This window comes from Malus domestica, chromosome 17 (genome assembly GCF_042453785.1).
Source record: "Malus domestica chromosome 17, GDT2T_hap1".
Classification (NCBI taxonomy): Eukaryota; Viridiplantae; Streptophyta; class Magnoliopsida; order Rosales; family Rosaceae; genus Malus; species Malus domestica.
In genome coordinates this window covers 5830135-5891082 of record NC_091677.1, presented here as the reverse complement: position 1 = coordinate 5891082, position 60948 = coordinate 5830135, and the positions used below count along the sequence as shown (strand labels likewise).

The window sequence follows — 60948 nt, the reverse complement described above, 5'->3', positions numbered from 1 at the left end:
GTATTTAAACCCAAGATCTCTCAACAATTTTTTCAACCACAACAACTCACATACACCATGAGACATACCACGAAACTCAGCTTCTGCATTTGACTTAGCCACCACTTTTTGTTTCTTGCTTCTCCAAGTAACTAAATTACCACCCATAAACGTAAAGTATCCAGATGTAGATCACCGATCAGTGATAGAACCTGCCCAATCTGCATCTGTATACCCTTCAACGTTCAAATGACCATTCTTGGAGAAAACCAAGTCTCTGCCATGAGTCATCTTCAAGTACCTCAAAATACGGGTTATTGCATCCATATGAGCTTCACTAGGTGAGTGCATAAACTGACTTACCACATTAACTGTATAAGCAATGTTAGAGCGAGTGTGAGACAAATAAATTAATCTTCCCACAAACCTCTGATACTGTTCCTTATGAGTAGGAACTTGATCTGGAAATAAGCCCAGACCATGATTCTGCTCAATCGGAGTATCAATAGGTTTGCAATCTAACATACCTGTTTCAGCTAACAACTCAAGAACATACTTCATTTGAGATAGAAAAATATCATGCTTGGATCGTGCAACCTCGATTATAAGAAAATACTTCAATTCACCCAATTCTTTCATCTCAAATTCAGTAGCTAGGTATTTTTGAAGGCGTTGTATCTCCTTCTGATCATCACCAGTCACTATCATGTCATCAACATAAATAATCAATGCAGTTACCTTACCATTTTGTCGCTTTAGAAACAAAGTATGGTCTGAATGACTCTGGGTATACCCAAACTTCTTCATTGAACTTGTAAACCTCCCAAACCACGCTCTAGGACATTGTTTCAAACCATACAAAGCCTTTCATAACCTGCATACAACACATTTTTCAGGAGATGTTCCAATACCAGGTGGGAGATCCATATAAACTTCCTTCTTAAGATCACCATGAAGGAAATCATTTTTAACATCAAACTGCAACAGAGGGCAATCCTGATTTGCTACTAAAGACAGAAGAACACGCACAGTATTAAGTTTGGCAACAATAGCAAAAGTCACATGATAGTCCACCCCATAAGTTTGAGTATAACCCTTAGCAACTAATCTGGCTTTATACCGGTCAATAAAACTATCTGCTTTGTGCTTAAAAGTAAACACCCATCTACATCCAACGGCTTTCTTCCTGTTTGGTAAATGAACCAAATCCCAAGTAGAATTCTTTTCCAAAGCTTCCATGTCAACTTTCATGGCATTAACCCACTTAGGGTCAGACAAAGCACCTTGCAATTTTGTCGGAATTGATACACTAGACAGCTGACATATGTAAGATGCATATGGTTTGGACAAGCGATGAGTAGACACATAATTGTTGATAGGATATTTGGTTTTGGCATGCATATCAGGCTCATATTGTACTTTAGGTTTTCCACGATTAGCTCGTGGAGGCAACTGATAAATAGAAGAATCATCATAATTTACCTCATGTATGCCACCATCTTGTACCAAACTGTTAGAAGAATCATCACTGGACGAACCATCATCAGGCAACTCGTTAGACATATCAGTAGCAGGCAACCGATCATCAAAAGGTAATTCGTCAGACATACTGGCAGGCAACTAGCTGGGCATATCTGATCTGTCGTTAGTAGAAATAGTTATGGGAATGACAGGTGACCATTCATTATCTGTAGCCGACTAATCAGTATCACGTAACATAATAAGTTATGTTCCCAACTCTGCCTGTAACACATCATCCATACTATCTTTTCAAATCTGCACTTCACTCCCCCTCTCCCCCCGAAGTGGAGAGTCGGAATAGGGCTTCACAAAATACGAAACTTCCTCGTGGAATGTGACATCCATGGTAATATAAGTTTTTTGAGTTGGATGATGATAACACTTATAACCTTTTTTATTGTTAACATACCCAATAAAGACACATCAGAGAGCACATGCATCAAGTTTACTCTGCTGATGAGAGTAGACATGCACATATGCAATACACCCAAACACTTTCGGAGGAAGCTTTGATACATAAACAAGAGAAACATGTTTTTGTAGCACATCAAGCAGTGTCTGAAAATCAGGAACTCGACTTTGGAACACGATTAATCAAATACATAGCAGCCAAAACAGCATGACCCCACAAATGATTAGGAACACATTTATCCAACATCAAGGAGCGGGCAACCTTCATTATTTGACGATTATTCCGTTCGGACACACCATTTTGTTGTAGTGTAAACGGAGTAGTCGTCTGGTGAATAATACCATGATCACAAAAAAACATGTCAAAGTGTGATTCACATATTCTCCTCCGTTATTAGACCTGAAGACCTTAACTTTGGTCTGAAATTGAGTAGACACTATTGTACAAAATTCTTGAAGAAGTAACAGAACATCACTTTTATTCTTCATCAAGAACACCCAAGTTAACCGAGTACAATCATTAATAAAAGTAACAAACTAACGGAATCCATTAGAAGTAACTTTTGCCGGACCCCACACACCAGAATGTATCAAATCAAATGACAAAGTAGCTTTAAAATCACTTACAGGAAAGGAAGCACGATGACTCTTAGCCATGACACATGTTTCACACTTGAACTCTGAATCACTACAAGTGCGAAACAAAGAAGGAAATAGATGCTTCATATAACTGAATGATGGATGTCTCAATTGTTGATGCCACAACCAAATTTGATGTTTGTCATCCACTTTAGCACTTAAAACTTGATGAGTATTGGAACCGGAAACAACAGTATCTTCCATAGTCAAGATGTACTTCTTTTACCACGACCAATTATCTTATGAGTTTTAATGTTTTGAAAATAACAATACGTAGGGTAAAAGTGAGCAGAACAATATAAGGTATCAAGAAGTTTTCCTACCGACAAAAGATTGCACTTAACATCAGGAACAAGTAAAGCACGGACCAGTGATAATGTTGGAGTTAGATAGATAGTGCCTTCACCCTTCACATGGGAATATGCTCTATTTGCAATAGTAATATACGGATCACGAACATAATCACATAACTCATCAAACACTCCAGGGTCACTAGTCACATGATCAGTGGCCCCAGTATCAATTATCCATTTATTTGTTCCATCAAGATGCATAACAACACTATGATTACATTGAGCCATTGAACAAAATCACGAACAATAAAGACACAAAAGATACGCAGCGTAATGAAAACAATTTACCAGAACAATGTAGCAAATCACTGTTCACGATACAGTAGTAGCACTATTCACGGACTGTAGCAATCAATGTTTACAGCACTATAGAGGATCACTGTTCACAAAACAGATCATTGTTCACGTACACTGTAGCGCGATTTTTTTTTTTCAACGAAGGAAATCACGAAAAAAGTGGGCACAAAATTAAAGCACACAAGTCACCAAGAGCGAACTGCTCTGATACCATATTAAACTAAACATGGTAAATACCAATATTAAACTAAACATGGTAAATACCAAAAATATATATGACAATATTTGGGAATTTCTTATATTTCATTAATCTCCAAAGTGGAGTATATATAGAAGTTACAATTGGTATTACATATATACTTCACCAATGTGGGATAATAAACTACTATTTACACTTTAACTAATATATAACTCGCAACAGATTGTTGTTAAGGTCCTTGTACACCATCAAAATTACTCAAGTGACTACCAAAACAACTCGCAACAGATTGTTGTTAAGGTTCTTGTACACCATCAAAATTACTCAAGTGACTACCAAAACAAGGATTTGTCTTTTTGTATAGCATGATCTAAGCCAATCTCCAAGGCCAGGTCAAGCTCGAGATAAAAGGATCAGTTGTGCTCATTATATATTGGGTCGGCCCAACTTGAGAAACCCAGAGTCGAATAATGGATCGGCCTAACAAGATTGAAAAGGAAAACGAAAAGCAAAGTAAAAGCAACCCTCATTTATTTGTAATTTGATTTGAATCAAATTACAAATATACCCTTCACACATTAGATGCCACTTATTTATTTGTGTCTTCGCTTATCACTTTCATACTAGAAAAGATCACCGACTCTCATATTTGTCTTATATATTATATTTTTTCAAGAAATTTCTTCATCGTTATATCTGCTTCTCTCTTACGATTCTCCCACTCTAATACGAAGATATGTAACTTCTGTAGCATTTTTCTATTTTGTCTCCACTTCATTTTGGTCGGTACTCTCATAAATATTACTTCGGTATTTTTTTCAAATTTGATTGTGATCTTGTAATGAAAATTGGATTAGATTAATTCTTTTGATGATTATTAGCGCATCTAAATGAATTTCTTGGGTGAGTAATTGAGAGAAATTTCTCCGTTGAGTTGAAGTGGATATATTTTCTTAACATACATTATTAGTAGATTTTTTGTTGTTTTCTTTTACAAGCATGTTGAGAGAGTGAAGAATTGATTATAGCACCTCATGAATGAATGTTCTTAACCAATTAAGCCACAATTTCATTATTAATGGATATCATTTCAATTGTTTGCTTATTAAATTTTGAAAATTAGGATGTATAGATTTTGTTCAGATGAAGATTTTTATTTTTGTTATTTTTTGTCTTAATGTGAATTAGTGAAATAGTTACTTCTCTATAAAATAACAAAATTTAATGAGTGAGAACAAGATCATAATATTCTAAATTTTCAAAATAATTAGCATTTCACGAATTAGAAATGATTTTGAGTAAATAAATAAGGATTTCGAAGATTTTCAAAATAATTATCATGACACATGCTATGTATGTACGGTTGCCTTCAACGGTTCAACCCTAATTTTTCTGAAAGGGTCGTTCTAACAAACTAAAGAAAGTCAATGCTTTTAGGCTTTCACAGAAAGAAATATGAAGAATATCTATGGTTTTAGGTTTTTACGGAAAGAAATCTGAAGAAAATCTATGCTTTTAGGGTTTTTTTGGAAACAAATCTGAAGAATATCTATGCTATGCTTTTAGGCTTTCAGGGAAACAAATCTGAAGAATATGAATTAAATAGGAAAGATGGTTATAACTCCTGATATTTTGCAACCAGAAAAGAAAAAAAAACAAATTAACAAATCCTAAACCAAATCCCAAAAGTTTGACTATCGACCAAATTCTCCCGCCAAATGTCGAAGAGGGAAGAGAACTGGGACAGTATAAATAGCAGCTGCTCTCCAGTGTCCCACATGCTCATCATCTGTTAACTATGTAATCTCCCCAATGTTCGAATTTGAGAGTATGAATTGAGGATTAGAGAGAGTTTTTGTACTTGCAGTCGATTTTCTGAAGAAAATGGTGACAGCTCCAAGCTCTATCGCAGCCACAGTTGAGAAGATGGAGGTGGAGGTGAGCTCGGCTGCTGAGAACAATATGGTTGTCCAAGAACACGATGCTCTGGCCGTTGGAGGCCAGATCTTTGATGCGAAGAAGGAAACAAATGGTGGACGTGCCAAGAATAACAAGGGAAATGCAAAGCAAAGCAAAACCTTCCTTTATTTGTTTTTATTTCATCTTAATCATGTTAGGATATACCCTTCAAACCCTAGACAACCCCTCTCACTTTCATACCAACAAACGCCTCCCGTTTCTAACTCTCAGATCTATCTTATCTTGTGTTTTTTTTTTCAAAATTCTCTGCATCGATATTTCTGATTCTCTTTACAATTTCTCCCGTCATTTTTTTTTTTGAAAATAAGAAACTTTTCTAATGTTCTTCTTTCTTGTGTTCCTTGAATTCAAAGAAGAGGAAATCATGATATCATATGTCCCAAGAATAACAAGGGAAATGCAAACCAAAGTAAAACCACTTTCTATTTGTTTTTATTTCATCTTAATCAAGTCACAATTATACCATTCAAACCTTAAGCGAGTTTTATTTGTGTCTTCACCTCTCACTTTCATATCAACAAATGCCTTTCATCTTCAACTCTCATATATGTCTATCTTTCGTGGTTTTTAAAAAAAAAGTTCCTCTTCATCAATATTTGTGTCTTCATACAAGTGTATTGAGAGAATGATGGATCTATTATAGACTTTAGATTGAAGGATCAATGCTCATAATCATTTGAGCCACAAACTCGTTGTACTAATAAACTAGTTGTACCAATAATAAACTAGTAAGCATATCATTTCAATGTTTTGTTTGAATGATGATTTGATATTGATGAATTTTACCTTGCTAAGAATTGAAGATATCTTTTCTTTTCTGTCTTTGATGTGAATTGGTGAAAAAGTTATTATATTTAGAGTAATTCTCACTTTACTACCCTTAAGTATCGTGTATTTTGCACTTTGCTACTTTTAGTTTTATTTGTCTCACTTTCATACTTAAAGTTACGATTTGCTCCCAAAATCATACTTCTGTTAGTTTAGCCGTTGAGTCATCCATTAAACGATGACATGGCAAGTTGACCACACAAAAAATTTAAAATTAATAAAAAATAAAAAATGTTTTTATTACTAAAAATACAAAAGAAAAAAAATAACACTCTCTACCACTCCCATCCACACCAGTGCAACCTCTTGCACATCATCCCCACTACCACCGGACTCTCCCCCACCCTACACCAACCCGACCCACTCGAAATCTACACCAACGCAACCCCTTTTTCTTTTTTCTCGTGGGTACTACTCTTACCCACGTCCATCTGCCCGTCGAACAGGTTCGTGTAGTTCATATACGTCGTGTTGTCGAAAACATTGTCGTTTAGCTTTTGTTCGTGTAGCCGAGTCGTGAGTACGAATCCGAAGCGGGTATGAATTGATTAGAAATGAGAATTTGGTTTGGCGGTGAAATTTGAGAATCGGAGTGACGACAACTTGTCGTAGCTGGTCCAAAATCGGCATTGGTTAGTGAGTGCATGTGGGGGCGACTATGCCCAGCCCATAGAGTGAGGTGGTGAGATCTGAATGGTGGAGATATTAACGACTTGAGTATTGAGAACAGATGTTGTGGTCATTTCTCAGATGAGATAGAGGAGGAGGAGGAGAGTTGGATTGTAGTGATTGTCGAAAAGTGAAGGCAAAGATTTTTCAATTTTGTAGTTTTTTTAGTACTTTTTCTAAACTTATGATTTTTTTTTATTGCCCAAACTTTTTGTATGACTTAATTTTTTTTTTTGTGGGGCCAAAGGCCTGCAGCGTCATCGTTTAATGGAGGACTTAATGGCTAAACTAACGAAATTATGATTTTGGGAGAAAATTGTAACTTTAGGCATGAAAGTGAGACAAAAAAACTAAGGATAAAAAGTACGAATTTGACAACACTTGAGAGTAATAAATTAAGAATTACCCTATTTTTTTAACTAAAAGTTTTCAATGAGTATTTACAAAATCATAACATTTTGGCTTTTCACTATAATTATCATTTTATCAATTAGAGAATGATTTTGAGGAAGAGAATAAAGATTTCGACATTTTTTGTTAGAGAATCACTATATTAGCTTTAGGTGGCGGATGATGGTGGCGGATTTAGAAAAATCATGTCGGATAAATTATATCCGACACATTATTTAATTAGTGGCGGATATTATAAAACTACTGTCGGTTATAACCGACAGAAATTGACTATTTTATTATTTTACTTTCTTGCGGTTATTATTTTAGTATTTTGGCGGTTATAACCGACAGAAATGAAAATTTTATTATTTAAAATGTTATATTGATTAAAAAATAAAAAATAAACACATATTTTAATTTTTTTTTCACTCATGTTTCTATAGTCTAATGAACCCAATTCCCACGAGCCATAAATTTTTTGAGAGAATAATAACAACAGACTACAATCTGAAGCTCTATCATTTTTGTAATAAGGATTATGCTCCCTCACAGGCAAGCAAAAGGATACAAAGAAATTCAAACAATTGTTTTCAATGTGTCACAAAGCACATTGTCTGGCATATAAACACACATGAACATTTAGTGTACTCTTTTATTATTTTAAAATGTTATATTGATTAAAAATAAATAAATAAACACATGTTTTATTTTATTTTATTTTTTTTTTGCGATTTTTTACACATGCTATCTCGAAGTATACAAACATATTTGACGGTTGGGTCGTTGAAACTAATTTCGTAGAATGCATATCCTATCAAATTGATAGATTTAACAAACACTTAAGAGTTAATGTTATACTTCCATTAAGTATAAAATAATATTTATCCACTAGTGTAAATATTTTAAATTGAAGATCGAATTCATTCATTGCATTCTTATAGGATCGAGGAGTGTAACTGTAAAAAATCAGCAAAATCGGAGCTAAAGTAACCGTTAAATTGTGATTTTTCGTTCACAATCGTCGAAAACTTTTGTTCTGTTACCTAATCTCTTAATGTTTGTTTTTTGTGATTTTTTACGTATGCGATCTCAAAATGTGTACACACAAGTTTGACGATTGGATCGTTGAAAAACACTTCGTAGAATGCGTATCACATCAAAACGGTAGATTAAACAAACACTTAGAGTTAATGTTATACTTCCATTAAGTATAAAATCCACTAGTGTAAATATTTTAAATTGAAGATCAAATTTAATCATTGCATTCTTATAGGGTCGATGAGTGTAGCTGTAAAAATTCATTAAAATCGGAGCTAAAATAACCTTTATATTGTGATTTTTTGTTTATAACCGTCGAAAACTTTTGTTCTGTTACCTAATATCTTAATGTTTGTTTTTTGTGATTTTTTACGTATGCGATCTCGGAGTTTTTACAAACAAGTTTGACGGTTGGATCGTTGAAAAACGCTTCGTAGAATGCGTATCACATCAAAATGGTAGATTAAACAAACACTTAGAGTTAATGTTATACTTCCATTAAGTATAAAATAAGATTTTGTAATATCCACCAGTGTAAATATTTTAAATTGAAGATCAAATTTAATATTTGCATTCCTATAGGGTCGAGGAGTGTAGTTGTAAAAAATCATTAAAATCGGAGCTAAAACAACCGTTAAATTATGATTTTTCGTTTATAACCGTCGAAAACTTTTGTTCCGTTACGTAATCTCTGAATGTTTGTTTTTTACGATTTTTTACGTAAGCGATCTCGGAGTGTGTACAAACAAGTTTAACGGTTGGATCGTTAAAAAACGCTTCGTAGAATGCGTATCGCATCAAAACGGTAGATTAAACAAACACTTAGAGTTAATGTTATACTTCCATTAAGTATAAAATAAGATTTTGTGGTATCCACTAGTGTAAATATTTTAAATTGAAGATCAAATTTAATCATTGCATTCTTATATGGTCGAGGAGTGTAGCTATAAAAATTCATTAAAATCGGAGCTAAAATAACCTTTATATTGTGATTTTTTGTTTATAACCGTCGAAAATAACCTTTAATCGGAGCTAAATTAATTTGAGGAACAATAAATATAGATTGTTGAATAATACCCTTAAAATTTTATGACGGTTCATTTTCTAAAAAACTAGCGAAGGCCACACGTTCTCTATTTGAGAAATATATATATATATATATATATATATATATATATATATATATATATATATATATATTATGAGACTAATGATTTGTTTTTAACGGGTTGAAGTTAAGGGGAGGAGACGGAAGGAGGTGGGAGGAAAATTTTGAATTATCTACTGTGACGGAGAAAAAAATAGCACCAATTGTTCATGGTACCAAAATTTGGTGTGAACTGATCTCTGCATTCGGGGTCTCTAATATCTTTGTGGAGGCGGGGAAGGTTATGATAAGGCTCTTGACTCTGAGTAAGTAGAAGATGGGCATATTATATGTAAATTACAAATGTGTAATTGAGCTGTTTTTTGCGTTACGAGTGACGAGAACTTTTCAATCTTTTCTCCAGTAGACTGGGTGGATGGATTGAGAAGCAAAATGAAAGATATGTGGAACAAACAAGGGACGCCTAAGGAAAAGTTACAAGAGCAAAGGATAAGGTAATATGAAAAACAAGGCAAGCATCTTTTAAAGTCAACGTAGAGTTCTGTTTTTAACTAAATCATATATGTGCAGGAGAGAGACCTCCAAGAAAAGTTGCAGGAGCAGATGGCTAAGAGGACCACTGCAGACAATAGCGATGATGTCCCGATTTCAGAGTCGGACTCCATTGCTTCAGTACTCATAAGTGAGGCAACTCAAGCTCACAAGGAGGAGCTTGAAGCAATAATGGCCATGTTACCGGAAAGTTAGTATCTTTTACCGAGACAGATGATGAACTAGAGAGAGTTTAGAGAGAAATGAGGCTTTTGTATTTATGAGAAAATCACTAACTAATCACATTTGTGAGTTGCAGTTCCTTATATATACTGAACATAGTACAAGGTTACTTATAATTAATTAACGAACTAACAAATTGTTGGTATATGGTCCAACCCATGATCAATGTTCTAGATTATTTTAGTAAACAAGAGAGGAGGCTGGAGCATGCTAGACAATTTTAGTATGTTATCAAGTAGATGGAAGAAGCTAGAGAGTACTAGCTTCCTTGGTTGCAAATGGAAAGATCCATGCACATGCTAGATAATTCTAGCAAAGTTCAAGTTGGTGGAATAGTCTAGAAGAATGGTGAAGATTCCACCAACATACAAGATTAGTGTAGATAATTCTAGCTTCCGAAGGTAGTGGAATTATCTAGATATCTCTAGCATGATGTTTCCATGCTTCTTCAAGGTTACATCCATGCCTATAAAAGGAGAAGGCATCCACACCATTTGGATGAACTAACCAATCAAGAGAGTAGTGAGTAGCAAAGGATCAAGTCCTAAGCTAGAGTTCCACTCCAAGAGTGAGAGTGAGAGTGTTCCACTACACATTGTGTGAGTGAAGTTTAGTTCCACTCCAAGAGTGAGAGAGAGTGTTCCACTACACATTGTGTGAGTGAAGTTTAGAAGGATAGAAAGTGTGTGTCATACTTGTATCCATCAAGTCTTGTCTTTGGCTTGGTAAGACTACTCTTATTGTATTCATCTTTTTCATATAGTGAAGATTGATCCTTGTTTTGTGGATGTAGGCATAAATTGCCTAACCGCATAAATTCTTGGTGTCCATTTTCTACTTTACCTTGTGCATTCTTTATCTTGTAGTACTGACATTCCTAACACAAATCACTTAACAGACTAACAAAAATACTCTTAACAACTTTTGTTGGCGTGACAATGATTATACAACAACTCATAATGAAGAGACATCTACAGTATCTTCAGCCTTTCGATTGCCCTTTTTTTGTTTCTACAATTGATGTTTTACTTTTAATATTTCGTTTTTTTTTTTCATGAAAGTCTGATACATCATTTTGCAAACTATGAAGCTTTCGTATCTTTCATACGTCCTTGTTACACATGCTCGTGTTAAAATTGTTTTGACTTATGTGAGGCAATTAGAGCTGTTAGAATAGAGCCTTATGTTGTGGATGCTGAAGGCCATGCCTTCTGGAAACCAAAAAGCGATTTTCGTGAAGATATATTGCTTCAAGGTTAGTTTTAACTGTGCCAAATACAATCTTTCCAGTAGTTATTTCGATGTTCTAATTTTATCTTTGAGTATTGTACAGATATCAGACCATGGGATGGAGCTCCTTGTGTTGAAAACTTGTTCTTTGTGGCGCTGAAATGAAAGAGCCGGTCGAGTCCGGATTTTGCTCTTTAGGCATTGCTGATTTAAAGGGGAAGTGATCATGAAAAATCGGCGAGCTGCCTCAGAATGGGGTTATGAAATTTTGAATAGTTATTTTTTATAAGACGCTATATTTAAATAAAAGAGGTGAGGAATAAATAAGTATTGAACTCGCTATTTACAATATTTAAACGTAACATTTTTCACTTACAAATGGTGAGAAATACTACAACCCCGTAGTACTCAGTACCGAATAGTTGGATCATAATTATTTTGTAATGGGAAATGTAAGTCATATGATGAGCTTTGTCAAAGTTATTTCAGAACAGCTTTTGAACAAATGATTTTCCTATCTCTTGATCTATCTCGAATTCTTGATAGGGCTTTGAAGTTTTTTTCATTTGTTCATGACTAATTTGCCGTATAAAATACTTAAGTTCATATATTTTTTTTGAAAAATACTAAACTTCAAGGGATGATGCTTATCGAACGGCAATCAATAACGTGATTTACTGGTAATAAGTGAACATGCACTTTTATTTAAAAATTAATATAAACTATATATTAAAAGTGCTTCTTAAAAATGCACGTAACACATTCTTCTTCGGCAGAATAATTCTTCAAAATTGCTTTTCTATTCAAAAGTATATTTAAGTTTGTAGTCAAATGAGCTTAAAAGTATTTTTACAACTTATCTGAAAAAGCAAAAGAAAATGGATGACATGAGGACACGTAATCAGAAATTTGGCGGCTGGGAGTAACCAGCAAAACTGCTGAGCTTCTCTCTCAAAGTCTGAATCTTTGAGGAAGGGGGGAGAGTGAGAGAGAGAACCCAATGGCAACGCAAGCACTATCAACTCCAACTGCAACTGCAAGAGGAAGCAGCAGCTTCTGCCGCCACCATGACGTCAACCGCCACCGCTTTCTCTCCCTGCGTGAACATAACACGGCCTCATCATCATCAAGGCCCATCACCAGCTTCCTCATCCACCTGGATCCCATTGGATTCAGAGCCCGCCAACTCTCGAAGTCCAAGCCCAAACTGGCCATCCCGAGAGCCGCCGACTCCTCTACCCAGCCTTCCACCCTCCCCTCCATCTCCACCGCCGGCAAAACCATCGTTCCCGACGACCAGTTCTCCCTCGCTAAGGTACCATCTGCTCTGCTTTACTCTTTTTAAAAAACGATGTACATTGGCACCAAATCAAACATGCACAAATAAAACCGATTACAATTTTTTTTTTTTTAACAAAACCGATTACAAATTTTGAAAACAAATAGAATTAGTGGGGTATTTAACATAGAATGAACCGTATATAAAACGGTGTAGTGACACTTTATTGTCTGTTTAGTGAATGTACTTTGTTATTTAAAGTTTGTAACCGATTTTATCTTGCGCCTGTTTTCAGAAAATATTCGAGCTTCTAATATATTATATACTGTTAATATAGATATGAATATGTATACAGACTTCTATGATTGTACCATGTAGTTTTCCTTGTTTGATGTTTGCAGGTTTCATTTGGGGTTATTGGTCTTGGTGTTGGGGTTTCACTCTTGTCGTGAGTACTTTATCGCAGCATCAAGTTTGTAAATTTTTGAAGCATATTTTGATCCTTACATATTTTTTTTCGTGATTAATTTATGTGTTTGTAAGAGGTCGCACTTGGTGCGATGGCAAGTGTCTTCGCCCATGAGCGGTAGGTCTCGGGTTCGAGACTTGGGAGCAGCCTCTCCATAAATGGGGGTAAGGCTAGCCGACATTCATCTCTCCCAGACCCTGCGTAAAACGGGAGTCTTGTGCACTGGGTACGACCTTTATTAATTTATGTGTTTGTGACGAATTTTGAACAGGTATGGTTTCGGGGCGTACTTTAATATCCTTCCCGGGTCTGAATGGTCAGCATTGATGCTCACATATGGCTTCCCTCTTGCAATCATTGGTATGGCATTCAAGGTAAAACTAATTACCAAAGCCAATATCTTGTGTCAAATTTATAATGCAGGGTATTGCCAGTTTCGAATGTTGTCCTGGTGACCATGCGGATTAGTAGTTGTTGATTTGGTTTCACGCACTTTCTGTCCGGGTCATTGGTTTTGATTGTCAAACAAATTCACACCTAGTTGCTTGCTCTTCTATTTAGATAAGCGTTGGCTTTGTTTATTTCTTGACATGAAATATTTTGTGTTTCAATTTGCAAAATAGTTATTTCGGTTTCTTTGTTATATCAGTATGCTGAACTAAAGCCGGTGCCATGCTTGACTTATTCGGACGCCCTGCAATTAAGGGAAACAAGTGCCACGCCGATCCTTACCCAGGTAATTACCTTGAATTGGCTCATTCTTGACATAAGGGTGTGGTAATTTAAGAAGATAGATGTTGTAATGGTTTATGTATGGTGTGGCAAATTTATTGCAGCAACCCTCAAAAACCCTCAAAAACTTTCGACAACAAATGGTCCTGTAATGTATCGAGATGATTGAGGTTTTAGGCATGACTTTTTTAGTTTCTTCTTGTGCTTCATCATAACAATATTGAACGTAGGCGAGGTAATCGAAAAAGGATCTTATTGTAAAAATGTGTGCTTGAGAATCAGTTTCTTTAAAATACAGAATAGGATGTTGGGGAATATTATCAACCCCTCCGAACTTTGGGGTTAGTCCTAAGTCCATAAATGGTTAGAGTTGATCATTTCTATGAACATTTGATGCATGCAATCCGTGGTTTTTTTTGTTGTTTTACCTGAATGATACGATATATGGAATTAGGTCAGGAATGATGTTACAAGGTATCGCTATGGAGATGAGCAGCATTTGGATGAGGCATTGAAACGAATCTTCCAGTATGGTCAGGTGCGTTGTCCGCTTTGCGTGTAAATACAAAAACTCTATTACATCTATTCATTTGTTTCAGAATATTCTGCGAGAGTGAAAGAAATGATTGGCCTTCCGCATCCTTCATGGAAGCAACTTATCATCACTACACTTCCCCTTTAAAAGAATTTTGGATGTAGATAATCTTATGCTCAGTGCACAGTTACACTGAGGGCCTTGTTATTAGGAATATACGCTTCATGCATTGTTTTGTGCTTAACATCTTCTCATTTACCTGGTTTTCCTTTCAGGGTGGAGGAATTGCTCGGAGGAGTGCACCTACTCTCCAAAGTATTCGTGAAGAGGTATACTTCTCACCTGCACTTGGCAAGCCATAAACTTTTGATTACTTTCCCTAAATAAAACTTTTTTCTGTGACCATTTGCAATCTCTTTTTTATTACCTTCCATTAAGTAAAACTCTTTCGGGAATTTCTATGAAAGTAGAATTTTATTCTTTCCTAAAATATCACATACAAGAGCAGACTGATGACATGATATGATTCTGAATTGTTTTTTAAAGAATCTTGCAATATCCTTAAGGTTTTAATCCCTTCAAACTGCGGTGAGGCTTTTAGTTACTTTATACCAAAGTGTGACCGACCATTGATCCCCAATCACTAATACTATCACAAATTTTGATCATATATTCATAGGTCACCGGAGATGGTAGATACTCATTAGTCTTGGTGTTTGAGGCAAAAGCTCTGCAATTATCAGATTTTGAACAACGACAGGTAAAGAATTATGAGTCTACAAGTCCCGCTTCACTTGGTAATAGTCGCATTTATCTATAATTAGATTTACTCCTTGAAGACCATGTTTACAAGTTTGCTTGTGCTTCCCGGCATAAGAAATTATTTGACCTTGCATTTTGAGAAGAAGATTCTGCATACTGATTGACCAAATTCTGACATTTCTAGGCCAAGTTTGCTTCATTCTTCGGACCAGGAATCACAGCTGAAGTTGGTGAGTTTTATTTCTAAATGCTTCAATTTTAGTGAAAGTTTTCGAACTTGTCAAATTAGAAAGCTGGGGTTCACCAATGAATAATGCTTACTTCGTGGTGCAGGCAAGGGAGAAAATAATCTATACGAAGTCCGACTTATTTCCAACTCCAACGCTAAACCGTCTGCATCACCGTTGTAAACAAAATGTATTACAGTTTGATCAAATACTGCTATGTAGTGTAGTTTCATATTACACAGCTTTTGTTACTTGTAAAACTTTTGTTTATATTCAGTTGGCAAAAGCTTTATTGTACACAGAATTTTTAAGTATCAGAAAGATGAGCAAAACTTGAAGTCATTGTTACTCGTCTGCAAGCTTCAAATTCAAATTCTTGAAGCTTAGATCTTCCACTTCTTCAAGCCATGTGTTTTCTCCTTTTGGCTATTGTGAGTCTTCTTCATTCGTTTGCCCGATTTCTAACAGCTTAAGCATGTGGGACTAGTGGTTGTCTAACATGTGGTTAACTACTTACAAAATGTGGACATATCGCAAATTCGTTGTCACTATTATTGATACTTTAATGTAGAACTGTTGCTATACAATCGATATGATTGATGTTATGTCGTTAATAAGCTTGACTGCAGTTAACCGCACTAAAAAACGATTGATGTTTTAGTTACCCAAGATTGAGATATTCAAAATATTTTGAAGAGAACTTTAACAAAAAGCTTCCGGTACTGTTCACTTTAACGAAAAATCACATTTTTACACTAAAAAGTTAACCTGGTACCATTCACTTTACCCTTTATTTTGTCCTTATAGTTAAAACTCAAAATTTTCAAATATTTTTCATTAGTTTTCCATATTTTGAATCCTAAATATCTTATAGTTGCTCCTCAAGCTACCATTTTCCAAAGCACACAAACAAAAAGCATGCACGTGAAGCCCAAAGCTGTCGGCCAATTTGAACACAGCAAGAACAAAAACATTAACATCATCACTGACCCAAAATACTAACAAAACATAAACATAATAATACATTGATTGATTGTTCTTTGTTCTTCCTCTCTGCGAAAGATTTCTCAAGAGACACGGAAAATCTCTGCGTTTACCTACAAATATTCACTTCTCTTTTTTCTTTTTTTACAATATTAATAATTTCAGCTCTTAATAATAATTTAATTTTCTCAGGACGCTTTGAGATTCAGATGAGAAAGAAAGATATTCTTCTTGCTTTTTGGTTTGTGTTTCTCTCTATACCTTTTTCTCATCCATGACAAGCACCCACCTTGCCTGCACTTTTGCTCTTCTTTTTCGCTTTCTGTTTCTTTTGTATCTTTCACTTCCACCTGCAATATTTTATATGTTTTTCAGTTGCATCTTATAAAAGTTTGGTAATTTGATAAGGAAAGTAAAATAAAATAATGTAAGAGCCTTCAGGTATATGAAAAAAGAAACACTTTTAACCTAACTAGTTTTTCTCGTCTGTAAAATAAAGAGCCGGTCCTAATTTGTGTTCGGTCTAAAGTTTGATGGTGCAAAACTAAGTTCATTTTAGAAGAAAAACGTATGTGTATCGAAAAATCTTTAGTTATCTATCTCCCTAACCACTTAACTTACGTGATAATTGATATAGAAATACCATAATATATCATGATTATATGTAAGCATATGCTCGCTTGGGGTTAGACGGAGACCATCATTTTGAAATGAAGTGTGACATTGGATCAAGAGCTAGACTAGACTGGTGCCACTATCTGCAGCCAAGTACCATGTTAGATCACATGTCCCAAAAACCATGAAACGATAATCTCCATCATAGCATGTACAATTGGACGATTACAAACCCTAGCAAAAAGTTTGAAAGGACATGACTCACCTAGTCCAAAGATGCAACAAATGTGTACTTAAACGGTAAAATCATCAAGTAGCAAACCCTGAAACACATGACTATCTTTTCCAAAAAGATGAACCAATATACCAGTGATGGGGCACTTTCATTGAGAACCCCAAGGATTAAAGGGAGGAGAAAAAGTGAAGAATCCTTTTTAACATTTGCATTGAAGAATCTTAAGGGTTCCACACAAAAACAAAAAGAAGGTGGTCAGAAAATAACACAATTGTGGACATGCCAATTGTTTTGAAACTTATTCTATGACACGAGATAAACTTATTTACACTAGAGATAACTCTCTGTCATATTACTAATCAATCATGTACTGCCTCATAAGATAATAGTGCGTGAATAGCTTAAATATTGTCATTTAATGTAAGTGGAAAACTAAGAACATCTTGGCCAGCTAAATGATCAGACGTTATTAAAACGAAACAAGTCCAACTGCATTTGAGTACTTTTGGACCAGTTATAAATACAACTCTTAATCCACACGGTCCAACACTTTGTGACAGCTTACCCTACCCAACATTTTCAATTTATTGGAGGCAAAATGATATTCCGAGGAGAGTTTATGTGCTGGAAAGGGAAAGGGAAAGGGATCCCTTCTACCAAGTCCATCAAGGTAATAAATCTAGGCTTTTAAAATTTGATACAACGATTAAAGTCATTATAATTTTTAAAGTATGTTCCTATTTATATCTGTTGAATCAAATTTTAAATGTTCGAATTTGTGACCTTGGTAAAAATGATTCCTTTTCGCTAGAAAGCAGGGCCACCTGGGGGGAAAATATCGAGGAAACAGTACTAAGATGGGCATGTGCCACGAAACCAAAGAGGGACCAATTCAATCTGCTAGTCCCCCACCTTGAAGGGAATACTTTAATTTTATGACACCAACCACAAAATGCAGCCTTCATTTAATTGTCCTATCTTCCAAAACACATCGCTAATTAAAAACACAAGAAAAAGTTACTAAACTGATAATAAATTGTATATAATTCGATTTAGTGTCTCGTTATATAGATAGTGTTCTTCCTGTCTTATCTTAAAACAGTTACACAAATCGGTTTTATTTGTGCATATTTCGTTACAATTACCCTTAAATATGAGCAAGAACATACCTCGTAGTCAGATTTTAATTTTGCACTTGTTCTAGACGAATCTCCTCCTCGAAATCGATTTAACGATCTCTCTACGATCGGAGGGGTTGAAGTAGAGCTAGGACTACTACTTGAACTCAAATCATGAGGAGTGCTTTGAGTCCCAACATCTCTAGTCATGCCCTCTGTTTTCTTTGCTGCATTGAAAAACAGATTTCGAATGAAAATTTTGTATCATATGACGAGAACTTGAGTAATTTTTTACACTCCTGTTTATTTCCGGCCTTTAGACTGAATAAGTCAAAGAAGAATCAAATAGCAGAAATAAACAAAGTTGAAGGAGAAGAAATGGTGTGCGTAAATCATTTCTCAACACGAAAAACCATTCGCTTGCGAGTGAAACATGATTAATAAGAAGCAAGATGACGTGGGTTAACCTGGAACTGGAAATTGAGGAGCCAAATCTTCTTTTGTAGGATTAAAAGAAGGCTTGGCAATGTTGGTTGTATGGATTGGTCTCGTGTGGGAAGAGTAAACAAGAGGTGCAGACATTGTGATTCGATTCGTTGCGTTGCGAAACGATCTTCCGCTAAGTGTTTTTGCAGATAAACACTCCATCGGAACCTGCCCTGATAGAGGGTTGCATATGTATTTCTCTGCTTCATTCCACTTTGAATTCAAAACAAACCCTTCTGGTGATAACGCTTCCCAACTATGATAAGCTGACCTTGCCTGCAATGCTGCAAGAACAATACAAAACCCTATATATTAGTTCGGCTATGGAACAGACGTCTGTTTTTTAATAAAGAAGGCAATAGTAAAGATGGGACGTTATGCACATGAGAATTTCTACATTGTTTATTAGTCTGGTTATGGAATAGATGTCCGTTTTTTTTTTTATTAAAAAACAATTACTAAAGACCAAACGTCATAGAGAATTTCTGAAACAATATGTTATAATTTGAATATTGAATTAACATGTTTTCACGATCATGATTTCGTACCTTTGAGAGCTGTGGTGAATGAGTACGTTGCCGGGTCGATTTCATCTGCGAAAAAAGTGGAGGAACTGATGAGAAATGGTGGATTTGAACTTGGGTTTTGAGGGAAGTAGAGAGAAGGGTACCTCTTGAGTTATAGCCAGGGGAAGAAGCAGTGCTGGAGATTGTAATGTTTGATCTGAAAGACCTTGTGTCCTCTCTGAAGCTTGGAATATAGGAAGCTGAAAACCTTCTGGAATTCAGGTTTTCGCGGCTGATCCGGGCCTTCACTGCCCACTCTCTCAGGCTGAACTCCGGCTCGTCTCGCCTTCTCGAACCGTACGGTGAGTCTTCCATGGTGGAGATCATATGGAATGAGCTTTTCCTTCTTCCTTCTAAATTTAGATTTTTTTTTGGAGGGTTTGAGTTTTAGAATTAGTAAGCAAGCATGAAAACAGGCAGAGCAACTTTCAAAATCTGTACAATGCGCTTCTGTTTCTGGGTAATGTAGTTTAAATTGAGTTGCTATATGTGCGTCCAGTTAAACATGGCAGTATTCGACATGCTTGGAAGCGGACAAGTTGGCTAAAGTAACGTGACTCTAAATACTCAAATTCAAATCATACTACTGTAATTTCAATTAAATTATAATATCGCTCGAATAAAAGACAATGGCATATGAAGTCCTAGTTTGGGAGTGAGGTGCTTAAACAAAAAGCACCCATGAAAAAAAGCTGTGAGGGTTTTAGGTGTTTGGTAAACTGAAAAAAATGGCTTATTTTGGAACCTGCTGTGAGAATAAGCTGAAATCAAAGGAAAAAGCTGAAGCTGCTATTTGCAGCTTTGGAAAACTGGCTTTTTTTCAAAGCACATCGAGCTACAATGCTCCTTTAATGAAAAGACTCACTATCAGACTGCATTTTTTTCCAAAAGCACTTTTACAAAAAAGTTTACCAAACACTCTGCTGCTTTATTTCACAGCCGCTTATTCTCACAGCACAGCTGCTTATTCTCGCAGCAGCTTTTTTTCAAAGCACAGCAATACCAAACCAGCCCTAAATGTGTATTGCCGCTTTGGCTTCCAATGACACACAAACTGACACGCACACATAAAAGGGTAAAAATTCATTCGCTTTCTCCTTCCAATAGAGAAGGGAAAGCTCGACCGAAAAAGGAACAAGAGAAGGGAAAAGCTGCAGACTGCAGTATAAATTTTGGAACTAAATATTATATTTTAACCTCTTCAAAATTACAGAGTTTATAACTTTACAGTACATGATTTTCACATGCTTGAATCAAGGGTCAATTTTTTAGGGCGTCCTTTAGTAAAGAATAGACGCGCACTGAAATGTATCGATAACTTGTATCTACTTCCGAAACATCAATAATTCGTCATTTAAAAAAAAAATGTTCGTATAGCTAAAGAGATACTATCATGTCGTCAATCCATCAAGTATTGGACATGTGGTTTACTTTTTAAACATGTAGCAAACATTTATTGGATAAGTAAAGTCATTAAGACTATATCTTGATTGTACGAGAGAATCTTTCATATAAGGACTATAGTTTTCCAATACTTTTCTTTGGTTTTATTTTTTACGAATTGCAAAAGGTTGAAAGATCACAAAATTCATTATAGGAAGTGATTTACAAACACCCTTAGTCTCCTCATACACCCCTCCCCCCCAATCAATTTCTCCCCGTTAGACTGAATAAATCAAAGAAAATCAATGAACAAAGATGAGCATTGGGTGTGTAAAAAGTTAAAAATAGTGTATAAAAATAATTTACTTCTCGATTTTATGTAGAGAGCCAAGATTTGAGAGGTGTAGGTGTGAAAACTGACAATATAATTGATCTAAAGAATCTGAAAATTGATAGATAACCACTGGATCGTGGGGTCATAGTGTAGCAATATTTGTTGTGGTTTTGCTTTATGAAAAGACTAGCAAATGTATATAGTACGATGGTGTTGAATTTTTTGGTATATCTAACAGTCCAGCCAAATTTAGCATTTGAATTATGTGAGTGCATTATTTAGTGCACCAACATTTTCCCCAACTGGGGAAAGTGGCAACTGCTGGGAGTGAAGTCAGGGGAGATGTGATTTGATTACTTATGTGAAAATGTGTATTTTCTTGGCAGAGAAGTGTCAAGAAAAGTTAGTAATCAGGTGAAAATTAGGGGTAACATTGGTTTTATGGAGGTACTGTGATTGCCTAGTTGATGCAACTCAAGTTAGGACATTGCCTATGTTTATGAAACCTTGTACTTTATGATGGAAATGATGAAATAAACAGACGTACGTAAAAGGTTCAAATACAAAGTTAAAGCACAAGTTGAGGATATGGACCAGTCAAGAAACAAAATATGGGACTCGAAGCAAGGATTTAGTCCCAAAACAAAATAACAACGCCGGAAACCCCTACTACTCCTCTAACGCAAGAACTGTCGATGCCACCATCAGCAACCAAGGAAGAGGCAAAGAACAAGCCGCAGCAAGAGATTTGTAGAAGATGGGGTTGGAGCTTCGTACCCGTGCCAAACCTGCGTCTTTTGTGAATAGATCATGAAAGGGTTACAAATGACCTTTGATCTACCCGACCGACCACTGTAGACTCGAAGTCCACAAATATGATAAGGGTGGGGATGAGCATCAGCAGCATTTTGAGGCAAAGAAGGAGCAGAGTTTGAAGGTTTACTTTGAAGTAACCCGGCTATGAAATTAGACTTTTTTTAAATAAAATAAAATAAAATACAAGTTATTGATATGTCATTAATAATGCGTCCATACATCAATCATATTATTGACACTATCGATGATGTGTCCGTTTTTAGTAAAGAGCACACATTGTACATAGGGAATTTCTATAACTTAGAAAACTATGATCAAGCAGAATATATCTAGTGCTACTACTAAGAATGTGGACATATGAACTCCAACTGAAATACCAGTGCAGTGGTACAAAAATACGAAAATTTCCGATTAAAATATTTGATGTAAATATCATTTTTCTGTAAAAACTTAAGAGATGGTAGTTTGAATGAGAGCTAAGTATCACCTCCAATGTTACAGAAGTTTTAGCTGTTATATGTGATTTTCATAGCTGTTTAAATTTTTTATCTTCAATCTCAGCCATTCATTTTCTGTATCATTCAATGTTAGGAAGTATTGAAAAACTTTCAAATATCTACTATATTCATATATTTGTTCTATTTTGATTATGAAGTGCTTGTGGAAAATATGACAGGTGTGTGAGTATTACAGCCTCATTCGAATGTCATTTAGATGAACTTTACTTAAAATTTTAAAATTGGGACCATTTATTCCCTCCTTAGACCTCTCTAATCTATAAAGGGATCCTTTCCGGATCTCTTTCACCAAATCCACAAATCCGAGCCCTTAAAATTTGATCCAACGGTTAAAAACAGAGGGTTTTTTTAAAAGTTATAATAACTTTAGCCGTTGAATTAATTTTCAAGGATCCAAATTGATGGATTTGATGGAAGGGATTAGGAGGATCCCTTTCCCTCTGATCGAACGAGAGTGCATAAAAATTCTGATAAGAAACCAAATGTTGATATTGCATGTGGTTTTTTCTCACTTTTGGGGGAATGGGTTTGTAAAACAGCAAACAAGTTGATCACGAAAAGCATATAACAATGTGGGGTTGCTTTCGGTCTGGGCTGGACCTCGATCTGGATGGAGAAGAAAAGAGTGGATAGCAAGAACTGGAGAGCAAGAGAGATCCTCTGTGTGTGTGTTTTAGAGAGAGAGAGAGAGAGAGAGTGAGTGAAGGCTTACGTGTGTGGTAGTGCATTTCCATGTCATGTGATTGTTCACCATCATGCGGTCCTCCAATTATGGGGATCAGAAGGCCCCGCCCCCATATGGAACCTCATCATCGCAATCGTCAGTTTTGTCTGATCTGTAGGCTAGGTTTCAAGTTCAACCAATCAAGTGTCAGGTGGGATCCACCCATCCCCCCTCTTCATTTAATTTCCAAAGCGTTCACTTCTCACTTCAAGGAGGAGGAGCAGATATCTGATCGGATAATGTTCTCCTTTGTTATGTTTTTTTCGGGTCAAGTATTATTGGTATGGTTCTTCGGAAAAACTTACATGCAACTGAGACGTTGGAATTAGAATATCCCAAGTCTATCAAAGAGACGAGAAAATATCTGATCCGATATTATCGTCCATTCGTCCTGATTGCATGTAAGTTCGGGCTCAGTAATCAGGATTGCACACACTGTTGATATTCACACAAGTTTCTTTGAGGGCAACCCCTTCATCTAAAGGAAGATCTTCAAATCTCAGCAGATGCTCAATCAGGATTGCAAATATAATGAAGGCAAAAGAGTTCCAACAACCCATATTTTCATTTCCATTGGTACCCATTAATACCGAACACGGCACCTGATAGAACCACACGCATAAAATTATACGAGAATTAACCGAGGGGCGCTTGCCCAGTTAATGTTTCGACCAGAAAGCTTTATTACACGCCTCGTAAAATTTAAGAACTGAAAGTCTCAAGAGTACCGGTTTCATCCACACCAGTCAATATACTTGCAAGACTTCTGATGGCGTGTTTTACCTTGAGTTGAATGCAGGTTCACTTCTCCAGTAGACAACCTGAGGTAACACAGGAACCACCAGCAAATACGTTCACGTATGCCTTAAGTTGTAGCTCATGAAGTTGGTTGAACAACGGAAGTAGCTTTCAGTTGCTGAAATAATCAACCTTAGAATTTGGAAAGCAAGGGCAGGCACCCAACTGGTCCCGACCCCATACCACCTAAAAGGAGGGCAAAAAGATTTGATGAGATTGAATGATCTCAACTGCATCATGCGCACATTCGGTGACGGTGAGGCAAACCGCACAGTGACAACAAACATTAAGAAATCAATACTAGATTCAAATCATACCAATCCACATCCTTCTTCGAATCCTTGTTATCGGTATCTCTACTACCATATAGCAAATAAATGCATGCTATCATTAAAATCCACGCCCATAGCCTAAATTAACTTTGTTTCAATTCCCAAAAAATTTAAATGACCATGCATACCTTCAACTGCTCAGCACTCTCTAAGTCTCTATCACCTTAGAGTAAGGGGGAAAACTGCAGCTCCAGACTTTGGTAACATAAACAACGCAAGGACCATGGAAATCAAAGATCCAAGGACACCTAAAAAATCAAAATGAGTTATAGTTAGACATGACAACTTGTTTCCGAGTCCTGACACTCAATTGTTTAAATAGAACATTACCCCAGAATCTCAATCAAACTGGCTGAGCTCCTCTAGGCCCGGAATTCAGAAGTCCTGCAAAGAAACCAGCTTAGATCAAGAAGAAAAAATATTTTGAGTGAATAGATTCAAGACGAGCTGCTCACCAATAGAAAAGGCGGTTGTAACTATGCAACTTCAAGAAATCGCATACGTATACAAGCTTCCTGCTTAAGTAAACTTTTAGAGGTAACAAGTAATGCAATTTAAGGCAAATAGCAATTAGCTATTAGCCTTTTATCTATATTTGAAATCCATCAACACTTATTGCATACAAAATAATTTCTAAAGTACAAGGAGAAAAAAAAACGCATACCTTGTCCAAGAATTAAAATAGCATTTGCAGCCATAGGAATAAGATCTTGAATTCTTTCGCTGGCAAAAATTGTGAGAAGAACTAGCACAGAAAAAAGAATTAAGTGTAAAATACTGGAAATTAAAACCAGAAAGGGGCATATGACCATGACTTTCAATCTCATGAAAACTTATTCGACATTACAAAGAAAGATACGACATGATTTCAAAATTAAGGGTAAATTATGGGACAATGAATACCTGAGACATGAATCAGTTTTTCCTCACTGTTATTTTTCTCATTTTCCGCAATATCCATGTGAGATGCCAACAACATCTGCACAGAATTGTATCCATCTGATGCCCACACATATTGAGTTCCTGCAAAATCATGACAGGTTTTCCAAGTTTCAGAGGGCAATGATATATTGAAGAGTATCCTCATGGTTGAACCTACGTCTAGTTTAGATGAACTACAATGACATTAAGATCATCAATTTCTATTGTTCCCATATTGCATACCCAATAGACCTTCGGTGTTCCAACATGTAGCATGTACAAAATCTTTAAAATGCAATGGATTGGATAAGCATACTTGAATCTATATCAGGAAGAACAGCCAGCTTTTGCACTTTCATAATGTGAGGCAACTGCTGCACACAAGAAGTTATTTCTAATCCAATTATAGGACTAGAGAGGTGCAAAATGCGTAAACCTCCATCAGAATCCAAGACTAGAAATTTGTTGGGGGACAGTGCTTCAATAGAAAGTGCCTTAGCTGGTATCACTCTTTTCGATTTTGAGGTTTCAAGCTCCTTTCCTTTGAATTCCACAAAAAACACTCCCTCTTCACAAGAGTCTTGTTTCAGTTTCACAGACCTCTGCTTGACTGCAAGGTTAAACACAGTGTTAGAGGCACTAGTGAATTGGCCAATGGCAACACAAGTCCATGTGGATCTAAAACCAAGAATCAATGGAAGTCACTTCCATCTAAAATGGACAGGTGTTGTTATCCGGTGAACATACTACAGAACTATATATGCTGTATGCCCTAAAGGGGTCAATTTCCGAGGGCATCGAGGTTAGCAATCTGTCTATGAGCTAGAGATTTCAATTCCATGATAAGAAAGTTAAGTTATTTTTCTAATCAGTGATTTACCATCTAGAGGCATCCTTATGATTTTAACCAAAGGACAGCACCTTGCTTACATGAGTAGCACCCATGTCCTAGGCCACAAGAAATACCTAAAAAACAATTTGTCAGTGGAAATACAGATAAATGCATAGATAAGATACAAGTAGTGCAGGCTTAGAAACAGGCCTAACTAATGTAACACGAATAGATTTTTTTTTTTTTTTTTTTTTTGAGAAGAAGTAACACGAATAGATATGTTACAGCTAAAGTTACAACATATAATGGAAAAGATCTTGTATTTAATCCGTCAAGTGCTGGTGATAGACCAGTCATTGTGAGAAAGAGTTTGTGTACATCCATTGTAACACGAATTTCTCATAAGGATCAATAAGTTATCGGATGGATATAAAGATCCATGGGTAGATTATATTGGCTTAAGACAAAGTGATCATGACGCTTTAATAGTAGCAAGAACACCGAAAGAGCTGGATACCAAGATTTCAACGAAGTAATACAGGACTGTTTTTATAGGCACTCATGGTAGGTCATTTTAATCCCAATCATGATCTTTCAGGTTGCGTGAATCGTGTATAAATTGAAAACCACATTATTCATTCACTTGATCAAATGATTTTTCAACATCACGAACTTAATTTAATTCATGATTGAAAGTCAAGGACTGAAGGAACGCTAACCACATTTCTTTCTTTCTTTAGTTTTCAAATAAAAAACCCTGCTCTTAACCTGAATTACTTCCCCCATCAAACCTTGACCCTTACACCCCTAAAGTGTTAGCACCAACATGGATTTCAGCAACTTCCCAGCCATCAAAGCTTAGTCTTTTCCATCATATGAAAACAATAAATCTTACAGGCAATCCTTGAAACTTCCAAGAAAAAACTACACTGAATACTTTTGACCTTTATAATCCTCTACCGCACCTATTCATTTATGAGTTACCAGTTCTTGCACAAATCCCATAACAGGTAATGAGGATTGCTCGAATTTTCAAGACACAACCTAAGATACACAAATTTACTCTAATAAGCCTACCATTAACTTAGAAAAACAGAGGCTTTAGGAAAAAATGCAGTCCCAGTGCGCTAGCTTTCCTTATTGGTTGTATAGCCAGCGTGGTTATCAGAATTCCAATAGGATTTCTTAAGTTCTCGATTACTTAGATGAACAGTACATAAAGCTTTCACATTGCAAAAGGGTTCTAGTATCGAACTCTATTAAGTACTAACTCAACAAGGGGCAAGCAATGGACACGTAATTGAAAGTACAAAAGAACGTTTGTGCATTGCATTTTCTACATACAGGTAAGATAAGATCAGCAAAAAGTAATACCAAAACGCATAATTTGCATACTTACCAGAAACATAATTCCTATCATTCTTCCCACACAAGTTACCACTGCAAGTCATCTCCGAACTCCCCTCAACGCAACCACATTTGTCGCCTCCTTGCTTATTTCCACAATCCCCCAAATTACTATGCACATGATCACCAACCACCCCATTAGGAAAACCCAAATTTCGGCCCTCATTTTCCAAACTCGAACTCAAAGTCTTGGCCTTTCGAACCCGCCCTTTAACAAGCTGCCTCAAATTAAAAACCCTAACTCCATTATCTTCTCCTAAGATCAAGACCCCAAACGAAATGCTAATCGACCAAACCAGCTTGCAACACTCAATCACAGCACACCTCATCAACTTCACAACCGCCCCATCATCACCATTGTCGCCATCACCAATCACTTTCACAGAAAAAACCGATATCTTTGAGCTCGAAACGGAGTACATGGCGAAGAAATTGACCGACCCGGCAAGCTTAATCGAAACCCCATGATGGGCATCCACCAAAACCCCCAATTTCCCATCAAATTTTATCCCTTTCTGGGTGCAAATGACTTGAGCCCTCACGAATTGTTTCTGATTCTGCAGAATGTAGAACCTGAGCAGGACCTGGGACCCACCTCTGTGAGGGCCGGATGCAATGAAGAGGGTCCGGGTGTTGGGGTTAGGGTCTGGGTTTTGGAGGAGGAGGAAGGTGGAGGAAGAGGAGGGAGGGGCAACTAGGGTTTGGGGAGGAGGGAGAGAGGAGAGGGAAAGAGGGGAGGAGAGAGAGGGGTAGAGAGAAAAAGTGGAGTCAGAGTGCATGAGGGCTAGAGAGAGAGAATGGGGTTCAAACTGGAGGGAAGTTATTTGGGGAGGGGAGGAGAGAGAAGGGTTTGGGAGGCTGAGCTTGGAAGCTTGGACAACTACCATTAGAAGAGGAGTGAGAAGAAGAAGAAGAAGATGATGATGATGATGGCCCCCAACAAACAAAACCACCACAACTGCCTGTCTGAGATTTTTGTTAGTTGTTGTTGTGTGGGAGGAACAAGAGGAACATTGTCTTTGAATTTTTGTTCTTTTGGGTTTGGTTTGGTATTTGGGGAGGGACCCTCCAATTTCATGCGAGATCCAAAGTTGGATTATTAAAGAGTAATATTATGGGTAAATTACATAGTAGCCCCTCAGGTTTAAGGTTATTACAACCATATACAACATCTTTAAAATATTTCACTTTCATACCTCACGTTCTATTTTATTTCAAAATAATACATCCGTTGCATTTTCCATTCATTAATCTGTTAAATGCTGATGTGGCTGTCACATTTGTGCCACGTGGCAAAAAAAATAATTTTTTAATTTTTTTTTAAAAACCTAAATCTTCTAAATAAATTATAAAACTATAAAAAAACAAATCAAAATAAAAAACCATACAAACCCAGAAACCCCCCAACCCACTTCTCCATTTCCTCCCTCTTCACCCTCCCATCCCTTCTCTCTCCCCAGACCCACACCTCCCATCCCTTACAAATCGTCACCCTCATCCTTCTTCTCCAGTTCACCCGTGTCCCGTCGTCGCCGTCTTCCTCCTCAAACCCCCTGCTTTGTTTATCCAAATCCATCAAACAAAGCAACACCAATTTCACATCTTTACAAAAAAATTCAGAAATGCCAATTAAACCCAAGCCAGTCGGGAACACAGTCGATTCGGAGCGGTGGGTCGGAGGCCGTGATCGAATCGAGAGGAATGGGGGTTCAAAAGATGCAGCCTTGAGGGGTAGCCATTTGCGTGGGCGAGCTTCCAGTGCACGAGGTCGGAGAGCTCGGGTTCATGGTGGGTGATTTAGGGTGGGAAGAAGAGAGTTAATTTTTTTCCGGTTGGGCTAGGGTGGTGGTGGGTCGAGTTCGTTGGGGTCGGGGGGGGGGGGGGGGGGGTGGGGGAAGGGTGGGAAAGTTTCTGGGTTTTGGTTTGTGGGGGTATAGGTTGCAGGGAGGTGTCTCTGACGTTTTTTTTTTGTTTTTTTTTTTCTGGGTTGCGGAGAAGATGAAGATGGGTAAGAAGATGGGTGTGGTGGGGTGTGTAGAGGAGGGAAGAGGGTGGGTGCGTGATGGGTGCCACGGGGAAGATGAAGATGATTTTTTTTTTCTTCCTCTTCTTCTTCTAGGTTGCAGGTTGGGTTTTGGGGGGTGGGGGAGGAGGGAGGGAGGGAAGACGAAGGGGGCTTTTGTTTTTGAATTTTTTTTTTATAGTTTTATAATTTATTTAGAAGATTTAGGTTTTAAAAAAAAATTAAAAATTTTTTTTTTTTGCCACGTGGCACACATTTGGCAACCATATGGCGCAAATGTGGCAGTCACGTCAGCATTTAACAGATTAATGGATAGAAAATCTAACGGATGTATTATATTGAAATAAAATAATACTTGAGGTATGAAAGTGAAATGTTTTAAAGATGTTGTATGGGGTTGTAATAGACCTCAAAACCTGAGGGGCTACTGTGTAATTTACCCTAATATTATTCATACCATATTTTTATATCACATTACTATACTACATTAGGTGACATCTGATGTGGACATCCACATCATTTGAAAATTTTGCAAAACCTAAGGAAAGGAATAAGAAATACTTCTTGTATACCATAATCATCAATTAATTAACTAGTTTTTTTTAATTATTAGTTTATTATATAATGAATTAAATTTAAAAATCTGATTAATTCAAATTATGAGTCTGACCACATCAAATGCCACCTAAGTTAGTATGAAAATGTAATACAAAAACATGGTATAAATAACATTACTCATTATTAAATTGTTGCAAAAGTAAAAGTCTAAAGGTTTAGGCTTGCTCTCAATTTGCTAATCATGGATTATTATATTTCTTACGTAGCCATGCTTCCTGATTAACAAGGGTTTAGAATAATTTTCCTTTCTAATTTTTAATAAATATTGGAAAATAGAAATTTATCTTTGCAATTAAAGTAAAATTGATACAATACGTATAACAAAATCATTATCTAATTTTCAAATAAATATGTTTTAGAGAATATTGGTGAATCCAATTTTCAAATAAAAATAAAATTTGTTTGTTTGTGAAGGGCACAAGGTCTCCGAGAGCATGCACAGGTTTCTGGCTTAAACTGAGATATGCAAGGCTTTGAACGATTTCGCTGTTGAGTTATTGAACTTTTACTGCAAAAGCAACCAAACAACATTTTCCATCAATTAATACAATATGTGACGCATGGATGATCGATTAATTTCACGCACAATAATGTCACATTTGCTAGATTTCATACAGTAAATCAATTGAAGTTGACGAATGTTCATGAAAAGAAGTGTATGACATGTATTGTGCAGAAAGAGATGTTAGATGTGCAATTACGGATACAATAGTTCGGATTTACCTATTTATATATGTTTAGTATTCGTGTCAACTCATGAGTTTATCGACATTCAAAAGGATAATGAACAAAAGTTGTACAAATTACCAACCCTACCATGAAAGGTCATGCAACTCAAGCTTTTGAAATTGGATGCCACAATGCATGGTGAAGAATTGGCCTTTAGAAACGATTCGGTTTCCAACAACTAGGGGCAAAAATATATCAAACTTGGAACTCATTTATATTTGTGTCGTGTTCATATCAATCTATATATGGCTCAACACAAATCAATATTCGTAGGAACTGATTAACATTAGTTGTCTTCTAACTCTATATACCTCGGGTTCTATACTTGTGCAAAATTCGACTCAAATTACTCTTAAGCATCCAAAATACCATAAACGGGCCGGCAATTAGAGATTTTGAAACTCTAGATGTCATAAGGGGTGGTTCGGTATGGGATACCGAACCGAAACCCGTGTCTCGATTCCCAAACTGAAATTTTCGAGAATCCCAAATCCAATACCGATCCCAAACCAATTTTTCGGGAATCCCAAAATGATTTTGGATTTTTGGACTAAAATTTGACATATTATGTTTTGGGCTAAAATTCAACCTTTTATATTGGGTTGCCAATCTGTTGCAAGCTAAATTTTCTTAATAAATTTCATAGGCCATTGTGAGTTACAAGTATACAACCAAACCAATATGTTGCAATAAAAATAAATTTAATATGTAACTTACAATTTAATCTGTGCACAGATTAAATTTCATGGAGGACCTGAGCATCAAAATTCCCATTAGTCATTAGCGTGCATTTCACTCCTCCTTCCCCTCCTTATCTGTCATTTACAATGCCAAATGCCAAACATTTTCGTGTTTCCCATGCACACACAGACACATATATATACATTCACACCATGAAGGATAAATCATACACAATTTATATGCAACGGTTGAGATTAAATCTGTACAGAATCCAATGGCTATTAAAATTCTAAATATATATTTAAAAATTAAATAATATATATATATATTTTTTTTCCATTCAGTTTGGGATTACCGAAATCCCAAAAACTTGAGACCAATTCCCTTACCGAAATTTCGGGATTGGTTCGTATTGGGTACCGAAACTTTCGGAAATTTCGGTTTGGAATTTTTTCGGTTCGGTTTGGAATTTTTTTCCAGCCCATAATTCATGGCCGTGAATTAAGCTTGGGCCATTTGTCGAAGGAAATTCTTTATGTATTTATAAGTTGGTGATGTAGCAGCAAGCGCATCTGGTGTAGTGGTATCATAGTACCCTCCCACGGTACTGACCAGGGTTCGATTCCCTGGATGCGCATTTTATTTTTTACCTTATCTGCATCTCGGCTCCAACCAAATCGGCCTCAAAGAAGGCACTTTTTGAGTATTCTGCAGCCCCATCTCCATTCTCCATGTGCCTCAAAGAATGAATATATCAACCACAAAGTTAGTGGGGACCTGTCACAAGTAAAGCAGCAGCAAGACTTGTTGCTAGGGAGTAGTGGCAATTGTATAGCAGGTCCAAATGTGTGAAATACTTGCCTAATTCTCTTAAAAGTATAAATTTTTACGTTCCTACGAATCATAGTTAGATATATGTGCATATTATTTGTGAATTATAACAGGTGACATTGAAGCATGAGGACGAGAAACCATGAGTTCATTTAAACTATTTTCTTAGGGAATTGTTATTGTCACTCCAAAAATCTCATTCTAAACTCCTCACAAGTATATTTTTCTTTCTAAATATAGTGTAGAATGAGAATTTTGGAGTGCCAATAACAATTTCCTTTTCTTAACCTTTCATCTTTGATGTGAAACGCCTTTAGCATCATAAGGACTTATGCGGCACAAGTATATTGTCACTGTGATGTCTTGTGCTCATTATGGTGTCTTGTGATTATAATATAAACTCATCTGGACAAAAATTTATATGCATAACATTATATCGTTGACGCAAAACGTCACATTAACAGATCTCGTCTCTTAAAAGTATGCATACTCAATTTTTAGTGGTGAGATAAGAGCATTGGGCTCAACACGTGAATAAAATGCTTTGATGCAACTAACTGGATTTCCCTTCCATCTTTTATGTGCATGAATATGCTGGTGCATATAAATCCAAAGTTTGAATCCTGAAAACCCCACCCTACACACCTACAGTGAGAAACAAAAGGAGAAAAAGCAGCCAAAAACAGATCCGATAAATGCGTTGATGGGTCTCGTATTTATATACAAGAACAAGACACAACAACACAAACAATTACCCCTTTCAACATTACACTCTCATTATTACACATGCATTGATGCACATTACACATACCATTGGTGTTTGTGCATTTGCATTACTTGGGGAGTTTCAACCAAATATGGTTCGCAGCGGTTTAGCTAGTCCGTTAGAGATGCTCTTATCGAGAATTTAATCACAGTGCTCTAACTTTTTAATTACCTTTTTGTTTGAGCATCGATCTGATTAATTAACAAGTGACATGCCTATTAGCTGGTTAGATTGAAGGTGATTGGAATTGTCTCATAGCCAATTTTATTGTTGTCGTATTTAATGCGTCTGCTTTCTGAAAGTACACCAAACAAACTGGTACGGCAAGGATAATTGCTTTTTGATTAGAAATATTCAACGGAATTGATAATGAACTTATTATCTAATGTTTTCAAAACATGAAAACTCACCAAGAATAACTGTAAATTATTTTGTCGAAATGTAATCAATTTTTCTTTGTTTGTAATATCATACTTAACTGTATTTTAGTTCATTTTTTATGCTCTTATATCATAAAAGTTCAGGTAAATCGCCAAAATGGTCATTGAGATTAACTTAATATTTTGGTCCCTGAGATTCCAAATCGATAAAAGTGGTCTCTAAGATTGTCTACCATCCATTATTTTAGTCATTCCGTTAAAAACTGCGTTAAGTGTCCCGAAACTCTTGACCAGAAGTTTGAGCAATTTTCAAAGCTTCGAAACTCAATCGTTTTTTAACCAAATTCAACCCATAATATATCAAAATGAAGATAAGAAAGTGTAGAATAAGATTATACCTATTTCGAAGCCCAATGGTTTCCGAAGATTGCCGAAAAATAGCCTCAAAGTTGACTGGTCCGAGTGAAAACTCGAAAACTCGCCGGAAATTGGGTAAACTTTAAACGTTCATAACTTTTTCAATACTCAAGGAAATTAAGTGATTAAAAAACAAAAATCATACTTCTCGACGAGACGAAGAGAATGGTACCTTTTTTTTTTATGGCTAACTCGCCGTGGTTTGATTGGAAAATGGCTCGAAAGTGGCTGTCTTGGTCTCAAGTTAGCCACTTTCGAGCCGTTTTCCGGCTAAACCACGGCTAGTTAGCCGTCCAAAAAGGCACCATTCTCTTCGTCTCGTCGAGAAGTATGATTTTCGTTTTTGAATCACTTGATTTCGTTGAGTATTGAAGAAATTATGAACGTTTAAATTTTTCCCAGTTTCCAGCACGTTTTCAAGTTTTCACTCGCACCAGTCAACTTTGAGGCTATTTTCCGGCCATCTCCGGCAACTATTGGGTTTTGAAATAGGTATAATCTGATTCTACACTTTCCTATCTTCATTTTGATATATTATGGGTCGAATTTGGTTAAGAAACGATTGAGTTACGAAGCTTTGAAAATTGCCCAAACTTCTGGCCAAGAGCTCCGGGACATTTAACGGAGTTTTTAACAGAATAATCAAAATGATGAATGATGAACAATCTCATGAATCACTTTTATCGATTTGGAATCTCAGGAACAAAGTAATGATTTATGCAAACTTCAGTGATCATTTTGACGATTTACCCTAAAAAGCTCTAACTCCACCGCTGTCATTGAGACGAAGCCACCAACCAACAAGTCTAGGCCACACCAAGGCATATGCATTTTTCCCTATCAACATGGTAATTGAACAGTTACTAGAGTAAACTAGTGTAGTACATATATGGATAAGATTGGGGGTTGAATTCCACTCGGCATCTTTGCTATCCATGCACAGTAATTTTGAGGTAGGGAGAGTCGTGCTGTCCAGTATTGCCCTAGTCCAGTCCAGTCGCCTGTCCACCACTCTGACTAATCACTGTCACTCACCCGCCCCCTTCTCTCTGATTCCTGGCCTTCTGATCCTTCTCTCTCTCCAATGACTAATCCCATCGGGGCCAATCCTCCACTATCATTCAATGCGCCCTAAAACCAGCAAATACGACTGCCACCGTTCCACTTATCACTGATGTCACCACCCTCACGAATTGGCGCGTCAAGTATCCACCCCCGTCTATATATTACAAACAAAGATACCCCATCTCCATTCCATCCTTAATAATTTCCCAAATCCGTACTATTTGGTAAGAACGGGAAGTGGAATTGAATTGAGTTTTGTTGGATTGGAATTGGAATCAGTTCTTCCTCCGTCAGCGGTTGCGATCTCTCTCAATTCCGGCGGAAGACATGGCGATGAAATGAAGGAGCGGCAGCGCTGGCAACCGGAAGAAGACGCCTTGCTGCGAGCCTACGTGAAGCAATATGGGCCGAAAGAGTGGAGCCTGGTCTCCCAGCGGATGGGGAAGCCCCTCCTCCGTGACCCCAAGTCCTGCCTGGAGCGGTGGAAGAACTACCTGAAGCCCGGCCTGAAGAAGGGCTCGCTCACCCCGGAGGAGCAGGCCCTCGTCGTCTCCCTCCAGGCAAAGCACGGCAACAAGTGGAAGAAGATCGCCGCCGAGCTCCCCGGCCGCACCCCCAAGCGCCTCGGCAAGTGGTGGGAGGTCTTTAAGGAGAAGCAGCTCAAGTTGCAGTCTCAGAGGCAAAAGAACAAACACCTTCTGTGCAGTACATCGTCGTCGTCGACCCAGCTGCCACCGGACATGAATATTCCGGTCGCTGGAATTGGATCTCCGGAGAAGGCCGTTAAGGGTCCCTACGACCACATACTGGAAACCTTCGCCGAGAAATACGTCGTCCAGCCAAAGGTTTACGGTGCTGCGTTCCAGTCCACCACCATGATGCAAGAACCGGACCCTGTACTTTCACTCGGGTCGGTCGGCTCCACCGCGACGTCCGTAACTGCACCTTCCGTTATGCCTCAGTGGATGAACATTAACCCGTCGTCAACAACGTCATCCACGTCCTCCACCACCCCTTCGCCTTCGGTGAGCTTGACGCTGTCTCCCTCCGATCCGGTTCCCGACACGGACCCGACCCGTTTTTATCAGATGGGCACTCTGATTCAACTGTGCAAGGAGGTGGAGGAGGGGATGCAGAGCTGGATGCAGCAGAAGAAGGAGGCGACATGGCGGCTGAGCAGGCTGGAGCAGCAGCTGGAGGCGGAGAAGGGAAGGAAGCGGAGGGAGGCGGTGGAGGAAATCGAGGCACAGATAAGGTGCTTGAGACAGGAGGAGGTGGCGTTGGTGGGGAGAATAGAGAGGGATTACAGGGAGGAGCTGAGCGCGCTGCAGAGGGAGGCGGAGGGCAAGGAGGCGAAGTTTGTGGAAGCTTGGTGCGGCGAGCATGCGAAGCTGGCGAAACTTGTGGAGCGGATTGCGGTCGGGGTTCGTAATCAAGGGTTTAGCAGTAAACCAAGTTAATTAGAACTAATTATGTGGTTTGGTTTTGGAATTTTACTTGAATTAACACTCTCCGCAACTTGTCATCTTTCATTTTCCTTCTCTTTTTTCTGTTATTACTGACAAAAAAAATATTTCTTTAAATAAAAGTTTTTAGATATAATCTTTAGATTATGATAAGAAAATTAAATTAATTCTAATATTACTTTCGTTTTATTTGTTTCTCTACACGATTTTAATTATATTATAAAAGAATATTGAATTTGGGAAATAACATAATAATTCAACACTAATAATTGAGTATCAACCTCCTATTAAAATAAAAATAAAAATAAGCATCAACATGTACAATTTTCTATTTAACTCAATATATGCTATTCTTTTATGAAAGTAGTGTTAATAATTGAGAGTTTTAACGAAAAGCTCGCAGTACTATTTATTTTAACGAAAAATTACATTTTTACACTAAAAAATCAAACTTGGTACTATTCACTTTACTCTTTATTTTGTCTTTATCGTTAAAACTCAAAGTTTTCAAGCTTTTTTTATTAGTTTTCGTTTAATAATTAGGGTTAATCTCAGTGTACTATTCTCAAGTTTCTTGATTTTTAACATTTGTTACATCAAATTTTTTTAATTTCAGAGTGATACATGAAATTAAGTCATAATTTTAGGATACTTTTATACATCTGTTAATGTTGCTGTTAACTCTCCTGTTAAGTGATGACATGGCACGCATGTAGACAATAAGTGGACGTCATGTGTCAATATGGAGCTTACATGGATATTAAAAGATAAAAATTAAAAAATATAAAACAAATTTAAATTTATATTCTTTTAACTTTTTAATGTTCACGTGAGTCATATTAACACATGGCGCTCAGTCATTATCTGCATAAATGTCACGTCATCAGTTAACGATATATTTAAAAACAATCTTAACAGATGTATGAAATATCATGAAATTATGACTTTGGGTACTATTCTAGTTGTTTGAGCCGATTGAGTAGTTAATTTAGGTTGAGCCGCCCGAACATTCCTTATTGATCCCAATTTATTTTGTCAGTCAACTCCCGGTCCCAAGCCCAAAGAAAAATATAACAACTCCCTTGGAAATTCATTAGACTTATTCATAGGGAGCTTTTATAATCTTTCACCTAAAAAACCAAGAGAACTTTAACGAAAATATCTAGTATTGTTCATTTTAACTAAAAATCATATTTTTATACTAAAAAGTCAATTCTGATACTATTCACTTTACCATTTATTTTGTCCTTATCGTTAAAACTTAAAATTTTCAAACATTTTTTATTAGCTTTCTTAAAAAACAAAGATGAAAAAAATATACCATTCCAGGCCCAAATACATTGAGCCAAAAATATGAAAATAGGGGTGAAGTTTAAACTTCATCTCATATTGGAGACATTCTTAAGTTTAGGCTAAATTCGATAAATATTATCGTTATTTCTAACACGTGTTAAAATCAGAGAAACTCTTATATTTCGTCCAAATTAATGTTTGACAATCCCTAAAATTTAATTTTAAATTTCCATATTTTCGATAAAAAACAACTGATACCGATATCAATATTCGATATATCCATTTATACTTTCACAAATTTGTTTATCAATATTCCACTAATACCGATATTTTAAAGGCTGACTATTACAAAGCTTCCACAACATGTGTTGATGCACAAAACCAGAGGTCTTGGAACAACGTAAATCCGACCGTGAATCTGCAAGTAATGTAAATAACACAAGATGTATCGTGGTTCATCCCAAGGTTTGGGCTACGTCCACACTGATTGTATTGTATTTCTCTGAGAAGTGAAGGAGGGGGTGAGAGCTTCTGAGGGTGAGAGAGGGGATCTCAGGCCTAGGAATTGGCCTCCTCCAATTGTGAGGGTGAGTGGTCCTTTTATAGAATAAGGATTCCTCACTTATTACATATTTGCCCATTCCTTTATTACATAATTACATTTAAGTCCTCCAAGTATTCATACGAGGTCTAAATACGAGGCCCTAAATATGGTATAAACAACATGCATTCTCAGACTTAATTGCCTCTCACCTCTCCACTGTAGGTGATTCGAAGAAACCTTCCCCTATCTCTATTTTCGTTATCGATGTAAGAATTAATCGTCATTCCAACCCCAACTAATTTGGGACCAAGATGGAGATCACTGTAGCCCTCCTGCTCACCATTGGCAGGTTCGGTTTCTTGAGATGGACAGACAAGAGCATTTTAGTGTAGCCGATCTCTGTTCGAATATAATCAACAAATTCACTTAGCGACATATCTCTACTGGTATTATGAAATGACATGTAAAGAACCACTTGAATACTCGTTATTTGGGAAAATCTCTCCGAATGATGGAATAAACATTACCTAGAGCAGAAGATTTGAAATCTTGATATTCATAACATACTATGGCACTGACAATAATATTTGAAGCATATGTTGTTGGAGAACAATTCAAAAATAAACAAAAATAACAGAAATAAACAAAACTTGAAATTCTAATATTTCATTAACCAAAAATATTTGTTGTGCATAATGAAATTACACAATAAATACATAAATTAATATAAGAATATCAATGTTACTAACTTGATTACAGAAGGTAGAGGCTAGCGTAAAAGCTATGTCATTCTAACAATATTTTCGTCCCACTCTTGTGCTTGTGGTTCTACAATGTCTGCTCGACCAGGATTCAACTACCTAATTCTGCAACCCGCACTGGATTCTAGAATTCTAGCGAATTTGTTTTGGGTGTTTACTCTCTGGAAAATTCGTACGGAAGAAAAAGAGTACGAAAAGATGATCCCACTTGGATACTGTGATTGCTATGTCCTTCTAACAATATTTTTGTCCCACTCTTGTGCTTGTGGTTCTACAACGTCTGCTCGACCAGGATTCAACTACCTAATTCTACAACTCGCACTGGATTGTAGAATTCTAGCGAATTTGTTTTGTGTGTTTACTCTCTAGAAAATTCGTACGGAAGAAAAAAGAGTACGAAGAGATGATCCCACTTGGATACTGTGATTGCAAATATATAGGTTGTTTCACACCTTTTCAAATACACTGAACAGGTATTTGAAAGTACACAACTCTTTCTAAGAGCTGTGTCTTTTAATCAAAACGTTTTTAATTAATAAATTAATTATAAACTTAATCTGAAAATTAAAATTAATGAATCAGATTAATTGATATTAATTGTAATTAGGCTATATTATTACACAACTCTTTCTAAGAGCTGTGTCTTTCAATCAAAACATTTTTAATTAATAAATTAATTAAAAACTTAATTCGAAAATTAAAATTAATGAATCAGACTAATTGATATTAATTGTATTTAGGCTATATTATACAAGACTAATCCACACAACCATAAGGCCCAAGCCTTCAATCCATTTCCAAATGGTCCATTTTCTAATTACTAGACTAAAGCACTAAATCTATATAAAGGTCCTTGAGAATCTTGTTTTTCCCAATGTGGGACAAGAGTCTCAAAACTTCCAACACATGTCGCAAGTAAAGGGTGTTTGACACTTTATTGAAGAACATGCAGTTCATTAAGCTGCAGGTTGCTAATAGAATTCATTCATGTGTAGAGTTCATTAATTCATTCTTCTAGGGGTGTGCTATCCACATACTCATTTTTACTTCTAACACGACCCTTACAATTTCTGACCTTTCGATCAAATGAATTCAAAAACATCAAATGATAGAAATTAACAGAGATGTGTAGAAAGTAAAAACAGATGTATGAATAGCATCATCCTTCTTCTTAACTTCATTATTTTCTCAAATATAAATCAGAAGTAAACTTGTCTCATGGGATTTTTATAAAATTATCATGTCTCACTAGGTCATTGAAAATAACTTTTTTGGTCTTTTGGCAACAACAAAAGCTATGACAACCAACATGTAATTAACAAATAATTGAATTGTCTCTCTATGCAGTGATTCCAAAACATGTATCTAGCTATAGGAAAAAAAAAAAAAAACTCATGGTCTTGTCTTTATAAGCATTTTATTGTTTCATTAAGAGAAGTTCTAAACTTGGTCTCATGATTAAATGTACCTCAACATATCTCAGGTTTTTTACGTCAAGTAGTTTTCAATGCAAAAGTAAAAAAAAAAAAAATTACAATTCAAGAGAAATTCCTATGCTTATCTTGGTGGAGGACTCAGGACTTAGGAGCATTGAGTAGTATGCGTCCAATGATTGTAGAGTGTGTCCAACTTTTGACACCAACCAACCACCAACTACGCGTACGTGGCCTTCATCACCCTTAGAACCACAATTGAAGGTGAGTCTAGTTTAAATACCAGAACTTATTTGTTTAGATTTAAATTCTTCAGATTTTTGCAGCCTCGTGGCCACTCAACTTTAGGCGAGGGCAGAGGGTGGCGCGGCCAGGTTTGAAGGAAGGAGACATGTCGTTCACCTGGGATTAGGGTTTTGGACGATAAGGGCTTCGCGGCTTGGCTCGGCGTAGCCGCGACTAGACTTATAAACGGGTCGGGTTTACTAAGTTGAACCCAACCTATTAATTTGACGGATCATCCGAACCCAACCCGTTAAGCTAACGAATCATCCGTTTCAACCCATTTCACATGTTAACCTTTTTTTATTTTATTTTATTTATTTTTAACATTTCATCCAAATCAATTACAGCCCCGTTCGTGAGCATCCTCAAAGATTTCCTTGAGCTTGAGGCACTCTTTGGTATGTGCATTCGAGATGACTGCGGCGGAGACGATGGGGAGCAAACCCGACATTTTATTTTGCTTCAGCAGGATTGAGGGCTTCGAGAGCCTCAAGGTGGAGAGCGGTGAGCATCTTAACTCTTAAGCCTGTGAATTGCTGAGCTAGAGATGCCATGGCTGTCTCTCTCTCTCTGTTCTTTTGTGTTGCTTTGCTCGCAGTGTGGCTTTTGAGGAAGTTGAAAGCTTTTTGGTTTTGCTTAGATAAGGCACTGATTGGAGAGAGAGAGAGAGAGAGAGAGAGAGAGAGAGAGAGAGAGAGAGAGAGAGAGAGAGAGAGAGAGAGAGAGAGAGAGAGAGAGAGAGAGAGAGAGAGAGAGAGAGAGAGAGAGTGGTGGAGTTCAGTAAAAAAAATTTAGGGAAGAAGATGAGGGAGATAACCAGAGCTAGAAGGGAAGGAGCACAACGATCTCTCAGAGAGCAACGACGTACGCAAGAGAGAGTGGAGAGGGACTGAGGGTTTTCTATTAGGACTATTGAAATTATACAAAAGTTTTCAATAACGGGTGAAACAGGTGGCTAACGGGTTTCGTGGGTTCACCCAAAATAACCCGTTATTTAACGGGTTGACCCATTAACCACTTGACTCTTTTATCACTCACCCGAAAACTAATTTTAACGGATCAAATCAGGTCAAGTTAATGGGTCGGTTTGAAAATGCCAAGTCTAGCCGCAACTCAGAGGTTTGGCTAAAATCCACTATTTTCTATTCTTTTCAATATTTTCCCAAACATATCTCAAGTAATTCATATATTGAATCACAATTGCATAATATAATTCACAAAACATAAGTTAGGTTTAGAATTAGTTGGATGATGAGCACTTTCAAGAATGTTCTTCGAGATTTTGATGGGCTCAGCTGTTTCTCATAATGTGTTTTCTCCATTGGCCTTATACCTTTATATATATTAATCATGATGAGATTTGTTTGCCCTACAAATATACAAGCGTATAAGGATTTTATTAGATTTACACTTTAAGTTTACACAATCATATTCTTATTAAAATGCTACTCACAACATGTTGAATAATATTGTGCATTGTTAATTACTCATTATTGTTACCAAGCTTTAGTTATGTAAAAAATATTTATATGCGTTTACTCCTAAAATCTCCTAAGCCTTGCTCACACTACTAGGTATTGGTAGTAGACATGTTGGATGAGATTGCGCCTAAATCGATATTGACTTCTAATTAAGTGTGGTTGTGCATCGAGTAGAAAATTTACTCCATTTGGTTCTTTTATAAGCCTTCAGCGATAAAAGGACTTGAACAATTTCTTATCTAAGGAATTAATCCATGAAAACAAGAACGGAATTGCCTAGTTATTATAATGAACTTCAAGAAAAATAATTGAGAAATCTGAAATCTATGTAGGGAATATAATACTAATGCACTTATGCCGTAATATGTGTATAATTATTAATACTTCTTCTTATGCTTATGAGTCATAAGATATCAATGATACTAATCCACTTGTATAATGACATATGATGTATGTGTTTGCGTTTCGGGCACATTAAAAAATTTCTTAGAGAGTAAGGGTCTAGTGTCTAGACCGGCCTAGACAATTTTTTATTATTATATAACATATAAATAAATATCTACCCATCTTAAACAACACTGAACAAGAAAAAATGGTTATGATGCAATCTGATTTTGTTTTTTAACATTGAGGTCATGTGTTTATTCCCTAAGACCATCTCCAACCCTGGGCTAAAAGCCAAATTACCCCCCCAAACACTCTCCAACCCATGCTAAAATTTTAGGATAAATGCCAAATGCTATTTCTGGGCCAAATACCCCCCAGCTTTCCTCCCGGGCTAAATGCGAAATGTTTATCGGAATTTAAATTTTTTTAGATTAAAATGTTCATAAAATTAATTTACAATAATCTACATATTTATTTAAAAAAAAAATTGATTTAAGAAAAAAATTTAGGCTAATTTCATTCTTTAATAATTCCGGGCTAAAATTTTAGGGTAGAAGGGTTGGAGCAGAAAAGATGTTTCTGGGCTAAAAGCTAAATTTTCCGGGGTAAAAAATTTGGCTTTTAGCCCAAGGGTTGGAGATGGTCTAAAGCATTTATGCAATGATGTTAAATACCTCTAGCGAACCTAAAGTCACGAGAGTGATAGCATAACAAATACAAAATAGTACGTTAAAGTAGCTATTGATTTAGATTGGTAAGTTATCCTGTCAAATTACTTGCGTGAAAAAGAAAGGATTTTTTCTCCTTTGTAAGGAGCCATTCATCCTTTAGTGATTATGTAGCATTATTTTGCTTCTCAAATCAAAATCCTTTATTCTATATTTTATCATCATTTAAAGGCCGTCTTCAAAAAAATTATTAATTTGTCAACCGTTCAATCATACAATTTTTAGCCATTCATTCAAGGATGTTACTTACTATCATAATTGTCGATTTATTTATACATATGGATGCTTAAATGGTCTCTAAATCTATGAATTTTTATGGAGAGGATCTTTCAACAAGCTAAAGAAAATGATTGGTTCCATTTATGACGTTTGTAAAATAAAATAATGTCAAGTTTATGTTGAAAAAGGAATGCCTCCTTGGAATATTGTCTTATGTTACAAATGAAGTTTTTGAATTTAGCGATATATTTACACTAGGAGATCATTTGGCTAATCCATATAATAGGTCAGCCATTTAATAATTAGGTGCAAAAATTGCCATTCACAAGAGTCGAACAAAAAACCTCAGTTATAAATGAAAAACAAATATCACTAAACCGTAGTAGGTGGCTTGTCAAGGTTGAAGTTTGAATCATTGTTTTTCGTATTTGCTCAAATTCTTTTTAGTAATTTTATTTTTTTAAAGGAGAAAAATATGAAAGTAGTGGAAGATGAAAGAAATTTAGAATAATTCTATTTAACTAAACAAAGGCTTTTTATATTAACACCTCACATTAAAATTTAATATTAATGACTTATTTACAATGACAATTTTGACATTTTTAGGTTTAAAAAAATAAAAAATTTCTAAATAGACCCTAAATCACTTTTAACGTATTATTTCTCTTGTTGAACTATCAAAACCCCACCCACCCTCCATTGTTGAATAAAACCCTAACCAATGAAACTACAAATATGTTGATTGAGAAAAATTATTTTTGACGAATGGAACATGAAATCGGTATTTCGAAATTTTCACATGGGGTAAGACTTCATATTTTTCATTGTTTTAGTGATTTCGACGGCATCGATAATTATTTAATTTTAGAACTCAAAAAGGTTAGCAACATTGAAGGTAGGAGAAATGCTCATAGAAGAAGGAATATCCACAACATAAGCATTATCATTAATCTTCTGTAGAATCTTATAGGGTCCATACTTGCGAGGCTTGACCTTGCTGTAAGTCTCGACTGGAAATCTTTCTTTCCTAAAAAACACCATCACAGCGTCACCGACCTGAAACACATGGGAACCCCTATGTTGGTCAACCACCGCTTTGTATTTTGCATATGTCTGTGCCAGACGTTCACAAACCTTTGCCTTAATAGCTTGGATGCTTTTTGCCATCTTTTCAGCAGCAACATTACCACTTGGACCCGTAGGGAGCTTGATGAGGCCCACTACATGCTTGGGGACATTAGTATACACTAGGGAGAAAGGAGACTTGCCAGTTACGCTGTGAACAACACTGTTGTAGGCAAGTTCAATTTGAGGAAGAGCAAGGTCCCACAAACACTATGAACCATGTTACCCATGGTGCGGTTTGTAACCTCGGTTTGACCATCCGTTTGTGGGTGAGCCGTAGTACTACGCCACAAATCTGTACCAAATAATTTCCACAAGGTAATCCAAAAATGATTGAGAAATGTTGAATCACGATCAGAAGTAATAGACTGAGGCACTCCACATAGTCGCACAATTTCTCGAAAGAAAAGTTGAGCAATGTGGAATCACGATCATTATTATTGTTATTGAAAGACGTTCAAATGAACCTAAACATTTTTCAAATCATTCAATTTGAAATTATTTGGCAAACTAATGTTCAGATGGTTTGAAATCATTCGACAAAATTAAAAATGAGTGTTATAAGATTTGAGAAATATGGGGTGTATAAAAAATGTGGGGTGTATGTAGAAAATGTATAGTGTATATTGAGAATGTGGGTGTGAGGGTATTTGGGAAATGAAGTGCGGTGTATTAATATAATTTTTAATTGAAAAAGCAAATGTGGGGTGTATTAGGTATGTGGGGTTTATTCAACAATTTGTGGAGTGTTAATAACATAAGCCATAAACAAATATTATCATATTTTTTACACTCTAATTAATACAAATGAACTCTACTACTCACTTACATTAAAGATTTTGTGAGTAAGTACAGTTTTGTGTGTTTATATAACGTTCCCCTTAAATTTGCAAAACGATGGCATTTGGTTACAGAACGATGGGATTAGGATATTGTCGTTCTTTTATTAAACTTGAAAATTACCCAATCGTTCTATATGCCACGAGCTTTGTCATATAATTATCTATGACAAAAAGAAAAAGAAAATAAAGGAAAATAAAAGGATGACTTTTAACTTATTGAACATGGTCAAAGCCTCCAACACCTGCTATTCTCTACAATGCACATGTTTTCATGATATGTTAACTCCGAACAACCTCACCACTCCATCATCTTGAACCGTCGCTAAAGGGCCAGCAACCCTACCATGCATCTCCTCGATCCGCGAAACATCGACTTTTCTAGGTCTACACTCAATGAACAGCTTCTTATCCTCCCCTACCGATCTCTGAAACATCACAATATCACCAGCTTTCAGTTTCTTCTCCTTCACAAAACGAATCCACCCTTTGCTCAACACATAACTCTGACTACTACTCCAATAACAGTACCCAAACCTCCACACCTTCCCCAACTCATCCTCAAATTTCAACAACACCCCTTTACCAAACCCTACACTCAGATGAACCTGAAAATGCTTCTCGGCATGTTGTTTTGGTATAACCATGCGGTTCAATCTCCCTACGTCGCTTGGTGTTGCCACTTTCTCGAAAAGCAACTCCCTCTCGCGACTACACGTGTCCATTAAATCAAGGTAACACTTCGTACGCTTTCCACCATCATCAAGGCCAAGAGCACCACCATTGTGCAACTTATGCTTGTACATCTCGAGCTCGTTGGCATAAGAATGTTTTCGAAGCATGTCAATGATTTCAGCCTTGGAATGGGATTCCAAGAAAAGAGCCTCCGTGACATCACGTCCGTAGGGTTTCATTTGGCTTCGACTGAGGTGTGTGATGGCATCAAGACCCCGGAACTTTAGCAAGGCAATGTTGTAGGTTTTAGCAGCTTCTTCTTCATCATTGAAGGTTCCCAACCATACACGATGACTCTTGTCGTATATTTGAGCTCCCCACCTGCCATTTGACTGTGGCACTACTCCTTTGTACCTTGAAGAAGGCAACTTGTTTGAACGTGCACCGTTTGCTCCATTCATTGTTGAGTAGTCACTTGTGCTCGCATTCCAGCAACTCATCGTATCCATTGTGATTGGGAGGAAGAGGAAGACGAGAATTAAACTCTATTTCTAGAGTATTTTGATTCGTAGGAAGAGAAGAGCGAGAATCAAACTTTGTTTCTAGGGTAATGAGTTTGAGGAAGATGATGACGAGAATTGACCGCTTGGGTTTCTAGACTTGACAGACAATGGTCACTAATGTTTAGGTAGTGCTTCTTTCTCCATGATGAGTTTCTTGCACACCGACCTATTGGGAGGAGGATTGAATTGAACTTTGTTTCTAGGGTATTTGGATTTGCATGAGAGGGGGATGAGAATCAAACTCTGTTCCGGGTTGTTTTTGAATCATAAGAAGAATGAGACGAGAATTGAACTGTATAATTCTAGTGTATTTTCTGTTCTTAAGAGAGGAGGATGAGACACGTAGGCCCAATATTTTTTATTTCATAGAAGTATATGGTAAGAGTGTTTGATGTTCATATATATAGTTGTGTAGGATGGTACGTGTAATAAAAGTAAAAAGATTCACAAAAATTTTTGCATTTCTATCAAGCTTCCTGTTTATATATCTCCTGCTTATATATATAATGTTCCAGGGAATGGATTCTCATTTTTTTAAACGGGGATTAGTTGTGGGGTCCACACTACATCAAACTTTAACAATCTGAACTGTCTATTTTTTAAGTTGCATCTCATAATCATTGCAAAATATTAGCCAAATTGGAAATATTTAAGACATCTAGTTGTGTTTAAAGAAATTAACTAATACTTTGTAATATAAGAAACAATGAAATTTTATCTTGATAATTAAATAGACAAATAGTTTCGGATTGAATTGAATTTGTGTAAGGATGATCTACGAATTGAGACTTACAAAATAGATAATTCGGATCGTTGAAGTTCGATGTAGAGTGAACCGCACACCTAATTCCATGTTTAAAAAATATAGAAATCCCTGTGCATAAAGGGCTATATATATAGGAAAAATTAGAATCCAGTCCCCAATCACCAATGTTCATAAATTAAAACCTCATTGATTTTCAGTTTTTGATCAAAGTCCCTTGACTTCTTGACTTTGTACACCTCAGCATTTTACTATTAAAATACTTCCATGTCATCTTTTTTTTTTTTTACAACAAATTTTAATTTATAATTTGTCCCACATTATCACGTTTGTAATTGAAAATCTCAAAATTCTCTCACTTAAATTTATGCTTATATTCAAATTCAACATTATTATATTGAATATGTATCTTCAAATTTAAATTTCGCTAAAAAAATTCAAACTTATTTTTTTCTCCATGACCATCATATTGCAAAATCGTAACAAATGAACATTATATTACTCTGAATGCAATTTTTATTTCATTGGCTACATTCTCTTCTCTTGTTCCTTAATCCATGTACAGAACTTTTATTCTATACTACCATTGTAACTTTCTCTTCTAAATTTTTTTGTACCCATATATGTATAACTTTTTCCTATAAGATTTATATAATAGGTAGCCTTAAGTAATTTGGTCTCATGGTTTGCTTCCATTTTTCTATCCTTTAATCATTTTTTACATTAAGAATATATATGGGTACATTGTTTTTCTTGTTGTTGTCACATATGGGTTTTAATGTTGAAATTGTATATGGATACATTCTTGTGAATTACTATAATTGTACATGGGTACGTTCTTATGGAAACATTTATCTTTTATCATGACATTCAATAAAAAAAAACAATTCTTTTCTAAGGGTGCAGGTTGTTGTTTAATTCCACAAATGTTAAAGTTCAAATCTTATGGGATTTTATATCCCATAAAACTTATTTTATTTAATTGCTTTAAATGTTCGGACAAAAAAAAATTCTTTAAAGGATGTCTATATTACAATATTTAATATGTGTTTAATTTAAAATATAAAATAGTTGACATGGAAATTGATTAATGCTAATATGTTGATGTGTACAAAGTCAAAGAACTTTAATCAAAATCTAAAAACTAATAGGATTTCAATCAATTTATATTAGTGATTAAGGAACGCATCCAAAACATCTCATATATATATATATATATATTATTGTACAAAGTCAAAAAACTTTAATCAAAATCTAAAAACTAATAAGATTTCAATCAATGTACATTAGTGATTAAGGAACGCATCCAAAACATCTTTTATATATATATATATATATTACCTGTTACCATCTCATGGTGCTAGAAGGTTCCTTCTTCTCATGTCCCCATGTGGGATTTTGTACTCGATGGGGGGGAAAGAGCGTGGTTGGAATCTGAGGGGATGGACCTGGACATGTCCTCCATGCATGCGTGGCATGCTCTGATTGGTTTTCTGCATGTTGTGATAGTCACAAAATATATCCCTTTGCTCAACACTTCGGCTTTGGCACATTATCCCAATTCGGCGTTCACGTCTGCTTCTTTTCACCGCCAATGCACATGGAAAGTGAAAAATGCTTGGACATTAGAGGAACTACATGTTGAATTCTTTTTGTTGGCACATCAATTTTGCTTTGTTTCACTTACACGAATTACTATTCGACTTTACCAAAACCTTGTTGAATTCTTTTTCTTGGCACATTACTTTTGCTTTGTTTCACTCAGAGGAATTACTATTCAACTTTACTAAAACGTGATGAATTCTTTGTATTGCACTGTAGATCTTTTGTTGGATGAATCCTCCATGTGATGCAGCAACACGTCTCCAAATCTGTGTACTGTATACAGTAAAAGTGACACTTTCAAACGAAAAGGACAAATGGTGAGCTTTAAGATTTATATTGGCAAGGAATTTCTAGCTTAGTTTGTTAATAGGCTTTTTATTTAAACACCGCATCTTAACTAAATTCATCATATTTCTCTCTACACTCCGTTAAACAATTTAAATATAAATTCTTTCTAGACTCACCGTAAACTCTGGACATTGATAATAAAAAAATAAAAAATAAATAAAAAAAACTGTAATTATCCACAACATATTTCACACAGGTTTCGGCTTCATCTAAATAAGTTTATGTTTATATCTGCTTAAATATCTTCATGTATTATGAAAGGGACCATGGAATTCTTTCATAGAACTACTATTAGTGTTCTATGAAAGTTTGAATATAGTGTCAAAACCTCAATAATCTTTGAGCCTTATAGACTTGGAAATAGGTTAGATGATTGGTTGTGTGAGCGAGCCACTATAAATGCTCTGATACCATGTATGAATTATAATAATGTTAATTACATTCATAGCACAAAAGCTTATACATACAATCGTGTGTATTTGGCGCACAAGTAAAGATCTCTACAAATTAGGAATACAATCAAAATCCGCTTACAATATTCATTCCTAAACTTAAAGAGATATGGTTTTCTTTGGCAAGACCCCTTCTCTAACAGCAGCAGGTATTGGTAGTAGACAAAAAATGATATTGACTTCTAATTGAGCGGTTTTGCATTGAGTGGGGAATTAGCTCAATTTGTTTCTTTTATATGCCTTAATCCAATGAAGGACTTAAACAATTTCTTATCTAAGGAATAATTTAACCATGAAAAACAAGAACTCCTTTAATCTCCAATAGAAGGTTCCTTGTATGACTCGAAAGGAATAATGCATGTGACTTAAAGATATGTTTTACTGGAAAGGTCATTCCATTCAAATCTTAGCAGAGAATTTTTAGATATAAAGTTCAAAAGGAAACTTCTGCTACACTAAACATAAAAAAGTTTGGATTCTATTCTTAGTTTTATTTTTATCTCACGTTTAAAATACACCCTAACGAATTGAAGAAACATGGAAAGAGAGAAATCCTCCCCGGGCCTAATGATGAACAAACAGTAAATCAAGGCTGTGTCCTTGTCCCGCACAAGGTTCTCACGTCCTGGTCTAGTCTTCTTTCGGTTTTACACTATGTCGATGGAGTCCACATATGTCGCACACAAATACCCTTTGTCCAGCTTGTGATCATGTTCTTCTTTTGACAAATGTCCTTTTAACATTCCGTTCTTCTTGCCTAAAATCTAATGATGTTATCTTAAGGTTATCTATAAAGAAAAGTGTCGCAAGGAGAACGTGGTCATAAGCTAGGCATAGAGTATTTGGACACAACAAATCTAAACTCGTGTCAATGTAGCTAGTCACCTCATCCTCTGTAAAATATTGACTAACAGTACTTCTTGTGAGCAATATATCTTTTTACTTACAGATCACATTATACAAGAATAACTTATTAAAAACACATAAATTATGTTCACATATTCAACTATGATTTGTTTGGCAATAAAAATGGCTTATTTGTGTAAACATTAAACAATCATCACTTTTTAGACAAGAAGCAGGACCAATTTTGACAGTAGAGGTATGTTGAAAATTAAAATAACAAGGAATTCCAATCATAACACCATCCTGGAAACATTTGAAAAATATTAGTATTTTATGGTTATTATATATATATATATATATGGGTTTGCTTGTTAGTTTACTATTTGGGCCTAGCCCATATGAATTAGAGTTTCTTAAATTTTGCTCTCTATAATGTAACTTATAGTTTAGTATGAAATAAGTCAATTAAGATGTAGTCATTCGGTTGTAGTCATCTCGACAATCTCGTTTAATAATATAATGTTTATAATTAATACAAGTTCATCTATCCAGATCTGCCGCACCCCATCTTCTCCGCCTAAAACTCGCATGGTTCAATGCCCTTCAGGCCCGCCTGACCAGATATGCTGAACTCACCATTAGTTTTCGCCAGTTTGCCAGTCAAGTCAAGTTAAGTAACGTTAAAGTAATTCAAGTTCGTCTATCTACTTGTTAGACTTATTGAGCCAGTACGCATTTGCTTATTTGCAAACTCATGTCTGTGTATTGTCATGAGTTTGACCAAGGGTTGTTGAAAAATAGTAGTATTTTTTGGTTATTTTAATTATTTGGGTTTGTTTGTTAGTTTAAGATTTAGCCTAGTCCATTCGAATTATGGTTTCTTAATCGTTTTGCTCTCTATATGTTTAGCTTATAGCGTATTATGAAATAAGTCAGTTAAGATGTAGTTATTCTTGTTTAATAATATAATGTTCATAAATAATAATTATATTTCGTTTGTTTGTCTGTTTATCTTCAATTGAAACTTGCACATGAGCAGTTCTCAATTTTGCATATGTAGTTTCAGACTTGCAGTCTTGTTCATCTAGACCCGGTTGGTCCATGAAAAACTATGGGTAGGTAGCTACTATTGGATATATGTCAACAATCTGTGATAAACTTATGTATGCTAATAATAAATGCAAATAAATATTTTACAGAATATAAACAGAATGCAACAATAAGCAAGCAGATAAACAGAAGATCGAGGCTTGCGTACCGCAATCTCCTTGAAACAGAAATTTCGTTCCTACTTAGTGCTTGTAGTTCTACGGACGTCTGCTTCACCAGGATTCAACGATCAATTTAGAATTCCAACACCGGAAAACTTAACTTCTAGCGAATTTCTTTATGGTTCTTTCAGAAAGAATGATTTGGATTGTAGAAGGAGAATTATGTTTTTCTGTGTTCTAAATGTCATGCAGATGGATGTATATATAATATGATTATGCCTGTTCGCAACATTTATGGAGAAGGGATGCATCTGTTGGGAAACATATTCTCAAATGGGTGTTTGCTTTCTGCGTTCTTTCACCACACTTTAGACTTAATCTGAAAGGATGAGTAAGTTGGTAAAAAATAATTAATTAATTAAATTCATAATTAATTAAATCCGAAAATAATTAATTAAATAATTGGGTAAATGACAAAAATCTACCTCAACTATTGGTGTCATGGCACTTTCATACCTCATCTTTTAAAATTGATAATGTCATACCCTATCTTACGAATTTGTGCCAATATCAGATCTCCGTCAGTTTTTCTATTAATTTCTCCGTTAAGTGCTGACGTGTCTAGAGACGAGACCTATTTTTTATTAAAAAATTAATTAAATATGAAAAAATTATTAAAAAAAAAACAAAAAACCAAAAAAAAACCCATCAACCTATGTCTCCCCTCCCCAGATCCCCTTCTCTCCCACCCAACCATTTCTCTCTTCTCTTTCCCTTCAACCTGTATCCTTAAAATCCCAAAACCCAGAAATTCCCATCTGATCCGTAATGCTCCACCCTAACTTGCCCCTTCTGCATGCCAGGGCACACCAACACTAGAGACCCCGCCACCTGCGACACCGCGCACAGCCCCTTAGGGTTCGCGATAGTCTCAACGAAATAGCATCTTGATAACGCCGATTCTGCCCCCGTTGTCAAAGTTGCAGCGGAAGAGCTCACGAAACAGGTAACAGTTGTAGATCCGGAACCCGTGGTCCATCCCTACAGCGAAGCATGCCTAGTCTTGGTTAAAACAGATGTGGAAGAGCGACAGAGGCAAGCGGGGTGCCAGAGGGGCAGACTCCATGGGCGAGGAAAAGAAGGGAATGTTGTTGTAGAGGTTGTGGCTTGAGTTAGGGTTTGGGGGCGATTGAGGGTCGTGGTTGTCATCGTTGGAGTCAACGACAGATGTAGGGTTGTCGTCGGTGGGATCAGAGATGAAGGTTGGGGAAGGGACGGATGGGAATGGTTTCTGGATTTTGGGATTTTAAGGATGCAATTTGCAGGGAGAGAGAAGAGAGAGAGGCGAGAAAGAGAGGGTTGGGTGGGAGCATGGAAGAAAATGCCGATAATATCGGCGAAATATTGCCGATATTATCAGTTTTTCGGGACATGGATATTTTAATTGGTATCCGAATGGTTTTTGGCCAAATATCGCGATATTTTGGAAATATCGCGACATTTTTTTGAACGGTGCAATCGGACTCCGAGCCAAACGTCGGAGAAGAACGCCGGAGACGGTGTGCCTATTCCCGAGCCGATTTCGTCCCAAAAACCTTGTAAAAACACAATTTTTAACTTCAATTTGACATATAAACTTCAAATTTCACGCATGCAAGAGGTAATAAACGATTCAACATATGTGATGTCGGTTTAGGGTTTAGGGTTTCAATGGAATTTCACCTGAAAACTTGTTCAGCGGCGCACCGCCACAGACGACTGAGCCAACTCCGACTTCGTCAGAACCACGATCAACGGCGGCGACACCCAGATATCGAGAGGGATTCGAGATTGTCGGACTGAGAAGCAGAAGGCCGTGGTGTGTGTGTAGGGGAGGGGAGAAGAGAGATCGAGAGATCTCTGTGTGTGTGTGTGCGCGTGGGAGAAGGGAGAAGAGAGATCGGAGAAGGGAGAAGAGAGATCGAGAGATCTGTGTGTGTGTGGGAGAAGGGAGAAAAGAGATCGGAGAAGGGAGAAGAGAGATCGGAGAAGGGAGAAGAGAGATCGAGAGATCTGTGTGTGTGTGTGTGTGTGTTTGGGAGAAGGGAGAAGAGAGATCGGAGATCTCTGTGTGTGTGTGTGTGTGGGAGAGAGAAGGGAGAAGAGAGATCGAGAAGGATCGAGAGAGAGAGAGACTGAGGTCGTGGTCTGCGTGTGTGATGTTTGTGTGCGTGCGTTGTGTGCGTGTGTGGTTGCGTGCCAAGTGTCATTTGTGTGTGTGTGTGGGGGTTCCTCCTGTCAGGAGGACACATGACTGACTTAATATTCCTGACAAGTTTTACAATTATTTTGACAATTTGACAGACTCACTCAGTATTCCCGACAAGTTTTACAATTATTTTGACAATTTGACAGACTCACTTTTACAATTATAATTTGTATTCTTTTCAGACCATGGATGGTGGTTTCATTCAAAACCGTGTGCCGATATTGTTTTAAAAGGTGGAGTATCAGAGCCATTGTGATATTCTTTCAAAGCTGCATTCTTTCAAGAGGTCGAGTATCATAGCCATTTAGAGCCTTTTCGATTATTTTATTTCCCTTACCCCTTTCAAAGTCATTCCAGATCCATTCCAGAGCTTGAACACAAAGGGTTCCATATTTAAAGTAAGTTTACAAACTTATATTTATATTCTTATAATTTATACAACAACAAAAAAATTTGTGTGAACTCGTATGTTAATTTTTTTAAGTAATTAATACTTGCATGTTAGTTTTTGTAAGTAATTAAGTAATGTTAACAATTACATGTTAATTTTTTTAAGTAATTAATACTTGCATGTTAGTTTTTGTAAGTAATTAAGTAATGTTAACAATTATATGTTAATTTTTTTAAGTAATTAATACTTGCATGTTAGTTTTTGTAAGTAATTAAGTAATGTTAACAATTACATGTTAATTTTTTTAAGTAATTAATACTTGCATGTTAGTTTTTGTAAGTAATTAATTAATGTTAACAATTACATGTTAATTTTTTTTAAGTAATTAAGTAATGTTGTATAATTATTCCCTAGGATTATTTTAATATGTTTAATGTTATTTATTATTTTATTTCCCTTACCATTTTCAAAGTCATTCCAGCTCCATTCCAAAGCTTGAACACAAAGGGTTCCATATTTAAGGTAAGTTTACAAACTTATATTTATATTATTGTAATTTATACAACAACAAATAAATTTGTGTGGACTCGTATGTTAATTTTTTTTAAGTAATTAATACTTGCATGTTAATTTTTGTAAGTAGTTCAGTAATGTTAACAATTACATGTTAATTTTTTTAAGTAATTAAGTAATGTTGTATAATTATTCCCTAGGATAATTTTAATATGTTTAATGTTATTTATTATTTTATTAATATTAGGTTTTATTATCAAATAGGATAATTATTCATTAATATTAGGTTTTTTTTATTATCAAATTGGATTATTATTAATTAAATTAGATTATTATCAAATTGGATTATTATTCATTAAATTGGATTATTCATTAAATTGGCTTATTATCAAATTGGACTATTCATTAAATTGGATTATTATTAAATTGGATTATTATCAATTTGGATTATTATTCATCACTATGTTTTATATTAGGATTATTTTTAAGATAATTGGATTATTATTCATTAAATTGGCTTATTATCAAATTGGAATATTCATTAAATTGGATTATTATTAAATTGGATTATTATCAAATTGGATTATTATTCATCACTATGTTTTATATTAGGATTATTTTTTTTATCAAATAGGATTTTTATTCATTAATATTAGGTTTTTTTATTATCAAATTGGATTATTCATTAAATTGGATTATTATTAAAGTGGATTATTATTAAATTGGATTATTATCAAAAAGGAATATTATTCATCACTATGTTTTATATTAGGATTATTTTCATGAAACATAATTATCATCATTTATAGTAGGATTATTTATATTAGGATTATTATCAAAAAGGAATATTATTCATCATTTATATTAGGATTATTTTTTTATCAAATTGGATTATTATTCATTAATATTAGGTTTTATTATTCCATATTATTTTTGTAATTACTTAAATTTTTACAATCATTTTCTTTACTTCATATTTAATTCTTCTGTAGAATAACTTTATTATTTAGGTTCTCTTATATAACCGTCATCACTACTATATTTTTTGGCCAAAAAATATTTGTTTAATTTTCATGAAAAATAAATGTAGGTACTTATACGATGTCCAGTGGAGCTACTAAACGTGATCCAGCTTGGGAACATGGATACCTAATAGACGGAAACAAATATGGCACAATTTGCAAATATTGTGGTCGGGTAATGAAGAGTGGCGGAGTGACACGACTTAAGTACCATCTTAGTGGATTAGATCCAGCAAAAAATGTCCAACGATGCGATAATGTCCCCCCAGAAGTGAAAGGCATTCATCAGCACATTATTAAAAAATAAAAAACAGCAGAAGGAAAAGATAACACAGGGAATGGAAAATATTCGAGCTGGGCTACGGGGAGAAGTCTATGGCCAAGAGCTTGACAGTGATGATGATGACGATGAGGACGAATGTGATGATGACATGGGACCTGAAGAACGACGCAGTTTGAAACAAGCATTACGTGCCTCCAAACAGTCAGCATGGGAAAGAGAACACCTTCATAAAATTCCTAATAGAGGACAAGGTTCCGGGACAAGTGGTGGTGCACAAATGAGACGGGGAGGCAGTCTTAGAGAATCACAACCAACACCACCAATAGCCCCAAGTTTATATAAGTCATCCAAAGCACGTCAAAAGAGTGTTTGGAGTTATTTCACTGGAGGTAATGTGAATGAGGGAATGGGGCGTCTAATTAGCAAGTTCTTTATCTATGAAAATGTCCCTGCTGCGAAGGCATCGTCACATCATTTAAAAAATATGGTAGTGGGATGTCAACAGGCCGTACAACCTCCCACTCCCTATGAGATAAGAAACAAATATTTGGATATGGAGTATAAAGACATTGGCGAGTATGTTAACAAGTTGAGGTCAAAGTGGGAAACTAATGGTTGCACAATCATGTGTGACGGATGGACCGGCCCGACCAGATTGTCTATCATCAACTTCATGGTATACTCCAAGGGAAAGACAATTTTTTTGAAGTCTGTTGATGCTTCAGACCATATAAAGAATTACAAGTATATTTACAAATTATTGAGGGATGTAATCATGAAGGTGGGAGAGCATAATGTTGTCCAAGTCGTGACCGACAACGGTTCTGCATTTGTCAAAGCTGGAAAAAAGTTAATGAAGCATCATAATGTGTTTTGGACATCATGTGCAGCACATTGTATTGATCTCATGTTTGAGGCAATTGGGAAGAGAGAGAATGTTGCTACTGTGGTCAAAAGAGCTAGAACGATCACAAATTATATTTACAATCACGGTTGGTTGTTGGCAAAGATGCATGAATTTTGCAAATGAGAAATTATTCGTCCATCTACCACTCGATTCGCCACCAACTATATTGCATTAGACAGCATACTCAAGAAGAAAGCAGGGTTGAAGCAACTATTCACTAGTGACGATTGGGCCAACCACAATTTGAGCCGCTCAAATACAGGTCGTATGGTGGAAAGTATAGTGCTTGATCATGCTTTTTGGACTCAATCAGAACATGTGTGCCAAGTGTTTGAGCCTCTTTACAAAGTTTTACGGATCGTTGACACAGAGGTGTATCCTACTATGGGGGCAGTATATGAGTTGATGCGTGTAGTGAAGGATGAATTGGAAAGAAAACATGGTGCAAGGTGGGTTATAAAGATAATTGAAGACCGATGGTATAAAACATTATACCACGATTTGCATGCAGCAGGTATAAATTATGTCATAATTTTGCAATTCGTTTCTTTAGTTGCATAAGTATTATTTCTCTTATTAGAGTATGTGTTTCTTTGAACAGCATATTATTTGAATCCCCGATACCAATACAGACCCGGTGTTGGAGATGATGGTAACCTTATACGTGCTGTACATAATGTATACTCTAAATTAGACCCTGCATCACCAGCAGTTGGCCAATTTGGAAATGAGGTAGACAATTACTTAAATTATAATAATTATTTTGTTGGATTAAACTAACACGATTTATTGAATTCAGCTAACATGATTTAAAGATGCAAGAAGAACTTTTGGAGAACCAACATCAGTTGCTGCTCGAACAAATATGTCTCCTAGTGAGTATAAACATATTTCACTATAAGTTTATAATAGAATTTGTTGGAGTTATTAGGCTTATCAACATTGTTTTTCATTGTAGCTGAATGGTGGATCATGTATGGGACCGATGCACCAACTGTGAGAAAGTTAGCAATCAAAGTATTATCACAAACAGCTTCCTCATCTGCTTGTGAAAGAAATTGGAGCACATTTGCACTCATACACACAAAGCAAAGAAATAAGTTGGCTCATAGTAGCTTGGAAAAATTAGTTTATTGCTACTACAACATGAAGCTTCAAATTCGAGATAAGGAAGCAGAAATAGATCATGTCGACCGTGGGGACCCACTAGATGTGTTTGATATTGTTGGTGAAGATGATGATACAGAGGGTAACCAACTTTTTCAATGGATTAGACCTCTTCATCTAGATGATGATGAAGGCAACCCAGCTCCCAGAGTTGCTGAAGAAGCACGTAATGAAGGGATAAATGTAGAAAGAGTATTAGAGGAGGAGGTGGGATCTAGCAGCTCTGACTCTTTGGAAGAACTTTTGCGCCCAAGACCAAGAAACACTGGAATTCCACCTTTTCCAATCCTACACAACCACAACATCGTGCTGATACTAATGATAGCTCTAGTACAAGATCAGGAGACTCACCTACCACCGGAGGTGGGAATGATGAAGGACATAGTGGAGCTGGAGGTAGTGGTGGTGGATATGGAAACTATTATGGATCACCACCTCCCGGATATATGAGCCCCTTCACTGGTGAGGCAAACTTCACGCATGCAACACATGATGATGACCATGGCAGTAGGCGGGCAGGACCAGGAATTGGTGCCATAGGGAAGGACTATACTCGCAGAGAAAGAGGCAAGAGGATTTTGTCAAGTCAAGAAGATGACTCGTTATCTAGAACTTCAGACTCTGTTGGATTGGGAAGTAGTAACTATGGTTATACTCATAACCAACCATTTCCCTACCCTTCATATCCCATTCCTGTTGGGATGGAATCGAGCGACTCATGGAAACAATCCCAGACTCAATTTTCAAATGATTTTTCTCATGGACAACCTCATCCAATCTCGGATCCATATGGGTGGCATGTTAACAATTACATGCAAAACTATTTTGGGGATTTATCATTTGATAACTACTCTTCACAATACACTCATTCTATACGTAGAGATGATGAAGATAGTGAAAAATTTGAACCTCATAGAAACTCTATGTGGTACTAAAGTGTAAAATATTGTACTAATTCATTATATATAAATGATTATGGTGTGTTTAGACTTCTTTCATTAATTACTACATATTTTCTACACTCACAATGTTTGTCAGCTCGCTATATAATCAACTTGATAATGTTAAATCCATCATGCAATGAATTTCTTTCCAATTTTTTGTGATAAACTAATAGATAATTGACTAAATAAACATCCTACAAAGTTTCAATAAAAATTTCCAAGTTTTTCTTACAATTTCCGTGGTTTCCATGTAATTTTTATCGATATCGATATTTTACCGATATTTCCATCGATATTTCCGTGTTTTCGGACTACCGATATTTCCGATATTACCGATATTTTCTTCCTTGGGTGGGAGAGAAAGGGATCTGGGGAGGGCAACATAGGTTGATGGGTTTTTATTGGTTTTTTTGTTTTTTGTTTTTTAATTTTTTAATGTTTAATTAATTTTTTAATAAAAATGGGTCCCGTCTCTAGTCACGTAAGCACTTAACGGAGAAATTAACAGAAAAACTGACAGATGTCTGATATTGGCACAAATTCGTAAGATGAGGTGTGACATTGTCAATTTTAAAAGATGGGGTATGGAAATGTCGCGACACCAAATAATTTTTTGTAATTTACCCTAAATAATTTAATTATTAGAGTCCAAGCCCAAGAGCCCCAAGGTCCATTTTTTGATAATTAATTATATATTAATTATCAATTAATTAGTACATCCTAAAGCCTAATCCCAAGAATGAACTCAATTTTATTCTACATGATCTATCACACCAATCACTTTCTATAAGGGACTTGTGAAAGGTGGTAATCTAAACATACCATGACAACTTGTTTACGCACAAAAGAAAATTTGTGTCAAAATTGAAGTTTGAAGTTTGAACCCTCCTTTTTGTATGTTTGCCCTTTTTATTTAACTATTGTGTTACGATATATATTTGGATACAAAACGATGGCATTATAATGATAAACATACCAAAAAGGATCTTCTCATTGACAAAACACGAAAAAGATAAACATCCCAGTAGAATTACAATTCGTTCTTTTCACCTTAAACTAGCTCCAAGCCTCCAACACCTGCTATTGTCTACAATGCAACTGTTACATGTTTTCATAATGTTAACTCCGAACAACCTCACCACTCCATCATCCTGAACCGCCGCTAAAGGCTCAGCAACCCGCCCAGCAGGTATCTCTCTGAACCGCAGACTATCGACGTTTCTAGGTCTACATTCAATGAACAGCTTCTTATCCTCCCTTACCGATCTCTGAAACCTCAAAACATCACCAGCTTTCAACTTCTTCTCCTTCACAAAACGTGTCCATCCCTTGGTCAACACATAACTCTGACTACTACTCCAATAACAATACCTAAACCTCCACACGTTCCCTTCCTCATCCTCAAAATTCAACAAAACCCCTTTACACAGTTCTACACTCTCATGAA

At 36.1% G+C, this 60948-nt stretch overlaps 6 protein-coding genes and 1 non-coding gene across 13 annotated transcripts in view; 3 read left to right on the top strand and 4 right to left on the bottom strand.

Moving 5' to 3' along the window:
* The first annotated feature begins 12264 nt into the window (after window positions 1-12264).
* LOC103404708 (uncharacterized) lies at window positions 12265-15765 on the top strand. Its single transcript, XM_008343654.4, has 9 exons — window positions 12265-12734; window positions 13100-13146; window positions 13439-13541; window positions 13817-13903; window positions 14354-14437; window positions 14710-14763; window positions 15114-15194; window positions 15381-15426; window positions 15530-15765. The coding sequence occupies exons 1-9, from the start codon at window positions 12420-12422 to the stop codon at window positions 15604-15606; spliced, it is 894 nt and encodes a 297-aa protein (XP_008341876.1). The 5' UTR covers window positions 12265-12419; the 3' UTR covers window positions 15607-15765.
* A 621-nt stretch (window positions 15766-16386) lies between these two features.
* LOC103404707 (uncharacterized) lies at window positions 16387-20597 on the bottom strand. The gene is made up of 5 exons (XM_008343653.4): window positions 19532-20597; window positions 19410-19454; window positions 18843-19145; window positions 18427-18602; window positions 16387-16757 (listed from the first exon to the last, which is right to left on the bottom strand). The coding sequence occupies exons 1-5, from the start codon at window positions 19752-19754 to the stop codon at window positions 16596-16598; spliced, it is 909 nt and encodes a 302-aa protein (XP_008341875.3). The 5' UTR covers window positions 19755-20597; the 3' UTR covers window positions 16387-16595.
* Window positions 20598-23748: 3151 nt separating this feature from the next.
* On the bottom strand, window positions 23749-28556 carry LOC103404706 (uncharacterized). Of its 7 annotated transcripts, none has more exons than XM_070817002.1 (8): window positions 27485-28556; window positions 25497-25863; window positions 25236-25355; window positions 24997-25077; window positions 24788-24847; window positions 24663-24716; window positions 24461-24580; window positions 23749-24186 (listed from the first exon to the last, which is right to left on the bottom strand). In XM_070817002.1, the coding sequence occupies exons 1-2, from the start codon at window positions 28377-28379 to the stop codon at window positions 25541-25543; spliced, it is 1218 nt and encodes a 405-aa protein (XP_070673103.1). In that variant the 5' UTR covers window positions 28380-28556; the 3' UTR covers window positions 23749-24186; window positions 24461-24580; window positions 24663-24716; window positions 24788-24847; window positions 24997-25077; window positions 25236-25355; window positions 25497-25540. The 7 variants fall into 7 exon arrangements, with proteins under 7 accessions (XP_070673103.1, XP_070673101.1, XP_070673099.1 ...); XM_070817000.1 differs by having other exon boundaries at window positions 25570-25863; XM_070817001.1 differs by lacking the exon at window positions 23749-24186 and adding an exon at window positions 24323-24356 and having other exon boundaries at window positions 25570-25863.
* A 3553-nt stretch (window positions 28557-32109) lies between these two features.
* On the top strand, window positions 32110-32180 carry TRNAG-CCC (transfer RNA glycine (anticodon CCC)). Its single transcript has one exon. It is a non-coding gene; the product is annotated as a tRNA-Gly (tRNA).
* Window positions 32181-34865: 2685 nt separating this feature from the next.
* LOC103404705 (protein rough sheath 2 homolog) lies at window positions 34866-36604 on the top strand. Its single transcript, NM_001328739.1, is given in 1 exon segment — window positions 34866-36604. A coding segment is annotated over 1 exon segment (1122 nt). The 5' UTR covers window positions 34866-35340; the 3' UTR covers window positions 36463-36604.
* An 8885-nt stretch (window positions 36605-45489) lies between these two features.
* On the bottom strand, window positions 45490-47165 carry LOC103404882 (AP2/ERF and B3 domain-containing transcription repressor TEM1-like). The gene has a single exon (XM_008343847.4). The coding sequence runs from the start codon at window positions 46745-46747 to the stop codon at window positions 45836-45838; it is 912 nt and encodes a 303-aa protein (XP_008342069.3). The 5' UTR covers window positions 46748-47165; the 3' UTR covers window positions 45490-45835.
* Window positions 47166-60474: 13309 nt separating this feature from the next.
* The window catches only part of LOC103404703 (AP2/ERF and B3 domain-containing transcription repressor RAV2-like), a 1264-nt gene continuing 790 nt past the window's right edge, over window positions 60475-60948 (bottom strand). Inside the window, exon 1 of the mRNA XM_029097809.2 lies at window positions 60475-60948. This exon is cut by the window's right edge and continues 790 nt beyond it. Within this exon, the coding sequence (XP_028953642.1) occupies window positions 60548-60948 (401 nt within the window). The 3' untranslated portion in view covers window positions 60475-60547.

Coding starts and splice junctions, on each gene's coding strand:
- LOC103404707 (XM_008343653.4), bottom strand. CDS start 19,754: ATGATCTCCACCATGGAAGACTCACCGTACGGTTCGAGAAGGCGAGAC. Junction 19,146..19,409: donor ATTCACCACAGCTCTCAAAG/GTACGAAATCAT, acceptor TTGTTCTTGCAG/CATTGCAGGCAAGGTCAGCT. Junction 18,603..18,842: donor TCCTCAATTTCCAGTTCCAG/GTTAACCCACGT, acceptor TTTTCAATGCAG/CAAAGAAAACAGAGGGCATG.
- LOC103404706 (XM_070816998.1), bottom strand. CDS start 28,379: ATGGTAGTTGTCCAAGCTTCCAAGCTCAGCCTCCCAAACCCTTCTCTC. Junction 25,356..25,569: donor TCTTCCTGATATAGATTCAA/GTATGCTTATCC, acceptor ATGATTTTGCAG/GAACTCAATATGTGTGGGCA. Junction 25,078..25,235: donor AAAACTGATTCATGTCTCAG/GTATTCATTGTC, acceptor TTTCTGTGCTAG/TTCTTCTCACAATTTTTGCC.
- LOC103404882 (XM_008343847.4), bottom strand. CDS start 46,747: ATGGATACGATGAGTTGCTGGAATGCGAGCACAAGTGACTACTCAACA.
- LOC103404708 (XM_008343654.4), top strand. CDS start 12,420: ATGGCAACGCAAGCACTATCAACTCCAACTGCAACTGCAAGAGGAAGC. Junction 13,542..13,816: donor TCATTGGTATGGCATTCAAG/GTAAAACTAATT, acceptor TTGTTATATCAG/TATGCTGAACTAAAGCCGGT. Junction 14,438..14,709: donor GAATCTTCCAGTATGGTCAG/GTGCGTTGTCCG, acceptor TTTTCCTTTCAG/GGTGGAGGAATTGCTCGGAG.